The sequence below is a fragment of the Triticum aestivum genome, chromosome 7B, assembly GCF_018294505.1.
Source record: "Triticum aestivum cultivar Chinese Spring chromosome 7B, IWGSC CS RefSeq v2.1, whole genome shotgun sequence".
Classification (NCBI taxonomy): domain Eukaryota; kingdom Viridiplantae; phylum Streptophyta; class Magnoliopsida; order Poales; family Poaceae; genus Triticum; species Triticum aestivum.
Genome location: NC_057813.1, coordinates 62,466,513 through 62,538,352, shown reverse-complemented (window position 1 = coordinate 62,538,352; position 71,840 = coordinate 62,466,513). Strand labels below are relative to the sequence as shown.

General features: G+C 48.3%; 2 protein-coding genes and 1 pseudogene across 2 annotated transcripts; 2 read left to right on the top strand and 1 right to left on the bottom strand.

The window, feature by feature from the left end:
• The first annotated feature begins 37,450 nt into the window (after nucleotides 1-37,450).
• Nucleotides 37,451-41,333, top strand: LOC123163033 (glutamate receptor 2.8). The gene is made up of 5 exons (XM_044580790.1): nucleotides 37,451-37,731; nucleotides 39,060-39,568; nucleotides 39,690-40,005; nucleotides 40,118-40,524; nucleotides 40,634-41,333. Exons 1-5 carry the CDS (start codon nucleotides 37,467-37,469, stop codon nucleotides 41,147-41,149), a joined length of 2,013 nt encoding a protein of 670 aa, XP_044436725.1. The 5' UTR covers nucleotides 37,451-37,466; the 3' UTR covers nucleotides 41,150-41,333.
• A 22,182-nt stretch (nucleotides 41,334-63,515) lies between these two features.
• Nucleotides 63,516-64,804, bottom strand: LOC123163032 (uncharacterized). The gene is made up of 4 exons (XM_044580789.1): nucleotides 64,645-64,804; nucleotides 64,273-64,527; nucleotides 63,818-64,086; nucleotides 63,516-63,720 (listed from the first exon to the last, which is right to left on the bottom strand). Exons 1-3 carry the CDS (start codon nucleotides 64,695-64,697, stop codon nucleotides 63,927-63,929), a joined length of 468 nt encoding a protein of 155 aa, XP_044436724.1. The 5' UTR covers nucleotides 64,698-64,804; the 3' UTR covers nucleotides 63,516-63,720; nucleotides 63,818-63,926.
• A 1,136-nt stretch (nucleotides 64,805-65,940) lies between these two features.
• The window catches only part of LOC123163031 (glutamate receptor 2.8-like), a 13,892-nt pseudogene continuing 7,992 nt past the window's right edge, over nucleotides 65,941-71,840 (top strand).

Genomic DNA, 71,840 nt, shown 5'->3' with positions numbered 1-71,840 from the left:
ACGCACCGCGGTAGAGGATGCAGTCATTAGGGCATGCATGTGTCTTTTGCACCTCCAATCCTAGAGGGCATACGACCTTCTATGCTACGTACGTACTGTCGGGCAATTCATTATCGTTTGGAAGCTTCTTCTTCAATATTTTCAGTAGCTTCTCAAATCCTTTTCAGGCACAACATTCTTTGCCTTCCACTGCAGCAATTCCAGTACGGTACCCAGCTTTGTGTTGCCATCTTCGCAATTGGGGTACAACCCTCTCGGTGGGAAACGACACCTATGGGATCATAAGAATACCTACTACGATTGCGGGGCGCGGGGTTGTGAGAAGAGCAGGATTAGTAATCAGCACAAGGATCGTTTACCCAGGTTCGGGCCACAGGGATGCGTAAAACCCTAGTCCTTCTTGGTGGATGTATTGAGTGTTCTTGAGCTCCTGAACTAGCTACGGGTGTTGTGTCGTTCGAAAGAGCCGAATCCTTTTCCAGTATGCCATGGGCCTCCTTTTATAGGAGAAAGGGGCCGCCACAGTGGCACACAGGAGGTGGAAAGGCCTACAGTGCTATGAGATTATCACCCATATTATAGGACAAGACGCATTTAATGCGTAGCTTAGGTGTCCTCTCGCTTTATCGGGGACGGGAGCGAGGCCCTTCCCGTCCGTCGCTGCTCCTCTTTGCTTTGACACGCGCCCTGGCCAGCGATGCATGTGGCGCCATGTAGGCAGGCAAGCAGCCAAGGTGGCGTGGTGCTGGATGTTGCCTTGTGTGCTCAGCTGGCCTGGAAGCCGCATGTTGCCACGCAGGTGCCTGCCGAGCTGGTTGGGCTGGTAGCTGCATGTGAACGGCGGCAGGGATTTGGTTGGTATGGGCCTGGCAGTGGCCCTGCTGATGCCCCTAGCAAGGGTCTTTTTGGGTGGCCCGGCAAGGGCCTCACCGGGGCGCGCTGTCGTCCCCAGCAAGGATCTCGCCGGGGGTCTCGTGGGTTTCTTTGGTAAGAATCTTGACGAGGATTGTTGCCTTCCAATCCTTATCTGACCTTGAATGTTCTTTGTCTTCACAAAGATCTGCATGCCACCATGGAGGGGCCTCCCGAGCCCTGGCCCAACGTGGGTGTTGGAGTCCCTGGGTTAGACGGTGGCTCACTCCGCTGGTGTGGGCGAGCTACCCCGGCAAGGGTCATGTCGGGGCTGCTGAGGCTGTGCTGGCAAGGGTCTTGCCGGGGAAAACTGCTTCGTCCATCTGCACTTTGTGGCCTTGGTCCTTGATGTTGCCTTGTTTGTCTTGTGCCCTCGGCTTCTCTCCAGCTTCCCTCCTTTGCCCTGCTATGTGCGGTCATGGCGCGTGGCTTCGATTGCCCGTGCACAAGTAAAGGGGTCAAAAGGAGAGCCCCTACTATTGTACACCGACAGGAGCCCCCGGGCCAGGGCCACACATAAACGCGACACGTTGTTGGGCCAGGCCCAGAACGGTGCGCGGGCAGGTGGGGCGGATTTCACCGCGGTAACTGTTCCGTTTGCTGCGCTTCCCCACGACCCGCGTTGAACGCGCGTCGTGGATGAGCGTGCGTGACGTGGGAGGCTTCCCGCACGCATGCGTCGTATCGCAGCTAATGGGAAAGGAGGCGGCCCACGCCTTCCCCATAAAAAGGAATAACTGCAGGCGCGCTGCTCACTTTACCCCCCTCCTTGCGCCTTCTCCAATCTTAGAACCGCCGCCCCCTTTCTTCCTCCTTCTCGAGCTCCATGTGTCCGTCCACCGTCGTTGCGCTTCCTCCACCCTCTGCTCTCTTGCCTCTCGCAACCGCCATGGTGCCCAAATCCACCAAAAGCAAGGGAGTGGCTAAAGACGCCGGGGCGACGGAGCAGCCGGAGGCGAGCTGGTGGCGCGACGGGCGCAGTTCGCCTACTTCCCCCCGACGGTCGATGTGTCCGAGCTCCGGCAGTTCTTCAAAGCTCTGTGGGGGGTGAAGACAGGAGGAGAGAAGACGGGGCATCCAGCCACGCACGTCATTCCTGCCAGCGCTGGGGCGGGCCCAAATCGGTACCCCTTCTTCGTCGACTACTTCTCTTACGGGCTCTATCCCCCCTTCTCCGATTTCTTCAAGGACATCATGCACACCTACGGCTTCCGCCTTCTGGATTTTACTCCGAATGTCGTGGCGTGCATGGCCCTCTTCGCACACCTCTGCGAGGGCTTTGCCGGGGTGCACCCCAACACGGCGCTCTTCCGCCACTACTTCTTCCCTCGGATCCAAAAAGGGGGGTGCCATCTCTGGTTGCGTCGCCTGGATCCCGAGGGCCAAGGGGACGTACCCGGAGGAAGCCACAAAGGAGAGGTGGGAAGAGTGGCGGGACCTGTGGTGCTGGATTGAGGAGAAGGACCGGCCAGCATTCAGCGAGGTTCGCCGGGCGCTGCCGGTTCGCGAAAACGATTAGGGCGACATCGATGCCGATGATGCAAAGCTCACGATCGCCATCACCAGGATCCTTCGGCTCACCCAGGCCGGGCTCAACCTCGAAATGATCGGAGCGGACTTCATCCGCCGCCGAATCGCTCCTCTGCATGACAATGGGAGGCCGGCCTGGCTTTTCGTGAATGCTACTGACATCATGAGGCTCCGCCACGGCCTCGACCACAACCTGACGGTGCTGAGGCATGCCCATCTCTGCCAACGGAACTTCCAGCTCGAGGTCAATGACGACAGCGAGGTTGAGCGGTCCGGAAAGGCTGCGAGGGTTGCCGCGAAGGCCGGCAAGGTTGCCAAAGAGCCCGTCTTCAAGTTGCCGGCGGGAGTGGTCCCGCTGTGCAACAATTCTCGCCAGTCCGAGATTATCGCCATGATGTCGTTCTTTAACGCGCACGGCCTTGACTTGAGCTAGGTCGAGCCGAACGAGCTCCAAGTGCAGGAATTCTTTGATACCTTGCACAAGGGGTATGTCACCGCCGAGCCGCGGCTCATCCAGGAAACCTCTCCGGCGGAGCTGGACTACATCGCCGCCAGGGTGGCAGGGGCGAAGCTTGCCGAGGAGGTGGTAAAGCTCGCCGAGGAGGCCGGCAGCGTCGGCAGCGTGGAGGACAAGGCCGTGGCAGAAGAGGAGGAAGAAGAGCTCACCCGATGGGCGGCAGCTGCTGGGGAGGCCAGCAGCTCCGGCATCGGGGCTCCCCTTGTTGAGGACGTAGTTGACGAGTCGTCGGAAGATGAAGGCGAGGGGGAGGAGACCGTGACCGCTGACTCTCCAATCACCGGAAGAGGGCGAGTCCTGCAGCGGGCCACCTCCGGCGAGCCGGTCCACCCCAATTGGGCCGTGCAGCTGCGGCAGGCCCAGGGGGCGCCTGTGTGCCAGACGAGGGCTGCGGCAATGAAGAAGGCGGCGAAGGCCGTGGCGGCGAAGAAGAAGGCATCTTCTTCTTCATCCTCCAAGCGCGCATGGACGCCATCGCCTCCCCCTTCGCCGGCGGACATTGGCACGGGGATCGCGTTTGACTTTGGACCCCTTAGCCTGGAGAGGAGGAGGAAAGCAGCCGACGAGGAGGAGGAAGAGCAAGCTCTGCTTTCCCCCTGCTCTTTTTTTTCAAATGGTGCCGCCTATTCAGAATCATCTTCATTCCGCAGGGATGTGGAGACGCTGGCCCAAAGAGCGAAGAGGGCCAAGATTTCGTCGAGCGGCAAGCACCCGGCACGCACCTCCAGCACGCCACTGGTGGTGTTGAGCAACCCGGACAGCAGCCCCCAGCCCAGCCCCCAGCGTGAGTCCATCACCCGACCTTCGTCGACGTGTGCTAGGGGTACGTTACTTTGGTACTGACCACGCCGTGGATGTAGGAGGGCAGCAGCAGCAGCAAGGGGAGCCGCAGAGGATTCTCCCAACGTGCCGCCCCTGTCAACCACGCCGCCCCGAGGGGCGTTTTCGGCAAGGACACCAACCGCCGAGCCCATGCACACGATGGAGGAGGAGGAGAAGGCGGGCGACGGTGGGTTCGCCTTGACGCCGAACCTTGGCAGAAAAGGGACTTCTGCTTCTCGGCCTGGCACGGGTAAGCCACTCGCTTTCTGTCTCTGTTTGCGTTCTTTCTTTCTTCTTTTTTTACTGGCTTTTGATCTTGGCTCCGCCCTGTCCCCTTCTTGGCATTCAGACTTCTCCTCGATGGACTCAGAGGACGTTGACACCGTCATCAAGGACGTCACCGAGGACGCCGCAGCACAGGCTAAGAAGATCGCCGCCGAGGAGAGCGCCAAGGGCGCTGCTGAGGACGCCACCAAGGGGCCCGCCGAGAAGCCTGGCAAGGGGCCTGCCGGGGAGGCCGGCAAGGCCGCTGCCGAGGAGGTGGTGGTTGACAACCAGCCCTCCTCCTCCGCTGCCTCCGGCTCCGGCAGGTACCCGAGGGTGAGCGATGACCTCTTGGTCCATCTCCTAGGCGGGTCGAGCACCAGGGCTCCCATCGAGGTGGAGGCGTTCGACGATGATGTGCTTGCCGCTACCGGGCTCGAGGTCGTCGATGAGCCGAGCGTTGGTGGTGACGGCTCCCAGGAGGAGCGGCTGCTCCAGGCCATGGGAGCCAGCTTCAAACTCCAGGCACTCCACTGCGCTCATTTGGACAAGGCCAAGTCCAGGACGATGGTGGTGGAGAAGGCGGAGGCGGACTTTGAGGGGCGCGTCACCGAGGCGCAGGACTGGTTTCGCCAGGCTCAAGACGAGCTGAAGGCCGCCCAGGGTGAGCTGGCCAAGCGTGACGTGGAGCTCGCCATGAAACTAGCCGACATCGAGAAGGCCCAAGAGGCGGCGAAGAACTTGGCCGCCGCCGCCGAAGCCGCCCGGACCCAGCAGGAGGCCGCACTGAACTCCCAGGAGGAGGAACTCGCCGCGCGCGAGGAGAAGCTTGCCGCTATGCTCCGCGGCAACGATGAAGAGGTGGACAAGCTTGTTGTGCAGCATACCCAAGAGCTGGAGCAGAAGCATCAGGAGGCACTCGATGCCCAGGCTCTGGTTCACGCCGGCAAGGTGAAGGAGCTGGAGGTGGAGTAGGATGTGCTGAAGGAGCAAACCCTAAAGATGTCCAAGGATAAGGACACGCTCAACGGCGCCCTGGCGGAGGCGCATGACACGACCGTCAGCAGGGCCGGGGATCTCTCTGAGGCCAACAACTCCATCAGAGACCTCAAGCTGAAGCTAGAGGATCTCGAGAAGATGCTCTCAAAGGGCAAGGCCCGGGAGGGGATCTTGACCAAGGACCTGGAGATCGAGGAGCAGCTGCGGCGGAACGAGGCCGCCAACCTTAACGACCACGTGGAGGGCGAGAAGCGTTGGATCGAACGCCTTGTCGTCGTCACGAACTCGGCCGCCACGCAGCTAGCACCACCATGGGGATGTCGTACATGAGGTACGCCCCAGAGGCGAGCCTGAGCCCCAATGCCAACCTGACCCTATACTTTGAGAGGGTCGTCAGCGCCCTGGAGTGGCTTCACTCCAACCGGGCGGCCTCCCTAGCTGAGGAGTCCCGGATGATTTGTCGGGGTATCATGACAAAGGTGCTTGCCAAGATAGCGCACTGGCATCCTGACCTTGACTTCGAAGCTGCGCTGAAGAGCTTGCCGGAGGATGTTGACATCGCGGCGCTCAATGAGCGTATCAAGCCCATCCTCAACCGCATCGAAAAAATCAAGAGGTTGGAGGGCCAGCGCCGGGACTAGGCACCCCATTCCTTATCGCCGCTGCAGGTTCATGACCAAGACAATCTATCTTTAGTTAGAACCGCGGTGGCAATTTCTGTAATATAACTCTGCAGTACTTCTGACAATATGCATGTTATTTTCCTGTTCCATTTTCCCTTGTATGTCCACCCTACGTTAACTGGGTAGGCTTGCCGGCGCGTAAACCCAGGGCGGCTTCTTGAGGACGGATCCCCATTAGCCTGCCGGGTGCGCTTGCTGCCGGGCAAACCACCTTACCGCCCTTAGCACGGCCACTCGAACTATCGAGATTGACTGGAGTCAGAGTCAAGAGCGTTGCTAATTGCGGAAGGCTACCCTGCCGCCCTCGACGCGGCCACTTGAGCTGTTCAGCGGACTCGAAACAGAACAAGGGCGTTGCCAATTGCGGGAGAGCCCCTCTATGAACAGGTTTCCCATAATAGGCTGAATCTCTGAGGACGATAACCTTATATTAAGGAGAAAAGTTTAAAGTTGGGCGTGACTTATCTTTCTCGTCGCCACCCTGGCATCCTTCGCGTTCGCAGGCAGCGCCGCTCTCTTGACCACCTTGTCCGCGGGAGCCGTGGCGATGAAGAACTGCTAGGCCAACTACTAGACCAGATTCTCACAATTGCGTCCCCCTGCCTGGCGCGCCAAAGATGTCGGTGGGAAACGACACCTATGGGATCACAAGAATCCCTACTACGGTTGCGGGGCGTGGGGTTATGAGAAGAGCAGGATTAGTAATCAGCACAAGGATCGTTTACCCAGGTTCGGGCCGCAGGGATGCGTAAAACCCTAGTCCTGCTTGGTGGATGTATTGAGTGTTCGTGAGCTCCTGAACTAGCTACGGGTGTTGTGTCGTTCGAAAGAGCCGAATCCTTTTCCAGTATGCCATGGTCCTCCTTTTATAGGCGAAAGGGGCTACCATAGTGGCACACAGGAGGTTGAAAGGCCTACAGTGCTACGAGCTTATCGCCCGTATTACAGGATAGGAAGCATTTAATGCGTAGCTTAGGTGTCCTCTCGCTTTATCGGGGACGGGAGCGAGGCTCGTCCCGTCCGTCACCGTTCCTCTTCGCTTTGACACGCGCCCTGGCCAGCGATGCATGCGGCGCCATGTAGGCAGGCAAGCAGCTGAGGTGCCGCGGTGGTGGAGCCTCCATGAAGATCTGCATGCCGGCACGCAGGTGTGTGCTGAGCTGGCCTGGAAGCCGCATGTTGCCACGAAGGTGCCTGCCCAGCTGGTTGGGCTGGCAGCTGCATGTGAACAGCGGCGGGGATTTGGTTGGTGCGGGCCTGGCAGTGGCCCTGCTGATGCCCCTAGCAAGGGTCTTGCCGGGTGGCCCAGCAAGGGCCTCGCCGGGGCGCGCTGTCGTCCCCGACAAGGATCTTGCGGGGGGTCTCATGGGTTTCTTTAGTAAGAATCTTGACGAGGAGTGTTGCCTTCCAATCCTTATCTAACCTTGAATGTTCTTTGTCTTCACAAACATCTGCATGCCACCATGGAGATGCCTCTTGAGCCCTGGCCCAACGTGGGTGCTGGAGTCCGTGGGTTCGAGGGTGGCTCACTCCGCTGGTGTGGGCGAGCTGCCCCGGCAAGGGTCTTGCCGGGGCTGCTGAGGCTGCCCCGGCAAGGGTCTTGCCGGGGAAACCTGCTTCGTCCATCTGCACTTTGTGGCCTTGGTCCTTGATGTTGCCTTGTTTGTCTTGTGCCCTCGGCTTCTCTCCATCTTGCCTCCTTTGCCCTGCTATGTGTGGTCATGGCGCGTGGCTCCGACTGCCCGTGCACAAGTAAAGGGGTCAAAAGGAGAGCCCCTACTTTTGTACATCGACAAACCCTTTTTTGTGATCCTCTAACATGCGATCGAACTTCAGCTTCTCCTTTTGACTTTCGCATTGCGTCCTTGCATCGACAATGACCCGGCGGAGATCATCATCATTGGGCACATCGTCTGGTTCCTCTTGATCTTCGACAGCTTCCCCTGTTGCAGCAGCATCGGGCACATCCTCTAGTTCCTCTTGATCTTCAGCAGCTCCCCCCATTGCAGCATCACCGTATTCAGGGGACACATAGTTGTCATCGTCCTCTTCTTCTTCATCGTCTTCCATTCATAACCCCTATTTCTCCATGCCTCATCCAAACATTATAGTGTGGCATGAAACCCTTGTAAAGCAGGTGGGTGTGAAGGATTTTCCAGTCAGAGTAAGACTTCATATTCCCACATTTAGGGCATGGACAACACATAAAACCATTCTGCTTGTTTGCCTCAGCCACTTCGAGAATATTATGCACGCCCTTAATGTACTCGGAGGTGTGTCTGTCACCATACATCCATTGTCGGTTCATCTGCGTGCATTATATATAATTATGTGTGTCCAAAGTAAGAAAATCAGACAAGTATCTATCTAAAGTAAGAAAATCAGACAAGTATCTATCTAAATTAAGAAAATCAGAAAGAAGATAAGAACAAGAGGCTCACCACAGTGGTGTCGGTGATGAGATCGGCGCGGGCGATCAACGGCGGTGAAAACGGGGACGGGGCGTGACGGACCGCTAAATCTAGACAAATCTCGGGGAAAATGGAGCTCCGAGGTCGAGCTTCGAGAGGAGAAAGCTTAACTAGTGTGGCTCGGGCATTTCATCGAACTCCTCATGTGCATAGGAGGTGAGCTAGAGCACCCAAATGCCCTCCCCTCGCCGGCTAGAAAAAACAGAGCACTGTGAAGTGCTCTGCCGCGGCGATGGGTATATATAGGCAAATTATTTGTCCCTATTCATGGAAGGAACTGGGACTAAATTCACCCTTCTATACCGGTTCAAGGCACGACCGGTACCAATCGCTGTGGGCCAGGAGCACGGCCCATTGGTCCCGGTTCGTGCCTAGAACCAGGACAAATGAATCCAGACAAACCAGGAGCATTGCCCATGAGGCCCCGGCCGGCCCCCTGGGCTCATAAACCGGGTCTAATGCCCCCCATGGGTCCCGGTTCATGAAGAACCGAGACTAATGGGCTGGCCAGGCCCGAACCAAAGCCTTGTTTTCTACTAGTGAATGGATCTTCAAGAAGAAGACTGACACTGACGGTAATGTTACTGTCTACAAAGCTTGACTTGTTGCGAAAGGTTTTCGACAAGTTCAAGGAGTTGACTATGATGAGACCTTCTCACCCATAGCGATGCTTAAGTATGTTTGAATCATGTTAGCAATTGCCGCATTTTATGATTATGAAATTTGGCAAATGGATGTCAAAATTGCATTCCTTAATGGATTTCTTAAAGAAGAGTTGTATATGATGCAACTAGAAGGTTTTGGCGATCCTAAAGGTGCTAATAAAGTGTGCAAGCTCTAGCGATCCATTTATGGACTGGTCCAAGCCTCTCGGAGTTGGAATATACGCTTTGATAGTGTGATCAAAGCATATGGTTCTATACAGACTTTTGGAGAAGCCTGTATTTACAAAAAAGTGAGTGGGAGCTCTCTCTAGCATTTCTAATATTATATGTGGATGACATATTGTTGATTGGAAATGATACAGAATTTCTAAATAGCATAAAAGGATACTTGAATAAGAATTTTTCTATGAAAGACCTCGGTGAAGCTGCTTACATATTGGGCATTAAGATCTATAGAGATAGATCAAGATGCTTAATTGGACTTTCACAAAGCACATACCTTGATAAAATTTTGAAGAAGTTCAAAATGGATCAATCAAAGAAAGGGTTCTTGCCAGTGTTACAAGGTGTGAAGTTCAGTGAGACTCAATGTCCGACCACTGCAGAAGATAGAGAGAAAATGAAAGTCATTCCCTATGCCTCAGCCATAGGTTCTATCATGTATGCAATGCTGTGTACCAGACCTGGTGTGTGCCTTGCTATAAGTATAGTAGGGAGGTACCAAAGTAATCCAGGAGTGGATCACTGGACAGCGGTCAAGAACATCCTGAAATACCTGAAAAGGACTAAGGATATGTTTCTCGTTTATGGAGGAGACAAAGAGCTCGTTGTAAATGGTTACGTCGATGCAAGCTTTGACTCAAATCTGGATGACTCTAAGTCACAAACCGGATACGTATTTATATTGAATGGTGGAGCTGTCAGTTGGTGCAATTCCAAATAGAGCGTCGTGGCAGGATCTACGTGTGAAGCGGAGTACATAGCTACTTCGGAAGCAGCAAATGAAGGAGTCTGGATGAAGGAGTTCATATCCGATCTAGGTGGTAATACCTAGTGCATCGGGTCCAATGAAAATCTTTTGTGACAATACTGGAGCAATTGCCTTGGCGAAGGAATCCAGATTTCACAAGAGAACCAAGAACATCAAGAGACACTTCAATTCCATCCGCGGTCTAGTCAAGGAGGGAGACATAAAAGATTGCCAAATACACACGGATCTGAATGTTGCAGATCCGTTGACTAAGCCTCTTCCATGAGAAAAACATGATCATCACCAAGACTTCATGGGTGTTAGAATCATTACTATGTAATCTAGATTATTGACTCTGGTGCAAGTGGGAGACTGAAGGAAATATGCCTTGGAGGCAATCATAAAGTTGTTATTTATATTTCCTTATATCATGATAAATGTTTATTATTCATGCTAGAATTGTATTAACTGGAAACTTAGTACATGTGTGAATACATAGACAAATAGAGTGTCCCTAGTATGCCTCTACTTGACTAGCTCGTTAATCAAAGATGGTTAAGTTTCCTAGCCATAGACATGTGTTGTCATTTGATGAACGGGATCACATCATTAGAGAATGATGTGATGGACATGACCCATCCATTAGCTTAGCATAATGATCGTTTAGTTTTATTGCTATTGCTTTCTTCATGACTTATACATGTTCCTCTGACTATCAGATTATCCAACTCCGAATACCAGAGGAACACCTTGTGTGCTATCAAACGTCACAACGTAACTGGGTGATTATAAATATGCTCTATGATACGTCCATTTTGCATCATGCTTTTATATCAATAATTATTGCACTATGGGCTGTTATTACACATTATATCTCAATACTTATGGCTATTCTCTCTTATTTTACAAGGTTTACCATGAAGAGGGGGAATGCCGGCAGCTCGAATTCTGGCTGGAAAAGGAGCAAACGTTGGAAACCTATTATGCACAACTCCAAAAGTCCTGAAACTCCATGAAACAACTTTTTGGATTTAATAAGAATTTATGAGCGAAAGAAATAGGCCAGGGGGCCCACACCCTGTCCAGGAGACAGGGTGCGCCCGCCCTATAGGGTGCGGCCTCCTATCTCCTAGGCCCCCTGGTGGGCCTCCAGCGTCCATCTTCTGCTATATCATCACTTTTACCCTGGAAAAAATCGTGGGCAAGCTTACGGGACGAAACGCCGCCGCCACGAGGCGGAACCTTGGCAGAATCAATCTAGGGCTCTGGCGGAGCTGTCCTGTCGGGGACACTTCCCTCCGGGAGGGGGAAATCATCACCAACGTCATCACCAACAATCCTCTCATCGGGAGGGGGTCAATCTCCATCAACATCTTCACCAGCACCATCTCCTCTCAAAACCCTAGTTCATCTCTTGTATCCAATCTTGTATCCAAACCACAAATTGGTACCTGTCGGTTGCTAGCAGTGTTGATTACTCCTTGTAGTTGATGCTAATTGGTTTACTTGGTGGAAGATCATATGTTCAGATCCTTTATGCATAATATTACCCCTCTGATTATGAACATAAATATGCTTTGTGAGTAGTTACGTTTGTTCCTGAGGACATGTGTGAAGTCTTGCTATTAGTAGTCATGTGAATTTGGTATTCATTCGATATTTTGATGAGATGTATGTTGTCTTTTCCTCTAGTGGTGTTATGTGAACGTCGACTACATGACACTTCACCATTATTTGGGCCTAGAGGAAGGCATAGGGAAGTAATAAGTAGATGATGGGTTGCTAGAGTGACAGAAGCTTAAACCCTAGTTTATGCGTTGCTTCATTAGGGACTGATATGGATCCATATGCTTAATGTTGTGGTTAGGTTTACCTTAATACCTTATTTTGTAGTTGTGGATGCTTGCAATAGGGGTTAATCATAAGTGGGATGCTTATCCGAGTTAGGACAGTACCCAAGTACCGGTCCACCCACATATCAAATTATCAAAGTACCTAACGTGAATCTTATGAACGTGATGAAAACTAGCTCGACGATAATTCCCAATGTGTCCTCAGGAGCTCCTTCTTCATTATTAGAATTTATCCAGGCTTATCCTTTGCTACATAAAGGATTGGGCTACCTTGCTGCACTTTATTTACTTTATTTACTTTTTGCTCGTTACTATTTATCTTATCACGAAACTATCTATTACCTACAATTTCAGTGCTTGCAGAGAAAACCTTACTGAAAACCGCTTATCATTTCCTTCTGCTCCTCGTTGGGTTCGACACTCTTACTTATCGAAAGGACTACGATAGATCCCCTACACTTGTGGGTCATCAAGACTCTTTTCTGGCGCCATTGACGGGGAATGTAGCGCTTTTGGTGAGTGGAACTTGGTAAGGAAACATTTATATAGTGTGCTGAAATTTTCTGTTACTTGTCACTATGGAAACTAATCCTTTGAGGGGCTTGTTTGGGGTATCTTCACCCCAACCAGAAGAGCAAAGAGATTCTCCTCAACCTACTGAACTTTATGAAAATATTCACTTTGAGATTCCTTCGGGTATGATAGAAAAACGGTTAGCTAATCCTTTTGCAGGAGACGGAACATTGCATCCCGATTTACACCTTATCTTTGTGGATGAAGTTTGTGGATTATTTAAGCTTGCAGGTATTCCCAATGATGTTGTCAAAAGGAAGGTCTTCCCTTTATCTTTGAAGGGAGATGCAATGACATGGTATAGGCTATGTGATGATACGAGATCTTGGAATTATAAGCGACTGAAGTTGGAATTTCACCAGAAGTTCTATCCTATGCATCTTGTTCATCGTGATCGTAATTACATATATAATTTCTGGCCTCGTGAAGGAGAAAGCATCGCTCAAGCTTGGGGGAGGCTTAAGTCAATGTTGTATTCATGCCCCAATCATGAGCTCTCTCGGGAAATGATTATTCAGAATTTTTATGCTCGGCTTTCTCTTGATAATCGCAACCTGCTCGATACTTCCTGTGCTGGTTCTTATATGCTGAAGACTATTGATTTCAAATGGGACTTATTGGAAAGAATTAAACGCAACTCTGAAGATTGGGGTTCCGACGATGGTAAGGAGTCAGGTATGACACCTAAGTTCGATTGTGTTAAATCTTTTATGGATACCGATGCTTTCCGTGGATTTAGCTCTAAGTATGGACTTGACTCTGAGATAGTAGCTACTTTTTGTGAAACTTTTGCTACTCATGTTGATCTCCCTAAGAGAAGTGGTTTAAATATAATCCTCCTGTTGAAGTGAAAGTAGTTGCACCTATTACAGTCGAAGAAAAGACTATTACATATAGTGATCCTATTGTTCCTACTGCTTATGTTGAAAAACCTCCTTTTCCTGTTAGGATAAAAGATCATGCTAAAGCTTCGACTGTTGTTCGTAAGAGTAATACTAGGACCTATACACCTCCTGAGCAAATTAATGTTGAACCTGGTATTGCTATGATTAAAGATCTCTTGGATTAGGACTTAGATGGGCATGTTATCTCTTTCTTGGGTGAAACTGCTAATATTGCTAGACCCGATACTAAAACACGTAGACCTGTTGTAGGCACGCCTGTTATTTCTGTTAAAATAGGAGATCATTGTTATCATGGCTTATGTGATATGGGTGCTAGTGCTAGTGCGATACCTTATGATCTTTATAAAGAAATTATGCACGATATTGCACATGTTGAATTAGAAGACATTGATGTTACTATTAAGCTTGCTAATAGGGACACCATTAAACCTATTGGGATTGTTAGAGATGTTGAAGTCCTGTGTGGGAAAATTAAATATCCTACCGATTTTCTTGTTCTTGCTTCCCCACAAGATGATTTTTGTCCCATTATTTTTGGTAGACCTTTCTTGAATACTGCTAGTGCTAAGATTAATTGTGAAAGGAAGGTCGTCACTGTTGGCATAGATGGTATGTCTCATGAGTTCAATTTTGCTAAGTTTAGTAGACAACCTCGTGAAAGGGAACCATCTAGTAAGGATGAAATTATTGGTCTTGCTTCCATTGTTGTTCCTCCAACTAATCCGTTAGAACAATATTTGCTAGACCATGAAAACGATATGTTTATGAAGGAAAGGGAAGAAATAGATGAACTGTTCCTTAAACAAGAACCTATGCTGAAACATAACCTTCCCGTTGAAATTCTTGGGGATCCCCCTCCACCCAAGGGTGATCCCGTGTTTGAACTCAAACCTTTACATGATAATCTTAAGTATGCTTATCTTGATGAAAAAGAAATATATCCTATTATTATTAGCGCTAACCTTTCAGAGAAAGAAGAAGAAAGATTATTGAAAACTCTGAAGAAGCACAGAGCTGCTATTGGATATACTCTGGATGATCTTAAGGGCATTAGTCCCACATTATGTCAACACAAAATTTCAGTGGAGAAAGATGCCAAACCAGTTAGAGATCCTCAAAGACGATTAAATCCCAAGATGAAGGAAGTGGTAAGAAAGGAGATACTAAAGCTCCTTGAGGCAGGTATTATTTATCCCGTTGCTGATAGTGAATGGGTAAGCCCTGTCCATTGTGTCCCTAAAAAGGGAGGTATTACCGTTGTTCCTAATGATAAAGATGAATTGATCCCGCAAAGAATTATTACAGGTTATAGGATGGTAATTGATTTCCGTAAGTTAAATAAAGCTACTAAGAAAGATCATTACCCTTTACCTTTTATTGATCAAATGCTAGAAAGGCTATCCAAACACACACATTTTTGCTTTCTAGATGGTTATTCTGGCTTCTCTCAAATACCTGTGTCAGCGAAGGATCAATCTAAAACTACTTTTACTTGCCCTTTTGGTACTTTTGCTTATAGACGTATGCCTTTTGGTTTATGTAATGCACCTGCTACCTTTCAAAGATGCATGATGACTATATTTCTGATTTTTGTGAAAAGATTTGTGAGGTATTCATGGATGACTTCTCCGTCTATGGATCCTCTTTTGATGATTGTTTGAGCAACCTTGATCGAGTTTTGCAGAGATGCGAAGACACTAGTCTCGTCCTGAATTGGGAAAAGTGTCACTTTATGGTTAATGAAGGCATTGTCTTGGGGCACAAGATCTCCGAGAGAGGTATCAAAGTTGATAAAGCCAAAGTTGATGCTATTGAAAAGATGCCATGTCCCAAGGACATAAAAGGTATAAGAAGTTTCCTTGGTCACGCCGGTTTTTATAGGAGGTTCATTAAGGACTTTTCTAAAATCTCTAGGCCTCTGACTAATTTATTGCAAAAAGATATTCCTTTTGTCTTTGATGATGATTGTGTAGAAGCATTTGAAACACTTAAGAAAGCTTTGATCACTGCACCTATTGTTCAGCCACCTGATTGGAATTTACCTTTTGAAATTATGTGCGATGCTAGTGATTATGGTGTAGGTGCTGTTTTAGGGCAAAGAGTCGATAAGAAATTGAATGTTATCCAGTATGCTAGTAAGACTCTTGATACTGCCCAGAGAAATTATGCTACTACTGAAAAAGAGTTCTTAGCAGTTGTGTTTGCATGTGATAAGTTTAGACCTTATATTGTTGATTCCAAAGTTACTATTCACACTGATCATGCTGCTATTAAATATCTTATGGAAAAGAAAGATGCTAAGCCTAGACTCATTAGATGGGTTCTCTTGCTCCAAGAATTTGACTTGCATATTATTGATAGAAAGGGAGCTGAGAACCCCATTGCAGACAACTTGTCTAGGTTAGAGAATGTTCTTGATGACCCACTGCCTATTAATGATAGCTTTCCTGATGAACAATTAGCGGTTGTCAATGCTTCTCGTACTGCTCCTTGGTATGCTGATTATGCTAATTACATTGTTGCTAAATATATACCGCCTAGTTTCACATACCAGCAAAAGAAAAAGTTCTTTTATGATTTAAGACATTACTTCTGGGATGATCCACACCTTTATAAAGAAGGAGTAGATGGTATTATTAGACGTTGTGTGCCTGAGCATGAACAGGAACAGATCCTACGCAAGTGTCACTCTGAATCCTATGGAGGACACCACGCTGGAGATAGAACTGCACACAAGGTACTACAATCTGGTTTTTATTGGCCTACTCTCTTCAAAGATGCTCGTAAGTTTGTCTTATCTTGTGATGAATGTCAAAGAATAGGTAACATTAGTAGACGTCAAGAAATGCCTATGAATTATTCTCTTGTTATTGAACCGTTTGATGTTTGGGGCTTTGATTATATGGGACCTTTTCCTGCCTCCAATGGTTATACACATATTTTAGTTGTTGTTGATTACGTTACTAAGTGGGTAGAAGCTATTCCAACTAGTAGTGCTGATCATAACACTTCTATTAAAATGCTTAAAGAAGTTATTTTTCCGAGGTTTGGAGTCCCTAGATATCTTATGACTGATGGTGGTTCACACTTTATTCATGGTGCTTTCCGTAAGATGCTCGCTAAGTATGATGTCAATCATAGAATCGCATCTCCTTATCACCCGCAGTCTAGTGGTCAAGTAGAGTTGAGCAATAGAGAGCTCAAATTAATTTTGCAAAAGACTGTGAATAGATCTAGAAAGAATTGGTCCAAAAAACTTGATGATGCATTATGGGCTTATAGAACTGCATACAAAAATCCTATGGGTATGTCTCCATATAAGATGGTCTATGGAAAAGCATGTCATTTACCTCTTGAACTTGAACATAAAGCATATTGGGCTATTAAAGAGCTCAATTATGACTTCAAACTTGCCGGTGAGAAAAGGTTATTTGATATTATCTCACTTGATGAATGGAGAACCCAAGCATATGAGAATGCCAAGCTTTTCAAAGAAAAAGTCAAACACTGGCATGATAAGAGGATACAAAAGCGTGAGTTTAACGTAGGAGATTATGTGTTATTATTCAAATCTCGTTTAAGATTTTTTGCAGGAAAACTTCTCTCAAAATGGGAAGGTCCCTACGTTATTGAGGAGGTCTATCATTCTGGCATTATCAAAATCAACAACTTCGAAGGCACAAACCCGAGGGTGGTAAACAGTCAAAGAATTAAACATTATATTTCAGGTAATCCTATCAATGTTGAAACTAATATTATTGAAACCGTAACCCCTGAGGAATACATAAGAGACACTTTCCAGAATGTTCCAGACTCCGAAAAGGCATAGGTACGTGGTACGGTAAGTAAACTGACTCCAAAACAACTCTAATGGCAATTTTTATAAGTTTTGCATTATTTAAGAGTTTTAGGAAGAAAGAAGTAGTCCGAAAGGGACACGAGGCTCCCACGAGAGAGGAGGCCGCGCCCCCCTGTAGGGCGCGCCCCCTTGTCGGCACCTCGTGTGCCTCCCGGACTCCGTTTTCTTGTATGTTACGTATTTTGGTCGGTAAAAATTTCATTATATATACTCCCTAAGGTTTTGACCACCGTATCACGCAAATATCCTTTGTTTTTGTTTCGAGCTGTTTCCGTTGCAGATTTAGAGCACCATGACTTCACCCTCCTCCAACAATGAAGACAAGGATGCTTGGCTTTTGAAGATAGAGCTGAAAAGATAAGAACCAGAAGAGATCAACAAGGATGAAGGGATCAAGGAAGCCATGGAGGTTCAAGCTCCGGTGGTGAAAGAAGAAGATATCCCTCAACCTTTACCTAACCTATTTACTCCAACATAGATTGAAGCTTTCAAGATGATTGAGTTAGCTCGCATACAGAACAAGTATCTCACACAGGAGAATATTCTGTTGAAGGATCATAATGCTGGGCTTAAGGGCATTATCCGCAAGTTGGAGGAGCTTTTATGCTCGATGTGCGATTCTCCACCATCATCATCACCATCCCGATCACCTCCTAAGAAATAATCACATTGGTATGGGCACTCCCCTTGGAAACTTCCAAGCTTGGGGGAGGTGCCCCGGTATCGTATCACCATCACACCCCTATTTTTACCGCTTTATTTAGTTTGATACTTTTAGTAGTATCTTGATATAGTAGTTTGAAGTTTTTGATATCAAGTAGTTTTGAGTTTTGCATTGTGATCTCTTTATGTATTCAAGTCCGTGTGCTATCTATAATAAAGATTAGTGTTGAGTCAACGGCTTTGCTATGTTACTATGATCTTGAGAAAGTAGAAAGAACAAAAGAGATCATATTGATCTTATGGATAGTGATAACTTCACACACAGAAAGTATGAGGCATAAAAATTGTTGAGAGTTGATGAACGTAGCCTTGGTCATCGTTGCAATTAATAGGAAGTGATAAGGAAAGAGGAGTTCACATATAAATATATTATCTTGGACATTTTTTATGATTGTGAAGCACTCATTAAGTATGACATGCTAAAAGAGTTGATGTTGGACAAGGAAGACAACGTAATGGTTTATGTTTTCCGACATCTCAGTTAAAGTATATTGTCATTGACCTTCCAAACATGTTGAGCTTGCCTTTCCCCCTCATGCTAGCCAAATTCCTTGCAACAAGTAGAGATACTACTTGTGCTTCCAAATATCCTCAAACCCAGTTTTGCCATGAGAGTCCACCATACCTACCTATGGATTGAGTAAGATCCTTCAAGTAAGTTGTCATCGGTGCAAGCAATAAAAATTGTTTTCCAAATATGTACGACTTATTAGTGCAGAGAAAATAAACTTTGTACGAATTTGTTGTGGAAGTAATAAAAGCGACGGACTGCATAATAAAGGTCCACATACAAGGGGCAATATAAAGTGACGTTCTTTTGCACTAAGAATTTACGCATCAACCCTAAACGTGCATGACAACCTCGGCTTCCCTCTGCGAAGGGCCTATCTTTTACTTTATGTTTTTTACTTTATGCTTGAGTCAAGGTGATCCTCACCTTTCCATTTTTCATTTTATCCTTTCGCAAGCTCTTCGTGTTTGAAAGATCATGATACATATATCCAGTTGGATGTAAGTTGGCATAGGCTATTATTGTTGACATCACCTAAAGGTGAATACGTTGGGAGGCAACACAAGAAGCCCCTATCTTTCTCAGTGTCCGGCTGAAACTCTATAACCACAAGTATTGCGTGAGTGTTAACAATTATGGGAGACCACAAGATAGTTGAGTATGTGAGCTTGTTGAAAAACTCTATTATTGACTCTTTCTGATGTTACGATAAATTGCAATTGCTTCAATGACTGAGATTATAGTTTGTTAGTTCTCAATGAAGTTTTTGAACCATACTTGACATTGTGAAATGCTTATTACTTGAGCATAGGAAATCATATGACAAAATCTATATATATTGCTGTTATTAGATGATCATGATGCTCTCATGTCCGTATTTTATTTTTATCGACACCTCTATCTCTAAACATGTGGACATATTTTTCGATTTCGGCTTCCGCTTGAGGACAAGCGAGGTCTAAGCTTGGGGGAGTTGATACGTCCATTTTGCATCATGCTTTTATATCAATATTTATTGCATTATGGGATGTTATTACACATTATATCTCAATACTTATGGCTATTCTCTCTTATTTTACAAGGTTTACCATGAAGAGGGGGAATGCCAGCAGTTGGAATTCTAGCTGGAAAAGGAGCAAATGTTGGAAACCTATTCTGCACAACTCCAAAAGTCCTGAAACTCCACGAAACAACTTTTTGGATTTAATAAGAATTTATGAGCGAAAGAAATAGGCCAGGGGGCCCACACCCTGTCCAGGAGATAGGGGGCGCCCCCCCCCCCTTGTAGGGTGCGGCCTCCTATCTCCTGGGCCCGCTGGTGGGCCTTCGGCGTCCATCTTCTTCTATATCATCACTTTTACCCTGGAAAAAATCGTGGGCAAGCTTACGGGACGAAACTCCGCCGCCACGAGGCGGAACCTTGGCGGACTCAATCTAGGGCTCTGGCGGAGCTGTTCTGCCGGGGACACTTCCCTCCGGGAGGGGGAAATCATCACCAACGATCCTCTCATCGGGAGGGGGTCAATCTCCATCAACATCTTCACCAGCACCATCTCCTCTCAAAACCCTAGTTCATCTCTTGTATCCAATCTTGTATCCAAACCACAAATTGGTACCTGTGGGTTGCTAGTAGTGTTGATTACTCCTTGTAGTTGATGCTAATTGGTTTACTTGGTGGAAGATCATATGTTCAGATCATTTATGCATAATATTACCCCTCTGATTATGAACATGAGTATGCTTTGTGAGTAGTTACGTTTGTTCCTGAGGACATGGGTGAAGTCTTGCTATTAGTAGTCATGTGAATTTGGTATTCGTTCGATATTTTGATGAGATGTATGTTGTCTTTTCCTCTAGTGGTGTTATGTGAACATCAACTACATGACACTTCACCATTATTTGGGCCTAGAGGAAGGCATGGGGAAGTAATAAGTAGATGATGGGTTGCTAGAGTGATAGAAGCTTAAACCCTAGTTTATGCGTTGCTTCGTTAGGGGCTGATATGGATCCGTATGCTTAATGCTATGGTTAGGTTTACATTAATACCTTCTTTTGTAGTTGCGGATGCTTGCAATAGGGGTTCATCATAAGTGGGATGCTTGTCCAAGTTAGGACAGTACCCAAGTACCGGTCCACCCACACATCAAATTATCAAAGTACCGAACGCGAATCTTATGAACATTATGAAAACTAGCTTGACGATAATTCCCAATGTGTCCTCGGGAGCTCCTTCTTCATTATTATAATTTGTCCTGGCTTGTCCTTTGCTACATAAAGGGTTGGGCCACCTTGCTGCACTTTATTTACTTTTTGCTTGTTACTATTTATCTTATCACGAAACTATCTATTACCTACAATTTCAGTGCTTGCAGAGAAAACCTTACTTAAAACCGCTTATCATTTCCTTCTGCTCCTCGTTGGGTTCGACACTCTTACTTATCAAAAGGACTACGATAGATCCCCTACACTTGTGGGTCATCACTCTACAGGTGTCTTTGAAGGTTTTTGTTGGGTTTGTCGGTGTTCTGGGAATGGGGGCCCCCAGACTCGCCTGCCTGCGGCCTGTGGCGTGGCTCAAGCGGAGGCCCAGTGCAGCCCAGCTTCATCAGCTCAAGCTCAAGACCCTCGCGAGGGGCCAAGCCTCGCGGGGCGGACGACAGGAAGCTTCCTCAGGAGCAGCCTCATCAGACGGGCTCACGAGGAGGCGGAGAGATCAAGGCAGGGTACCTCGTGAGGTGCTCGTGACGCAAGAAGTGACGATCGAGACCAGGCGGGCGCCAGGCGGGCGCCAGCCTACGTAGTGTCCTTGTTTCCCCTTCGGTGCAAAGGGGGCAAGCACAGGCCAAGGCATCAAGCAAAGGTTACCATTTCGGTGCAACAAGACCAAGACCAGCGGGACGGCAGGATGGAGGTCACCGTGGAGCCCAGGACGGCGTCACCGTCAGAGTCTTTGGCAGTCGAAGACCAACTTTGGTCAGGATAAGTGTACTAGATGTTCCCCTTCAAAATGGCCAATTGTTGGCGCTCTTCCCGCTCATTATTTGGGAAGAGGCCCAGGGCCTCCCTCTATAAATAGAGCTAGCCACCACAGAGTAAGGGCATCCAGATTTCGGGTAGACTAGAGAGAGAGGCGACTGAACTCACCCAAGAAGTTCATCGCACCAGCTCAAGAACAGCCCCTCGCGAGGCTGTTCTCCCTTTGTATTGTTCATCATCAGCCCCTGAGGCAATCCACCACACCACACACTGGAGTAGGGCATTACACCACAATGGTGGCCTGAACCAGTATAAACCTCGTGTCCCTTGTGTGTTCTTCTTTCTGTCCTAGATTCCTTGCGAGGCTTCGAGACGTGAGTTGGTAGGGGAAAGATCTTCGTGCGCACCCCAAAGTTCAAACCTCAAGGGTCTGCCGGAACCCGAAATCCGACATTTGGTGCGCCAGGTAGGGGTGCGCTGAAGCTCGCCCTTCCGTCGACCCTCTCTTCATAGACACCGCACTTCGCCCTCATGGTGTACAGCGCGTCGCCCGCTCCGGCTGCCGATGCCAACACTGGGGCCAGGGGCTCCGAGCCTTGACCCCCGCCTTGCGGCAGGTGCAGTGGCCGCGCAAGTTCAAGCCAGAGATGCCGCCGCACTACAACGGTGCGACGGATCCACTGGCTTTCCTGCTGGCATACGAGGAGGCCGTCCTAAAGTCCGGGGGCGACGACAGGATCATGGCTAACTGGTTTTCCATGGCCCTCACCGGCGTTCCGCGCATGTGGCTGCTCCACCTGCTGACGCCTTCTGTGGCCTCCTGGGAGGAGCTGCGCGACCTCTTCCTCGCCCACTATGCTGCGTGGGTGCTCCCGGTCGTTGCAGCTCTCCTGGGCGACTCACAGGCACCACCTTCGAGCCGCCACATCAAGCCGTTTGCCCGCCAGATCGGCGCCGCCTTCAAGTGCCGAGAAGGCCCCCCGGGCTGGGTGGCGCCCAAGGCCGATCTGACCTTCAACTCGGACGATCACCCCTCCAACCACGCCGGTTCGGGCGCGCTCCCGATGCTATGCACCCCCACCATCTGCCAAGTGGCCGTCACCAGGACCCTCATCGATGGTGGTGCCGACCTCAACATGCTCTCGGTGGAGGCCTTCAGCCTCCTCCATGTGCCACTAGAGCGGCTTCAGCCCAGCAAGCCCTTCTCGGGCGTCAGAGACGGTTCCACCGGCTCCTTGGGACAGATCCGCCTCCCGGTGACCTTCGGCACTCACGACAACTTCCGCACGGAGCTGATCAACTTCGACATCGCCCCCATCGGCCTCCCGTACAACGCCATCCTTGGCTACCCAGCCTTGGCCCAGTTTATGCCAGCAACTCACCCGACGTACAACCTCATGATGTGCCCGGGAGCAGCGGCGTCCTTACCGTGTCCGGAGACACGAGGGATGCACTGCAGGCACTCAAGCTTGCTTTCAACACGGCCGCGGTGGCGCAACCCGCCAGCACAGACGCCCCCGAGCCCAAGGGGGCCGCGCCGGCTAGGAAGAAGCAGCTGTTCACCCAAGATAAGGCGGAGACCAAGCAGGTGCCGGTCGACGAGGATGGATCCACTAGCGCCACCTTCACCATAGGCACCAACCTTGAACCCGAGCAGGAGGAGGCCTTGGTGAAGTTCCTACGCGCGAACAAGAAGGTGTTCGCATGGGCACCTGATCAGCTAGCAGGGGTCCCAAGGAATGTGATTGAACATCATCTCAACGTATGCCCCAACGTGCGCCCCGTGAAGTAGAAGGCAAGGCGGCAGTCCACGGAAAAGCAGGCCTTCATCATCCAAGAAACCCGCAAGTTAGAGGCAGCGGGCATCATTCGCGAGGTCCGCTATCCTGAATGGCTGGCAAACCCTGTTGATGTGCCAAAAAAGGGAGGAAAGGAACGCATGTGCGTCGACTTCACCAACCTCAACAAGGCCTGCCCGCAAGATCCGTTCCCGCTCCCTCGCATCGACCAGATCGTCGACTCTACCGTCGAGTGCGACCTATTGTGCTTCCTAGATGCCTTCTCAGGCTATGACCAGATCAAGATGGTGGTGGAAGACGTGGAGAAAATGGCCTTCCTGACCCCGTGTGGAGTGTACATCTATACCTGCATGCCATTTGGGTTGCGCAACACAGGCGCGACCTTTCAGCGGCTGATGCACATCTCCTTGGGCCGGCAGCTCGGGAGGAACGCCGAAGCTTACGTCAATGACATTGTGGTGAAGTCTCAGGAGGCAAAAACCCTGATACAGGACTTGGAAGAAACCTTCGCGACCTCAACAAAGTGGACATGCGGCTCAACCCGAAGAAGTGCGTGTTTGGAGTCCCCTCGGGCAAGCTCCTGGGCTTCCTCGTATCCCACAGGGGCATCGAGGCCAACCCAGAGAAGGTCCAGGCAGTCAAAGACATGAGCCCGCCAAAGACCCTCAGAGAAATGCAGAAGCTCACTGGGCGTGTAACCGCGCTAGGACGTTTCATCTCCAAGCTGGGGGAGCGAGCACTGCCTTTCTTCAAGCTGATGAAGAAGAAGGGCCCCTTTGAATGGACTGAAGAGGCCGACAAGGCATTCCAAGATCTCAAGAGGTACCTCACCAACCCTCCGGTGATGGTAGCTCTGCGCCCTCGGGAGCCCCTGGTGCTCTACCTTGTAGCCACCCCCTACTCCGCCAGCGCAGCCCTGGTGGCGGTTAGAGAGGAGCGCCGGACCAAGGCCGCAGCCACCGTCCCGGCCGAAGCAGAGCAAAGCCAAGAAAGCTTCATGAAGACCACGACCGCAGCCGAAAAGGATCAACCTCAGCAGGGGAGCGCACTCGGAGCGGAGGAGGCCTCTCCAAGCGACCAAGCGCTGGGGGCTCCGTCGTCTCAGGAGGCGCCTCAACCTTCGAAGGACGCGAGCTGCCACAGCACCCTCAACCTCGTCGAGCACCCTGTGTACTTCGTCAGCACGGTGCTACGGGACACAAGGGCGCGATACCCCATGCCCCAAAAACTCCTCCTCGCGCTGTTGGTAACTTCATGCAAGCTGCGGCACTACTTCCAAGGCCATCCCATCAAGGTCGTCTCAGCATACCCCTTGGAAAGGGTACTCAGGAGCCCCAGCTCAGCTGGAAGAGTCGCTGAATGGAACATCGAACTGCAAGCGTTTCAGCTAGAATTCAGCACGACCAGAGTCATCAGGGGAGCCGCACTTGCAGATTTCGTTGCAGAAGGGCAGAGGCACCGAGCCTCAAGGCAGGCGAGGATCGGTCACTTTCCCCGGGAAGCGAGGCACCGGTCGGCTGGGTCATGTACTTCGACGGGGCATTCTCCCGACATGGCGCGGGGGCTGGCGTAGTGCTCATATCTCCTACTCAGGACAAGCTCTACTACACCGTGCAACTCTGCTTCCAGCATGGAGAAAAGGTCTCCAACAACATAGCAAAATACGAAGGCCTGATAGCAGGCTTGAAAGCTGCAGTCACCTTGGGAGTAAAGCGCCTCATCATCAAGGGCAATTCGCAACTCCTCGTTAACTTCTCCAACAAAGTATACGAGCCAAAGGACCAGCACATGGAAGCCTACCTCACGGAGGTTCGCAGGATGGAGAAACAGTTCTGGGGGCTGGAGTTGCAGCATGTGCCTCGCGGCACCAATCAAGAGGCTGATGACATCTCCAAGAGGGCATCCAGGAAGCTGCCTCAGGAGCCTGGCGTGTTTGAGGAGCGACTCTTCAAACCCTCGGCGGCACCATCACTATCAAGCACGGCACAACCTAGGGAGGAGCTCCCTCAGCCGCCTGCCTCGGGAGCCCCGGCCTGTGGCCCGGCCTCAGCGGCACGCCTGCTCCTGGCATTGGAACCTCAGGAAGGATGTTGGACCGCAGAGTTCAAGGACTACTTGACGCAAGGGACCCTGCCGGAGAAGGAGGAGGACGCGGAGTGTGTGGCGCGGCAGGCCAAGGCCTACTGCATCAAGGATGGAGAGCTCTACCGGAAGCGACCAAATGACGTGTCCTTATGTTGCATTTTTTAGAGAGCAAGGGAAGGAGCTGTTCACAGACATACACGGTGGAGACTGCGGGCACCACTCATCATCACGAACCCTCGTTGGCAAGGTGTTCCGCAGCAGATTCTACTGGCCCACAGCACTCAATGACACCGTCTAGCTGGTGAAGGCTTGTGAGGCCTGCCAATTCCACGCCAAGCAGATCCATTAGCCGGCAGGGGGTCTGCAGACCATACCCCTCTCGTGGTCGTTTGCGGTTTGGGGGCTGGACATTCTGGGCCCGTTCCCTCAGACGCCAGGGGGCTATCACTACCTCTACATTGCCATGGACAAGTTCACCAAGTGGGCTGAGGTGGAAGCTGTCTGCACCATCCCAGCAGGCTCCGCAGTCAAGTTCATTAGGGGCATCGTGAGCCGATTTGGGGTGCCTAACTGCATCATCACCGACAACGGTTCACAATTCACCAGCAATCTCTTCAAAACATACTGTGCTAACCTTGGAACACAGATATGCTACGCTTCAGTAGCACACCCCCGGAGTGACGGCCAAGCTGAGCGAGCCAACGCGGAGGTCCTGAGGGGCCTCAAAACTAGGACCTTCAAGAAGAAGCCGGAGGCCTGCGGCAGGGGCTGGTACGACGAGCTCCAGTCTGTGCTGTGATCTATCTGCACGACCGCAACCAAGCTGACTAGCGAGACCCCGTTCTTCCTCGTCTGTGAAGCTGAGGCCGTCCTCCCTCATGAGGTCAGGCGTCATTCCGCGCGGGTCCTGGCATTCGACGAGGCGCAGCAGGACGCCATGCGGGGGACGGATCTCGTGCTGGGGGAGGAACGCCGTCGAGAGGCTGCGCTGCGGGCGGCAAGATATCAACAGGCGCTGCAACGATACCACTGCCGCAACATTCGCCCCAGAACTCTTGAGGTAGGGGACCTCATGCTCAGACGGGTCCTCTCCAGGGAGGGGCTGCACAAGCTCTCTCCCATGTGGGAGGGCCCATTCAAGGTTGTTCATGTTTCTAGGCCCGACTCCGCGCGCTTGGAGACCCAGGAGGGGGTGCCCATCTCGAACGCGTGGAACATTCAACATCTTCGGAGGTTCTACCCCTGAGCGAGGCCCAGTGCCTATGGAAAAGGCCCGGAGCCTGTGAAGAAGGCCAATGCCTGTGAAGCTTGCCGCTTTTTGGAAAAGGCCCGGTGCCTGTGAAGAAGGCCAATGCATGTGAAGCTCACTCCCCCCCCCCTCAAGAAAAGGCCTGGTGCCTGTGAAGAAGGCCAATGCGTGTGAAGCTCGCCGCCCGTGACACTCTCACGTAATAATGAGTGGGGCTGTACATGCCCCGGAGTCTCCGGAGTGCCGCCCCTGGACCTCGGGGGCTCCTGCCCATGCCTAGTGGCAGCACTTAGCTCTGCGCTGGTGAGAAGATGTCGAAGACTAGATTAGGTGCTGGACGCAGCTTTTCATTTGCTTTCTGCAGTTGGTTAGTTCTTCTCTATTCGAAGTTTTAGTTGGAGTTGCTTTCAGTGTTGTGCAGCGCCTAGCCCATGTTTTCCGTCTTTGCCCTTCGCTTGAACCTGCTTTCCTTTCGTGGACCTCGCAAGGGAGGCTATGCGGGCACCCTCGCGAGCGTCGCCTGGTTTAATTTCGTGAGGTTCCCCGGCCTAGATTCACAGCGGGAGCACTCCTCCCAATCAATGCCCCCCGGGCATCACGACGCGAACATCGGGCTCAAGCTTGCCACTCCCGCGGCCGGGGGCTAAAACCTAACCCTCCAACAAGTTTCTCCTTACAGGACCCGAAGTCCCTCCTACCGAGCTAAGTTGTTCCTACGCATGAACATGCAGCACCATAGCATCGCACAAAGATAGAAGGAACATCATGATAATTAAAAGCAATAGTCTAGCACGCCCCCACAGGGCTCCATGCTTCTCTCTCTATGCAGATAAGGCAAAATAGGCGCGGCCCGACCGTCTACATCACGAAGAAGAAGATTTGTGTCATCTCCTGGAGCTCAGGCGATCTCCTCTTCACGCTTCACCTGGGCGTGGCGGTGGGACGATCCACCTTCCCCCTCGAAGCGAGCACGACGGCGCGGTGGCTGGTCACGGCCGCCGCTGGAGGAGCTGCCGTCGGAAGGAGAGTCGCTGAAGCTTGAAGAGTTGCGGGCACCACCGAGCGCAGGCCCGACCTCGCCTTCACCGCTGCCGTCGCCAAGGATGAGCGAACGGCCATCGTCGTCACCTTCAGGGCAGCACCCAGCACGGCGGCCGTCTCCTCCGAACACCCTCACGAAAGGGTGGCATCGCCATCGAACTTGAAGTGGGGAGTGCATCGCTGGCCAAGGCCACGCGCGCGGGCAAACGTCTGCCAGCCGCGGGTCAACGCCATGTTCCCAGCAACATAAACTTCCACCGCCACCCAAGAGGCCCTGCTACAGCAGCCATCTGCCTGGAGCCAGAGCCCGCTCGTGGCACCAGCTGGCAGCTCACCGGTGAAGAAGCGAGGGAGCTGAAGCCAAGTACCGGGCGGATCCTCCGACCAGACGATGAACTCCGGCAGCACCTCCGTAGAATGGAATCGAGGGCAGGGAGGCCGCACGGCCACGGCGCATCTCCCCCCACCGATCAAGCGGCCTTCGCCGAGGCCTCGGGTAGTCTTCGCGGGAGTCGTGGGATGCTTGCGGGGGCGGCCCCGGCCGCGCTTGGCTGGAGGAGAGCCAGGCCCCTCCTGGCGGGCCTTCCCCTTCTCCGCGGCGAGTCACGGAGGAGAGGTGAAGAAGAGGCGGAGCAGGGGGAGATAGACTGGAAGGGCTCGCGTTGTACCATACTTATAGCCGGAGGAGGCCAACCGTCGGCCTCCACGATCGCAGGTAATCATGACCCATTTTTGCATGCAGGGACTTGTCAAGTCATGCGGTTGCCGAGGCGTCGTGGGGAAGCGGAGACGCCCACGTCCTATCAATCGCCACGCGGCGCCCAAGGCCGCAGGCTATTGGGGCATGTGACGCTTCGTACTTCCCCCTTCGCTTCTCTGCTAAGACAAGTCCGGGCGCGACTTGGGCACGGGGGCTACTGTCAGCGTTCTGGGAACGGGGGCCCCCAGACTCGCCTGCCTGCGGCCAGCGGCGTGGCTCAAGCGGAGGCCCAGTGCAGCCCAGCTTCATCAGCTCAAGCTCAAGACCCTCGCGAGGGGCCAAGCCTCGCGGGGCGGACGACAGGAAGCTTCCTCAGGAGCAGCCTCATCAGGCGGGCTCGCGAGGAGGTGGAGAGATCAAGGCAGGGTACCTCGCGAGGTGGCTGTGATGCAAGCCGTGACGATTGAGACCAGGCGGGCGCCGGCCTGCGCAATGTCCTTGTTTCCCCTTCGGTGCAAAGGGGGCAAGCACAGGCCAAGGCATCAGGCAAAGGTTACCGTTTCGGTGCAACAAGACCAAGACCAGCGGGACGGCAGGATGGAGGTCACCGTGGAGTCCAGGACGGCATCACCGTCAGAGTCTTTTGCAGTCGAAGACCAACTTTGATCAGGATAAGTGTACTAGATGTTCCCCTTCAAAATGGCCAATTGTTGGCGCCCTTCCCGCTCATTATTTGGAAAGAGGCCCAGGGCCTCCCTCTATAAATAGAGCTAGCCACCACAGAGTAAGGGCATCCAGATTTCGGGTAGACTAGAGAGAGAGGCGACTTAACTCACCCAAGCAGTTCATCACACCAGCTCAAGAACAGCCCCTCGCGAGGCTGTTCTCCCTTTGTATTGTTCATCATCAGCCCCTGAGGCAATCCACCACACCACACACTGGAGTAGGGCATTACACCACAATGGTGGCCTGAACCAGTATAAACCTCGTGTCCCTTGTGTGTTCTTCTTTTTGGCCTAGATTCCTTGCGAGGCTTCGAGACGTGAGTTGGTAGGGGAAAGATCTTTGTGCGCACCCCATAGTTCGAACCTCAAGGGTCTGCCGGAACCCGAAATCCGACAGGGTTGGCATAGATCAAGATAAGGATTTGTCACTCCGTGTATCGGAGAGGTATCTCTGGGCCCTCTTGGTAATGCTCATCACTATAATCCTTGCAAGCAATGTGACTAATGAGTTAGTTACATGATGATGCATTACAGAACGAGTAAAGAGACTTGCCGATAACGAGATTGAACTAGGTATGATGATACCAACAATCGATCACGGCAAGTAACATACCGATGACAAAGGGAACAACGTATGTTGTCATTTAGTTTGACCGATAAAGATCTTCGTAGAATATGTAGGAGCCAATATGAGCATTCAGGTTCCGCTATTGGTTATTGACCGAAGATGTGTCTTGGTCATGTCTACATAGTTCTCGAACCCGTAGGGTCCGCACGCTTAACGTTCGATGATGATTTGTATTATGAGTTATGTGATTTGATGACCGAAGTTTGTTTGGAGTCCCGGATGAGATCACGGACATGACGAGGAGTCTTGAATTGTTCGAGAGGTAAAGATTCATAAATTGGAAGGTTACATTCTGACACTGGAATGGTTCGGGACGTTTCAGATGAGTTTCGGAGTACCGGGGTTTACCGGAACCCCTCCCGGGAAGTTAATGGGCCATCATGAACCTTAGTGGAGAAGAGAGAGGGTCGACCAAGAGGTGGCATGCGCTGCCCCTTGCCAGTCCGAATTGGACAAGGGGTGGGGGCGGCGCCCCCCTTTTCCCTCTCCTACTCCTCCTCTCTTTCCCCCTTTGCTACTCCAGAAAAGGAAAGAGGAGGGGGAATCCTACTTGGACTAGGGACTCCCCACACCTGGCGCGCCCCCTTTGGGCCGGCCTCCTCCTCCCCCCCCCCCTCCTTTATATACGTGGGAGGTGGGCACCCCAAAGACACACCAAAGTTTCTCTTAGCTGTGTGCGGTGCCCCCTCCACAGTTGCACACCTCGGTCATATCATCGTAGTGCTTAGGCGAAGCCCTGTGCCGGTAACTTCATCATCACCATCGCTACGCCGTCGTGCTGACAGAACTCGGCCTCAACTGGATCAAGAGCTCGAGGGACGTCATCGAGATGAACATGTGCTAAACGCAGAGGTGCCGTACGTTTGGTGCTTGGATCGGTTGGATTGCGAAGAGGTTCGACTACATCAACCGCGTTATTAAATGCTTCCCCTTTTGGTCTACGAGGGTATGTGGACACACTCTCCCTGCTCGTTGATATGCTTCTCCTAGATAGATCTTGTGTGATCGTAGGATAATTTTTTGAAATACTATGTTCCCCAACACAACGTATGATTGCACTCTCAGCTGCACCACCAGTACAACGCCTACTTCGAGTATAGAGCAATCCTCTCACTCGGGGACTCAGTTGCGGTCCTAAATTTGCCTAAGTCAAAAAATCTAAAAACAGTATAGACAAAGCAACTGCATCCAGATAAAGCAACCAAGTTCGGATAAATCCACGAAGGTTCAGAACCACCGGCAGAGGTACTCGGGCTTCAAGCCCGAAAGAGTCTTAACAATTACAAAAGCACTCGGCATTCCGAGGCAAATGAGGATAAAGTTATCAAGTTTTTCACTCGGCGGAAGGGCTTGCTGGCTCGACGAAGTTATCCAAGTCAATGCCATCTACAATACGAGTAGCTGCAACGATAAAGGTCTCCATGAAGGATTGGAATTGGAGCTTCTTGGTGTTGGCAACCTTAAGATCCGCCAGCTTATCTTCCTTCACCTTCTTGAAGTGGACACGGACAAGTGATAAAGCAATATCAGCACCGCAGCGAGCAGTGTACTTCTTCCATTCTTGCACTCGGTCAGGGATGCTGTTGAGTCGAGTCATCAGGGACTCGAGATCATTTACAAGCACAACCTCTGGCCATAGCTCCTTGTCCATCTTGGACATCGTGACTTTCAGTCCAGCAATATAATCCAAGACACTAGCAAGGCGTGATTCAAGTCGCAACATGTTCATCGCGGCTTCATCCTTCACAGGGGATTTGATGGGATCCAGACTCATTTCAATCCGCCCAGTTTCTTCCTCAAAGTTTTGGCAGAATTCTGCACACACAGAGGAGTTGATGAATCGATAGTTGCATGACGAAGAGGTTTTGTGCAAATCAACCGGACAAGGGAAAATACCTTCGAGCATAAGGAACATCTTCTTGGCAAAGCTACCCAGATAAGTCTTTAGTTTATCTCTCTTCCGAGTGAGAACTTCGACTTTGTCTGCCAAAGCCACCTTCTCCTCCTTCAGCTGCACAACTTCCTTGTTCGCTTCATCAATGGTAGTCTTCAACTTGACGTTCTCTTCTTCCAACTTGCCGACTGAAGCCAGCTTCTTTTCAGCAAGTTCAGTTTTCTCTCGCGCCATCTTCAGTGCCGCTGCAAGGTCGAGGTCCTTCTGCTCCATAGCCTGCTTCATTTTGTCTAAAGAAATAACATTCTTCAGACAAGCTTGGAGTTGACGGTTTTCACTACGCACATATGTTCGAGTGGAGTCACTCAGTTCAAAAGACAAAAAGGAAAAATGACAAGGTGAACAGTCGACGAGTTATTACCTCCCATGGCAGCAGCTTCATCCTTGGCTTTCTGTAGATTCTCCTTGGCCAGCTCCAGGTCGAGGTTGAGACTGATCTGCTTCTTCTCTAGTTCAGCAAACTTGGCTCCGAGATCATAGGATTTCTACAGCAAACAACAAGACAAGTCAATTGACGGAAACAACTATCAGTCACTTTTGAGTGATGAGATGCAAAGATCAAATTATTATGGCAAAAAGAGTTCTAAGACTACTGCTGAATCAAACATTCAACAGCAGTCTCGGGGACTACACCTGGTGGGTGCACTTAGCGTGCCCCCACTGGTTTGATTTCCCACTCGGCATGGTCTGCCCAGCACGAGTGGAAGGAGTTAAAAAAGAAAAATTTCTCAGACATTCATTCTCAGATCACCACCGACTGCCAGCAGTCGACCACGGTCTCGGAGACTACACCCAGTGGGTGCACTTAGCGTGCCCCCACTGGTCCAGTTGCCACTCGACACGATCTATCTATGTCGAGTGGAAGTTCTACAAGTAAACATTTCACAAAGAACCCCGCCGAATCAAACATTGGACGGTGGTCTCGGGGACTACATCCAGTGGGTGCACTCGGCGTGCCCTCGCTGGTTCAAGAGTACACTCGACACGACCTAGTCGACTCAAGCGACAGAGCTACACAGCAAAAATTAAAACACCCAATGGGTGAGTGGATGCAAGGTGCAGACTCGTGATAGATGCACATTAAAGGTTCCAAAACGCTCATCCACGGACATCTTACGAATAATAAAGCAGCAGTTTTCAAATAGCTGGATATCAGACGGAAATCAACTTACAATTCCACTTACTTGGACATTGGATTGAAGAGCAGAGCTGGCATCATAGGCGGCATTGCTGGTGTCATACACCACTTTCAGTCGCTCCATCATCAGACCCATCTGAATCATAGCTTCTTTGGCAGCTCCCACTTGGCTCTCCGAAGCGTTGTACAGAGCAAACAGCGTAGATGATGGAGCAGATGATGTGGTTGGTAAAGCTAGAGATGGAGGTGGTACAATGGGGCCAGGAATCTGAGCAGTCGATGCCGAGGGCTAGTCAGTCGACAAGGGATCAAAAAAAGAAACAGAAGTTCGAACTGGATCACGAAGTTGCTGAACGACTGGTTCTGATGCTGACGTCGAGTGGGCCGCCTTGCTGGCGAGCACTTTCTTGCTTAGAGTCTTGCTCTTTCTCCCTGTGTTCCTTGGAGGCGCTTCATCATCATCATCATCTGGAAGATGGATAACATTCGCTGGTGCTGCAAGACACTCGACGTCAGTAGTCCAATCGACTGGCAAAACAATTGGCAAAGTTGAAATGTGACCAAAGAGTCGTACCTTCTCTGGAAGTAGCTGCATCTGCAGTTTCCGCGTCCTCCCGCTCTTTGCCAATGTCCATAGACGTCCCAGAGGTAGCAGCATTGAAAGTTCCCAACTCCAATCGGTCAAACAAGGAAAGAAGTTCACATTCTAAACAAACGCAAAGAGAGGTAACACTCACATTGAGGCGACAGGCACATCCATCTTTATCCTGGGCAGGGCCTTCCGAGGTTCAGGCGCAGCGACTCTGGCCTGCTTTGGGGCCTTTTCTGATGGCTCAGGAGTGGACGTCCGAGTGTGCTTTGGGACTTGCGTACTCAGCGGAACTGCTTTGCCACGTCCATGCGCCGGATCATGTGTCTGCTTGGAGCGATGCTCAGAGCAGGGCGGCGAGTCGACCTCCTCACTGCTATCAGAATCTTCACTGTCTTCTTCACTTTCGTCGTCAGATTGCCAGTCGTTGCTCCCTGCATCGCTATCCTCTCCCTCTTGGAACTGCTCCCCGTTGGGCATCGAGTACATCTCGGTATAAATCTGCAAGACATGAGTTAAACAAGCATCAGTCGGATTCAAGGACATTTGCAAATTAGAATATGGAAACACTCGGTAAAGGCCTGACCTTTTTCAGCTCATGGTTGGAATCAAATGGCCAAATCCTCCTGGACCCCTGGGGTTATCCTTGTTCCTAGTTATGCTCCGCAGCCAGTGAGCCACCGTCTCCTCAGCAACCTCCTCTGGGTGGATCCGAGCGATGTCTTTGGTGACCGAGTACATCCACATTGGGTGATCATGGGCTTGGAGAGGCTGGATGCATCAACTGAGGAACACCTCCAACAGATCCATGCCAGTTACACCCTCCCGGACTAAATTGACAACCTGGTCAACCAAATGTGAAACCTCGCCCTTCTCCTCTGGAGTCACGGTCAGCGAAGAAGGTAAGCGAGGTCGATCCATGGTGAAAGGGGGGAGGCCGGTCGGCTGACCCGGAGTCGGAACATCCTTACAATAGAACCAAGTCGACTGCCATCCCCGAACTGACTCGGGAAGGGTAATGGAAGGAAACCACCGACCTCTGGTCTGAATCCCTAAATCCCCACACATCTGAATTACATGCATATTTTCGTCAGTCGGATGGCACTTTCTTCACCGACTGAGATCGACAAGTAAAGATATGCTTGAACAGACCCCAGTGTGGATGGCAACCCAGGAAGTTTTCACACATCGAGATAAACGCAGCAAGATACGTGATGGTGTTCGGGGAAAATGGTGGATTTGGGCACCGAAGAAGTTCAAGAAACACCGGAAAAAAGGATGCGGAGGAAGGAAGAAACCGCAGTCGACGTGGGTTGCGTGAAGAACGCACTCACCCTCATGCGGCTGAGGTTTAGACTCGTTCCCCGGCAACCTCCAAGAACCATGAGCAATCAAGCCTGCATTGGCCAGATCCTCCAAGTCTTCCCTCTGGATCGTGGATCGAATCCAGTCCCCCTAGATCCAACCAGGCGGCAAACCAGACCTCGATGACGACCCCTGAGTTGTCTTCTTGCCCTTCGCCGCCATCGCCACCTTCTTCCAGCGCTCCAGGGCCACCGTCTTGTCCTTCCCCATGGCGGCGGAGTGCGCACGGGCGAGCGGAGACGACGAGGGTGGTGGAGGACGCGGTGGAGAATCAGAGGAGGAAGAGGACGATTGGGACGCATTGTGCATTGCATCGACCCGAGCGCTATTTATGAGGCCTCTTCCGAGTGGGCTCGACCAATCTTATCATATCCCGCAGCAGGTGCTCGCCCGATACGCCCCTGTCTATCCACTCTGATGACTGCGGCACACTCCGGCCCGCGCGCTTCTCCAAAATTTTGAATCGGAACCGCAGAGTAACCAATTGCGCCGAAGACTTTGCACCATAACACACTCGAAGACTATCAGCAAAACTCACTCGGCGACCTCTAAATTGATCAAGGTGACTGAAACAAAGTTGAAACCCTAGCATAACTCCCTGATTCCGGTGAAATGCCTCTGAAGCATGGAATCGAGTAGGAACCAACTTCAACTCTCTTTTCACTCGGACCTCAATCCATTCGGGGGCTAATGATGATGCCATAAACCTAGAGTAGGGTCATAGGCCTGACCTAGATGCCCTACCCAAGGTCACTACCCTAGAGTCAAGAACATTCAAGGTACAAGAAAGGATACCGACTGAAGTCACCTCGGAGTGCAATCCACTCGACCAGTTACCCCACTCGGATACCCCAATTCCATTCCACCAAGATAAAGTCATTCGACCATACAAGAAACCACTCGGAGTACAGAAGACCTAAAGCCACCCCAGGATGGCAACGGTCAGGCGTTCAGTCCGTAGTCTTAAAGATCATTTACAGCTCTTTATAGCTAGCATTACCAGTAACGCCATGTCTTAATTTATATTGAACCCTGTGTAACGTGGGATGGCTGGGGTCCTGGCGCACTCTATATAAGCCACCCCCTCCTCTGGCACAAGGGTTCGCACCCCCTGTAACACACATACTCATATTCCAGTCGACAACCTCAGGGCACCCAGACGTAGGGCTTTTACCTCCTCCGAGAGGGGTCTGAACTCGTAAACTCGTGTGTACAACCTCGCCGTAGTTAGGACCTCGCCTCCTCATATGTACCCCCCCCCCCCCCCTACTCTTACTGTCAGACTTAGTACCACGACAGCGTCCGCGAGCTCTCATATTTGAAATGGATATGAGGGTTCGCGGACAGTCCGGACGTATAGGGATGCTATATGAAGGGTCCGGTTGGGTCATGTTTTTTGTTCTCTCTCCTCTCCGGTCACTGACCGGGCGCGTTCACGGTCGTATGAGGGATGGTTTGAGACGTACGGCTGTAAATGCTCTAAGAACAACAAATCGATGTGCTGGCTCGTAGGTAGCTCGGTTTTACTGTTTTTTTTTATAATACAACGGCCAAGAGAACACACACATAGGCATAGGTCTTGCAAGGTAATTATCCACACACAAAAAAGGTGTTGCGTAGTAATTAGTGCAGCAAGGATCGATAAACCCATGCCATCACTTTCATAAACAAAGATCTGTGCCCAGCAAGTCGTCCGTAGAATTAATACATTCACCATGTAGTATACGGAACTGGAGCTAGCAGCTAGGTTGGAGTCCTTGCCGGCCATGGATCAAAAGAGTCAGAGCAAGTCTGCATCAAGATGTACACAAAACTCTCGGTGTTTCATTTACTGCATGTATGAAACTGCGACGATGCCTCGGTTGTTCTTTAGCCTCAAGTCGTCGTAATGGGATGTATCATCTACTCCCTTCGTCCGGAAATACTTGTCATCAAAATAGATAAAAAGAGATGTATCTAGTACTTAAAAGGAGATAAGTACTAGATATATCTCTTTTTATCCATTTTGATGACAAGTATTTTCGGACGGAGGAAGTACTAGTATCATGCATATGATACTAGTGTATTATACTACTTTCCTAATGCATAGTATTATAAGTTAGTATCTTAGGTTGCCTTATTAATTGTCATGCATGACACAAAGTAGTGCAACATTTAATATAATGCATGATATGATATGATACCACACCATCTCTTTTTTATTTAATTGTATGTCATATCATTCTAAAAGTCTAGTTAGTATGCACGATAGCGCTTATGATACTCCTATTACGATCAGCCTTAGTCGACCTCGACCTTCGCCATCGCTCCTGCCTACTCGGAACATGCATGTGCCATGTACTACGTACGACCTCCCTAAAGCCCACGCAGACATTGGGATTTCGGTTCTGCTACTAATGCAGCAAGGATCTATATATGTCCATTCTTGCGACTGTCGTTATTTTTTCGCCTTATCTATGCTTCAGTTACCCTAGCGAACATTCTACTTGACAGTTGACAGTTGACACTGACACCAGAAACCTCGTCGAAACTCACATGCCTGCCGCTGCCTGGACACACTCGCCGAATTGTGAGGACAAGCCAAGAGACCGAAGATGATCCATCAAGCTGCTGAGGACGCCTTTCCAATGGTGCCACGCTTCTTGCCTTTGCATCCAAGTGACTTCTTGAGGCTGAGTCAAGAGACAGAGAGAGGGAGAGAGAGACACTTTCAGACTTTCGCTGCATTTCTAGAGAACTTGCTTGCATACAAGAAATTTCGCCCGAGGATGAGGAGGATTACCAAGGAAATTTCGCCGCCGGCCACCCGCCCGGTGCATACACATCAATGTACATACACGGCGGACAGTATATATACACGATGTAGGAGTGCAGTGCAGTCCTACCGTATCCACGTTCCACGGACGGACAGCAAACTACACCGAATTACAGTAGTAGGGAGAATGCCACCGCGCGCGCGCATGGAGCGGCCGGCAGCAAGGATCGTAATCATCCTCGTCACTTTGCTCACGCTTTGGAGCAGCGCCGTTGCCGTTGCATCGCCGTCGGCGGCGCCGGTGCGGGTCGGCGTGGTGCTGGACCTGACGAGCGTGGGGAGGGAGAGGCGCGCCTGCATTTCCATGGCGTTGGACGACTTCCACGCCGCTCACGCCGGCTCCGGCGCCGCGCGGATCGAGCTGCTCGTACGAGACTCGCGCGGTGATCTGACCACGGCCGCACATGCTGGTAAAAGAACATACGTCGAACCTAAATATCTCTCTCTAGTCGTCTTCGCTTCAACATATCTCACCCCTGCATGTATCTGGCATTCTGGCTACTTGAGCTTAAATTCAAAGATTGTTTTTCCATACGATCCAAATTCGGACTTAAATTTAAATATGAGTAGATGACATACAAGTTCATTCAATTCAAGTGAACTCGTAATCCCTTTTACTCAAAAAAAGTTCATTCAGTTCAATACACACACTTAATATCTCCGCAAGAAAAAACACACTTAATATTCTGGGATAAATATGAAAGAATTTCGTTCATATTAATGTTTGAGGAGTTTTTTTTAGGAAAACGAGGTTTTTTGTTTTTTGGTGAGAGATATTTTTGTTCGGTTTTTTTTGTTGAGAAAAGTTCGGTTTTTCCTTTGAGCAAAAAATTCTGGTTCGTTTCATAAACCCTAAATCGATCGGGTCCCTGTGCAATGTTGGCCCACGTAACACACCGGCCTTCTAGGGCCCAGGCACTTGTTTTTTTGTCAATTGGGCCCATGCACCTAGTAGTAGTACCACACGGCACACGCCCAAACATCCACTCGCTTCCCTCATACAACCGTCGTAACCCCAGCACCGCCGACAGCCTCAGCAGGCCAACCCCTCAATGTCCAGACACGCTACTCCCGCCCGGCGCCGAGATGCTGAGTCCTTCCTCCGCTTGTCGCCTTGCCACTACTGGCTATGGGCCACGGCTGCACCACCCACGGTCCCTCTGAGGCTTTGACCTCTGTTGACCCAGCGAACCGCCATGGCCTCCATCGTCGTTGCAGCTAGCGGCAAAGCCTCCTTAGCTCTTGCCCACAAGGTACTCTTTCTCGCGACTCCACTGGCTGGCTAGTGGGTACAAAGCGGCAGGGCAAAATTTTCTTTCAAGTTATTTTTGTATGTATGTATGGAAGTTACGAAAGCAAAAAGGATCTGTTATGCGGATGCACGGCATACCTATAGTCCCTCACTTTGATGATGCTGATAATCCCTTACTCTGGCGTGAAACTACAACATATAGTGTAAGTCAAAGTTTTGAATAGCCAGCTGTAGCGTCATTATAGCGGTTTGAGCAGTGTGCCGCTAAATGATCAGCTATAAGATTCATGTACAATTTTTCGATAAGGTTTTGTAATAGCCAGCTATAGCAAGCTGATTTGGAGGACCGCTGCTATTTTGCATAGCCCGCTATTTAAAACAGTGGTGTAAATACTTAAATGAATAATGCAACAATAGGCCTATTTGCTTGCTTAATTGTTCCTAGATCATGCTATTTGCTTGGCTAATTCTCTATGATTTTGGCAGCCGAGGACCTGATCAAGAATAGGCAAGTGCAAGCCATCATATGGGGCCCTGCGACACTAACCAAAGAAGATCATGTCACACACCTGGGCCGTCGCCGCAACCAAGTCCCTGTTCTCTCCTTCCCCAGCATTTCTCCAACATCGTGTGCCTTTTGGCTGGAAGATTCCGTAACAGTTCCTTGGGGCTATGCAAAATTTGGCTTTACACTTGGAAATGACAGTATAACCTTTCCTAACTCACAAACCGATAGAAGATACAGAAGAAAACTAGATACAAGAAAATCAAGCAAGAGTTGCAGAGGTAAAAGGCTAAAGATTGCCGTGCCGCACAAACCAGGTTTTCAAGTTTTTGTGACTGTTACTAATCCTAATTCCAAGAAACAACATGTCACTGGCTACAGCATTGATATCTTTGAGGCTGCTATGAGGAATTTACAACCTCGTCCGTGCCATAAATATGTTGCGTTCGACGGTACTTATGATGAGCTAGTAGGCAACGTGTCTTTGGGGGTAAGGCTAACTCCTACACCACTTGCATCTCATCCTTTTTACGAGTATTCATATGTTAACACTATAGTTTCTTGTACCTAAATACCTTTTCATCTCTGCTAATTATCTGACGGGTAAACAGGTGTATGATGGAGCAGTAGGCGATGTGACCATAACCGTGGAAAGAGAGACCATAGCCGACTTCACAGTACCATACACACAGCCTGGTGTGTCTATGCTTGTGCTTCCTGAGGATAAAACAGATGCAATAATCTGTTGGGCATTTGTAAAGCCACTAACAGGGAAGCTTTGGTTTGCAACCATGGTCTTCTTCTTCTATACTGGCTTTGTCATTTGGATGATTGAACTACCCAGAAATCAGGAGTACCAAGGATCAAGGTCAAGACAGTGTAGCACTGCCCTCTACTTCGTTTTCTCCACTTTGACATTTTCTCATGGTCAGCACTTGAAACTTGAAGTTCCTCTCACAATATTTGATGCATTATAATAAGTATTTTAATATATTACCATAGTTATAAGATTACAGTCTCTTGGTTATTCCATGCACAGGTCATACTATTAGAAGCCCCTTGTCAAAAATTGTTGTGGTGATATGGTGCTTTGTAGTGCTGGTTCTTGTCCAGAGCTACACAGCAAGCCTGTCATCCTATCTGACTGCAAAGAGGCTCCGTTTGACAGATTTTGAGAAGCTCCGGCAGAGTGGTGACTATGTAGGATACCAAGATGGTTCATTTGTGCGATCCTTCTTGCTGAATCATTACATCAGTGAAAAGAGGTTAAGGAAGTACACCACGAAAGAAGAATATGCTGTTGCTTTACGGAAGGGATCCAAGAATGGAGGGGTGTCGGCTATTGTTGATGAGATCCCTTATTTAACTTCGTTCCTCTCTGACGATCGGTACAAAAATGATTTTACTATGCTTGGATCCATATACAAGACTCCTGGATTTGGTTTTGTAAGCTACTCAACCTAATGCCTTGGTATATTCCTGATTTGTTCTTGCAGCGTATGCTGCAGTCTGGACCAAAAACAATTAGTTGCTGACTTTGTGTTCTTATCTTCAGGCATTTCATCTAGGTTCTCCGCTCGTTCATAATCTTTCAACTGCCATCCTGAACCTAGCAGGAGGGGATGAGGGATCAAGAATCGAAGTGAAATGGTTTGGCACAACTTCATCGCCGATAGATGCTGGCACAATCCCAGACACTGATTCAGCGCCTCTTACTTTAGAAAGCTTCTCTGGTCTCTTCGTCATCACTGGATCCATTTCAACTCTCATGCTGCTGATAAGCATAATGAGGTTGATTCATGCCAGATGCACTAAGTTGAGAAAGGCTGATGTGGAAAGTGTCAGCTACAGTGGCACCAACGATGAGTCCCATCTGTTGCAGAATGGCATAGGTGACAACCCCAGCCCTGATCAACAATCCTTCCATGAAGCTGGCAATAATAATTCCGGGGGCGTCCATATGAGCGGCGAAAATGTTGGAGACACAGAGCCTGACCCATTGCAGCAGAATGGCATGCATGGTGGCTCTGTCCCTGCAGGACACATTCAGATTGAGATGCACAATGTCTAAGGTAAAGGGAAGCGCAGATGCTCATGAGTACTTCCCTCGTCATTGAAGTGATGCTGCATTCCATATCTTGGACTATAGAGGACTTGGTTTTTTCTCTCTTCCGCGCTCTCTTGGAAAGAAGAGGTAGATGTTCAGTGTGCATATTCTCTTTAGACAATATACTTATGTTTTCAAAGTAGTACCGATGTACTAGAAGTTCTGTAATTTCATTTGTAAATAGATGGTGGTTTAGACAGGTACAGTCCTCAACTTTTGTAAATAACATTCTAATGGTATTGTTTGCATTTTACAACCCTGAATGTCCGACGTTGGGGAAGTTCATGTTTTATGGAACGTTGCCTGTAAACCGAACGGAGGCAGTATTACTACATATGTAGTATATGACTTTACATGTGTGCTTCAGCCCTACCAGGAGAATGCTTCTGTTGCTATTAAAGCAACGCTGCATTCCACAACTTGAATTGGATATAAACAGTCGTATTCATCCCTATCTCTTTTGCGTATTAAATATATACTCCCTCCAACCTATAATATAAGGGCGTTTTTGACACTTTAAGAGTGTTTTTTACACTAGTGATGTACACAGTTGTCTTTTTTTTTTTTGCAAGGCACATTTGTCTGTTCAGATTGACATTATTTATGATATCGTCTTGAAGCAACGATGTACTGGTTCTCCAGCTCCTTTATGGACAGTTTTTGTTACGTGTCCTTTATAGACAGTTGATGGTTCAGACAAAACCATAATCTCCAACATACATGGTCTTGGTGAAGAAATCTCAACTTTCAGATGAACTTATCAGTACCAAATTTGTTGAGAGAAAAAAATTAACGGTACTGCTTTCATTTAATCAAAGATAAATGTTTTTCTTTAATAATATCCATAACAGTCAAAGTTAGAGAATTATGCATAACAGACTAACAGGAGAACGCTAAGTTTGGTTCTTTAATTAGCTGCTTAGCTGATCTGGGAACGGATATCTGTACTTTGAAATAAAAGCACGAGTGCATTACCTTAATACAGTAGTTCTTAATTGTTACACAGTTTCAAGCTTTCTTTGCTCAGCTTACTTGTCAAGTTGTTGTTGTTTTTTGAAAAAAGATATATGTACCTTCATCGAGTCATTCACCCCCGCAGAAGAAGAAGAAAAGAAACGGCTTCTCTCACAGACAGGGACAGTTGCAGTGAGATGGAGACTGGAGAGAGTACGCCAATTCCTTGTGGGTGCTCCAATTTAATTATCTTGCATCCTCTAGATTTTCTGACGAGCTCGGATCTTCATGGGTATCTTTCAGCGATTATTTTTGATCAATTTCATCCTCGGAGCAACAGCAGGATCGTTCTTTGCTAGATACGTATCTTTCAAAGTCAAGCTTGCTTAGGCCTTTCGTTCTTAGCAGAATATTGTCAATGAAACAGTCCGCAGACAGTCTTCTTCTTTTTTGACGCGTTCAGACAGTCTATTTCAACAGGAAGAACTGGCCAGTCAGGATTTCCGCCAAGACCGTGCTTGCTTACGACTGACCAATATAGATAAAATGAAATGTGGCAGCTAAAGATCAAAGATGGTATAGCTCAAGCGGCTCATTGGCTTGAATTTTTGTCAAGTTTTTACACAAACGAGGACTGCGCGTACTGCGGTCCAACTGAGCAAAACTGCTGATACAGGTTGCGGCTGAAGTCTTTAGTAGAAGAAGAATCTGAGCACTCTTGGTTTCTAATTTGTATTCTCCTCTTCGTGCTAAATTTGAATTAATAAAAACATGCTTTATATCGAAAAACACGGTTGATGGTCACTACGAAACGGATGAGTGGGGCACTCAAAAAAAAAACCGATGTGTGGGGATCTTTTTTCTGATTCATTGATTTCCATGGAAAATATGGAGTACTGGAATACTCGAAATCTTTTTCTGCGTGAGACTGAATCCTCCAGAAATTTTAAGAAGAATGACATAGGACTTAGATGTGCATTACTTATTGCACATCTAGATATGCTTTAGCAAAACTGTTTTAAGAATTCCTCTCCACTTCATTCAAGTATTTTGGGGCATTAGCTCAAGTTGGAATACTCTGTTTTCTGTAGTAAATAACTTTGCACGAATACTTTTATGTTCATTCAGGGTCAGGATTGGTGCTGCTGCACTAGGCCGTGCCCATTTCGTAATTGAATGTCAGCAATGGAGAAATCAGTCTGCGGGCTTGCTGGGGATCCTGGGGGGACTTTGATTTTGGTTGGCGTCATCTGCCGGTTGGTTATTTATTTACTCAGCGAAAGTGCTCTTTTGATCCCGGGCTCATATGCTCCTGCATGAACGGTAAAATCAAAAAAAATCAAACAAATATGAATATTTTTTGTGATGAACATTGATGAATGTTCTAACTGCATGCAAAATTTCAGGCCGAAATGACATTCGTGAAGGTCTGGGAAAGAATAAACAAAATCAATGCTCCAGAATGCTTCCAACAACAGTCCTTTTGGACCATCGATTTTTTTGCCCAGACCTCCACGAATGTCCTTTCAACCTGAAATTTTGCACGCAGTTAGAAAATTTATCAATGTTTATCACAAAAGAAAACAGTTTTTTTTTTCGATTTTACTGTTCATGCGAGAGCATATGAGCTCGGGATCAAATGCTCCATGTCCTTTTCTCAGTGCAATCTAGGTGCTTGCGCCGGGCATAGCATACATCTTCGTCAGGCCGGAACCATCGGCTGCAAACTTAAGGCTGGCCATAGTGGGGGTAACATAAGTAGTATCATATACTTGGGACTTGCAAACATGCTTATGTGACAGGCAATTAAAGAAGAGAGAGATGGTTATAGTAATATAGGTAGATACCGTAACATAATAAATATAGTGCTACTATGTGTCATGCATGGCAATAAATGAGACTACCTATGATACTAATTTATGATACTATGCATTATAGAGGTAGTAACATAGACTAGTAACATATGCATGTTACTAGTCTAAGTTATTCCCCACTATGATCAGCCTAAAAGGTTAGAACACCCAGATTAAATGGATCATTGAATACGGCACATCTGACGTGAAAACTAAATAGTACCATTTAAGAGATAACAGCTGTTGAAGAAAGTCTCGACGTACTGAAAGTCAACCCATATGCCTGTATGTCTGTGTGCGGACTTTTTCATTCTAAATTCAATGTGTTTTTTCTTCATGTTAGGTTAGGTCTGCGTGTTCACTATTCGACGACAAAGATGGGGACTTGGAGACGCCTTGTTAGGGAGACCGAGGCCACCGATAGGGTGGTTGGAGCGGCACGGAAGGTGCTGGCCTCACAGGAGAGAGCTCATGCAGCTGTCGAGAGAGCGGAGGCAGCAGCCGAGAGGGCGACTGCCTGCGAGGAGAGCGCTCTTGCAACAGCCGAGAGGACAGCAGCCTGCGAGAAGGGAGCTCGTGCAGCGGCCGGGAGGCCGGACGCCTACAAGGACAATGCTCGTGCAGTGGCCGAGAGGGCGGCTGCTTCAGCCGAGAGAGCTTGTGCAGCTGTAGATACCTTGATAGCCACCCTTGCCACGGTCGGGACTGCGGCAACCCCTTGATGGAGTCGGCGGAGAGCCAATGTGTCCAGACATCAGATCCTTTGCTACTTGTATGATTGTTGTGAACTTAATTAGTATGTCGTTTCAAACATTGTTGTGTGACTTGTGTTTAATTATTTCGAGTCGTCATGATCATACTCGATCCATCTAAAATGAGAGCGTTTGCTCACGGCGGAAGAAGAAACAATTATTAGCCGATGGACAGAAGCTTAATGTTGAAGTCAATCATTCTCTATTCCTAACACATAGCGATTTCACTATGATGGAAGAAGAGAACCATTCAAAACATAATGGCTTTTGAGTTCTTCACTATCCTAGTCTAAAATTAGGTGTTAGGATCCTGAAGGACTCGAATATCGTTATGTTCAGAATGGATGTCTTTTATTCCATCTTCAGCAAATCCCTGTGACATTCTCTATTTTGAACACATAGCGGTTGGCATATGATGGAAGAAGAAATAACAACTAGCCAAGCTTCAACCGATAGAAGCTTAATGTCGAAGTCAATCATCCTCCATTCCTAACACATAGCGGATTCGCTACGATGAAGGAAGAGAACCATTCACAACATAATATCTTTCGAGTTCTTTACTATCCTACTCCCTAATTTGAGAGTAGGATAGTAAAGAACACAAAAGCCATTATGTTCAAAAGGGTTGTCTTTTCTTCCATCTTGTGCAAACCCTGTGTGACAGGAATGCGGAATGTTTGACTGCCCGGCATTATTATTTGATGATCAATATTTATGTCGAATTATGTTTGTCACGCATTTTTTTGTTAATGTACCAGAGGGTGTTAGCACTGAATCGTGGTCATGGCGTCACCCTACAAATCCGCTCCCTTTAGGGTGGACTCTCTGGTCGACGATGAAGCGTACTTGGCGTCTCTCATTCAGGCGAACCCACAGTTGCTTGCTGGGAACTGCGTAATCTACGAGTCGATCCAGGATGATCAAGCACAAGGCCGAAGGCATCCGCGAGATGATGGCCCGCCTACGTGTTGAGCATCAGAAGTTTTTTTAGGGTTTAGCCAAGAAAGAAGTGCTGCATGAGGAGAGTGATGACTTGGTGCCATTGACTCTGTCATCCTCCAATGTCAACTACGATGCCTCCTTCATTTGGGGGATATTCCCACCTGCTCCGACTCGGAGTAGAGCTCATTCCCAGAGTAATCCAGCCTTACAATTTGACGTCGATGTAGGGATGTAGTTATGTAGCTGGTGATGTGGACATGGATGACAACTTATGATGCTATTGGTATATGAATCATGAATCCTTATGTTGCTTATGCCTCCATATATGAATCATGAAATATTGTTATTCTCTGGATCTGGAGCCTGAACGGATCTGCAACAGAGTTGCCCCATGGTGCTTTCTTCTCCGGATGGTTTCGTTTGTCGGTTTGTGGCCAGATCCAGAGCAGACAGAGGTTGGTGGTACATGTTGGGGACCGGAGGAAACTTTGGTCGGCTAGCTCAACACGGCATCGGCGACGGCTTTGGCGTCGTTACCCTCCTTGGAACCGTAGTCGAGGTCCCCTCCTATCCACCTCTGACCCACTCCCGGACGAAAATCCAAAATCCATCCCGGATTGGGCAATGGCGGCGCCCTTAGCGTCGTGTCCTCCATGGAGGCGCCGTCTTGGGAGGCTTGGGTGTTCGGGGGAGAGGTACTATGGGTGGTGGGCTCTACATGGCAGTTCCTACAGCGGCGACGGTGTGGAGGTCGGCAGGTGGAGCGGCGTTGGATCTACCGCGTCGACGACGACGAGTATTGGTGGAATGGTGTAGCTGATTCTCGACGACGGATGAGTCTGGATGGACGTGTGCAGGAGGAGGAAGCTGTCTGGCGTCATGGTGGCGTTGATGGCAGAGAAGTCTAGCAAGGCCGGTACATCAGTTCTGCTTTGGGGATGACCAAGGGATGATGGAGGTGACGACCCTTGCAGCGTGCGGTGCTCACTGGGAGTGTGCCAGACCGGAGTGGGATCTAATCCAGGTAGTGGCTTGGATGAGACACCCGGCTTTAGATATTAGGCTTTGGTGTGATGTCAGTTTGGTATTAGGCCCGTACATTCGGCACACCTTCATCAAGGGGATAAGAGTAGCAACAATGTTGCCAAGATGGTGGCTTCAGGCTTATTGATGTATCACCTTGTATGGTCTTTGTGAGTAATTAATAATATGGCTCCATGCATCATTCAGATGCAGAGGCCGGAGGTACATCCTCCTTTTCTAAAAAAAATTAGATGAGGTGATATATGGTGTACTCAGGTAGACGTCCAAGGGTCTATGATTCATGGAAAAAGCATGCCATGAATAAGTTAATCGCTACAAAGACAATTGTTACAAAGGGTGTGATGCTAGAGAGGAGGTAGAGTATGCTTGCTCCAACTATTTGCTCCAAGAGGGGAGAAATCAGATCATGTGGAGTTGAATGAAGAACTTGTCTATCCTTATTGTGGTCTTGCTTAGTGTGATGCTTGTGTGGTCCATGTAACATAAATTGGTTGCATTGAGGTTTTAGTGACTACTTGGGACTTGTCATGGTGCTTTTGCCAGTTTCATGAAGATTTGGTACCTGTTATGATCGATTTGCTAGGGTGTGATGCTTATGGTATCGCCTATGATGTTGTATTGTCAAGAGATCCCTATTATCAATGGTACAATTTGCTATACATATATGTCTTTTGTTGCAGGGCTAATGTGGAAACAAATATAAGAAAATATATGAATTTATGGTTACCGGGTACACACTTGGCAAAGAGTAGTTGCTGAGAGCAAAGCTCGGCGAAAAGTCCACATGTCAGGCTCTGGTGGCCTAATCCATGGTTTTTGGGAGTGCAGTTGCGGGAATATCGGCCAAATTAGGCCGCTAGGACTTGCCTAGGCAAGGTATTGCCGAGTGGGTTATACTCGACAAAATAAGCACTCGGTAAAGACATGGTTTGTCGAGGACCTAAGCCCAATCTCGGCAAATAATTGAGGCCATGTGCCTCGTTCCTGGGCTTCTAAGTTCGTCGAGTCCTCTATTAACGCTCTCGGCAAAGTATCCTGCTATGTGGTGATACATCTCCAATATATCTATATTTTTTTATTATCCCATGCTATTATAGTATCAATCTTGAATGTTTTATTTACATTTATATGAAATTATATGTCTTTTTGCGACTAACCTATTAACCTAGTGCCCAATGACAATTGATGTTTTTTTGCTTGTTTTTTGTTTTTCAGAAAATCGGTATCAAACGCAATCCAAACGCTACGAAACTTTTTGACGATTTTTTTCCTAGACCAAGAGAGACCCTATAAGGTTAGGCTGAAGACCAGACGAGCCACGAGGAAGCGACAAGCTTGCTAGGCACGCCCCAGGGAGGGGGGCAAGCCCCAGGCTTGTGAGCCCCTCGTGGCACCTCTTGATCTAATTCCGCCTCTATAAATTCTCAAATATTCCAACATGACAGGGAGCCACCTGAAACATTTTTTCCGCTGCCACAAGCTTCTGTTCTTCCGCGATCCCATCTGAAGGTCTTTTCCGGTACTCTGTCGAAGGAGAATCAATCACAGAGGGCATTAGTAGTTTACCACAGAGCTATGAGTCCGTAGCTAGTAGGTAGATGGCTTCTTTTCTCTCTTTGATCTTCAATAACATGTTCTTCTCGATCTTCTTTGAGTTATATCCGATGTAATTTTTTTGGCGGTGTGTTTGTTGAGATTCAATGAATTGTGAGCTTATGATCGGATTATTCATGAGAAATATTTGAGTCTTCTCTGAACTCTTTTATGCATGATTGTTATAGCTTTGTATTTCTCTCCAATCGATCTGTTTGGTTTGGCCAACTAGATGATTTATCTTGCAATAGGAGAGGTGCTTTGTGATGGGTTCAACCTTGCGGTGCTCCATCCTAGTGACAGAAAGAGAAATGACACGTATTTATATTGTTGCCATTAAATATATAACGATGGAGTTTAGAGTTTATTTTGTTCACATCATGTCATCTTGCTTAAGGCGTTACTCTATTTCTATAGCTTAATACCCTAGATGCATGTTGGATAGTGGTCGATGGATGGAGTAATAGTACTAGATGCAGGCATGAGTCGGTCTCTACTTGTCTCGGACGTGATGCATGTATACATGATCATTGTCTTGAATATCGTCATAACTTTGCATTTTTCTATTAATTATCCAACAGTAATTTGTTTACCCATCATATCCTTTGTGTTCGAGAGAGAAGTCTATAGTGAAAACTATGACCCCCGGGTCTACTCTTACCATATATAAAATTCACAAATATCTTGCTGCACTTTTTCTATTTTATTTTATTTTGTATTTTATTTTATCTATCTACCACTACAAGATTTGACCCTTGCAAATAACCACCGAGGGGATTGACAACCCTCTTGCTTGCGTTGGGTGCAAGTATTTGCTTTTATGTGTGTAAATGCTGCTAACGAGGTTCGTGTGGTTCTCGTACTGGATTGATAATCTTGATTCTTAACTGAGGAATATACTTAATTATCTCTACTGTACTGCATCATTATCTTCTTTGAGAAAATCCCAACGCAGCTCACAAATAGCACGTGGCAACCGCCGTCTTCATCCAACCGGTCAAGTGCCCTTTTTTGCCAAGTTCCACACTTAGGACTCGGCAAAGCGTTTGCAGAGTCCCTAATGGATGGTCCTCGGCAAAGTCGGCTTTGTCTGAAGGGATTGGGCCGAGTACCCTTAGCCGAGAATAGACTCGGCAAACTCTTCCCTAAGTATGAAACGGCTTTCGCCGAGTTTTTCTGGTACTTGGGAAAATTGAAAGTTGGGATTAAGTGGGATGTGCACTTTACTTCACAAGTTGCAATCATGTTTACTGTAGCATGAAATTGCTAGAATCTTGTGTGAATTGGATTAAGTGGGATCTCACTTACGCTCCTGAGCATGCAATTTAAGTGGGATGTTAAATATTGCCCACCAAACCGTAGTGAAACTGGGTGGGATGCCCACCAACAGTCCCACTTGCAGCCTGACCTGGAGCGAAGCCTCGGCAAGTCGCTAGACTAAAACTTACAAATGGTCTGTCTAAGTCACCGAATAAGGCCCGGTGAACCACACGCTGCCTAAATTGATTTTTGGAGCAGCAACTTGTTTATGTGGGCCTTGCGGCTATACCTGGCCAAACCACCGGCCGGGCCGGACCTAGCCAAGCCCGACGCAAAAAACCCAGGTCCGGGCCCGGCCATCGGGCCTGTGTTTCTGGGCCCGAGCCCGGCCCGAGCACGTAAGAGCCAGTCGGGCTTCGGGCCGGCCCGGCCGACCTTCAGAAAAATGCAAAAACGATGGGCCCGGGTCCGGGCCGGCCCGGCCTTCGGACTAAAACTAGGCCCGAGCCCGGCCCGGGGGCAGCGTCGGTCCGGGCCGGGTTGGGCTTTTTTGGGCCGGTCGGGTCGGGCTTCCCATGACCAGGACTACTTGCGGCACTCACGGTATGAGGCACAAAAATTGGTGGGACGACCGACATGCCATAGCCGTTCAATAGTATGATGGAACGGCTCGTAGGTAGCTTGCTTTTACTGGTTTTGTTTTACTATAATACAACAGCCAAGAGAACACACACATAGACATCGGTCTTGCAAGGTAATTATCCACACACACAAAAAGGTCTTGCATGGTAATTGGTGTAGCAAGGATCGATAAACCCATGCCATCAGACTACGCATAGTGGGAGTAACTTCAACAGTAACATAATGTCTAACTCAGCAAATTTGCTTATGCGGCAATAATTTAATAAGGAGAGAGATGAATTGAGTAACATAGCTAAAAGGGTGCTTGGATCCAAAGGATTATTTTTAGTCTGACTAAAAATAGTCTTTTAGAGGCTAAAGTTCCAAGCACCCCTGACTAAAGAGAGGCTAGGACTAGTCCTGCGGCTAAAAAAATTTAATCATAGGAAACCTACTAAAATATGTATTAGCCATCTCTCTTCATTTAATTCCTCTCCTTTAACACATGCGAGTTCTGGATTGAAGGGTTTGGAGGATAATAAATTCTCAATAACTTGATTTTAATCTCTTTAGTATTTGGATCCAAGCATGGGTGAGGCTAGCAAGTTCTAGTCCCACTACTTTTAGTCATGGGACTAAGAGCATGGTTAATAGTATAGCTAGCTGCTGGCTATAAGCCAGTGACATGTCATCTACAACTCATTTTATAGCCAACATGTATAATAGTAGATCAAAAAAATGTACTACTTTTTCATTATGTGGCCCACCTTTCATTCTCACAAAGTGCCTAGGAGCACGTGCTAGAGCTGGCTCTTCACGAAGAGCCCGCTTACCTTCTCTCTCCCCTTCTCTTTCCTCCAACTAAGCAAAAATATACTAGTTTATTCCATATAGCCTGCTGACTCATCTCTATTATACTTGCTCTAAAACGTATCCAAGCACCCTCTAATTACTCATAACATGAGTAACATCACACATATCAAGACAAGATGAGTCTATAAGCTAATAAATGAAATGTTGCATGGCATCACAAGTATGTTACTCCCCACTATGAAGGTAGTAACATAGACTAGTAGACTGCCCGTGCGTTGCCACGGGCTTTTTAAAATGTGTACTTGTTGCATATATTAATACGATGCATGTCAAATTTAACATCAGTAATAAATGAAAAATAGTTGAAATCCACTTCACTTGCAATAATTTTGATAAAAATGTAATTCGGTGACTTGTCCTATGAGATTTGATGCACAAAGTAAAAAAAAGTGGTAAAAAAATATACGACTCTTTATCGTACACTGCATTGTAATTGACAGATAGTACTTGATGTATTTTTAAGCTTAAGACCGATCGTCTCATGAAGCATGCCCCTTGTTATTGCCCATTAATTGAAGTCAACACAAGGAGGATTTTGTTCCCTCAGAACAAATGTTTCCAAGATACTACAACCATTGACTTCATTGCATTATGCAATTGCATGGCAAATTATTACATATGAAAAGGCACTTGGAGGTGACCATTTAGGAACTACTGCAAAAAAACACATATACCATTTAGGAACCATGGGTGCATAAAATATTTCAACCCTTCCCCATCTAATATTCATAGCTAAAAAAACACATATTACATATGAAATTAAGGCCGTTGTCCCTCACGGGTCGTCAACCTAATCTACCGTGCAGGTGGGATAGGGTACCCCTCATTCCTGTAAATTCCTCTAGTTCTAGGCCGTTGTTCCTGCATGCCATTTTATTTTAGGCTCAAGGACCTCTAGCTATAGGCCACCATGCTACAAGAGATGCAGAGAGTATACTGTTAAGTGTATGAGAAAGTGAAAAATTATCTAGGGAGACTTAGTAAGTTGTTTTGTGCCATAGTGTTACTCCAATCAAAGTCAACCTATAAGGTGTATAAGGCAAAATATCATATGAAAACGGGATATCACAAGCTGATGTTCTTTGATAGTAGATGGTAACAGTGTTGCGTGTAAATTTGGGCTTCTGTGTAATCTGGACTTCAGGGATGATGAATTGATGATACGACGTTTTGAGCAGCATTTTCAGCAAAAGCATGGGCCTTTTTTAGCATCTCTAATATAAATGCCCTCAATAAAAAGTGTCAGATTTAATAGGTGATAAGGTAAGTCTGCAATAATAATATCTTAACAAGCTTCAACATTGCACACACAACTTCTGTTTCCATAAAAAAAGTTATATAGAGATGATACCAATATGACATAGAACGCTAAAGCAGAGCTCTTAAAAGTAAATAAATAAAAGGAAGGGGAATGCGATATGCTTAAATGAGGGTTGAAAAAAAATAGTAGATGATTGTATTATGTGGTTGCAGATATAGGGGAAAAACTTTCTGACTGAAAATCCAAGCTGATCTGACTTAGCTCACTGCTCCAAAATGTAAGTATGCATGCCTTTGTTGAACCCCCACTGTGTTTGCAAGTCATAGAGTCAAGCAAACTCCAAAAAAACAAGAATGGCCCATGCAACCATCTGAAACACTCTGGGCGAACTTCTTACCAGAATGGTTATTCACATAAATCTCAACAATTGGTCCGACTTGCCGTCTAGAACTAAAATACGTCTAGATACATTCATTCCTCCGACAAGTATTTCCGGACGGAGGGAGTACGGAACACATGGCTTGATACCTCCAACCCCTAAAGCAATCATATATAGTCCAACAAAGTATATCAAATACAGTAGTGTAAGGCTGGTTGTGGACAAAAAGACCAATACATTGAGGGGACTGGAGATAAGGAACCAAGGCTGAAAGTGTTGATGCTGCCATCCCCTACAATCAAAATGAACATTGAGGAGTCATTAGCACAGTATATCAGCAGAAATAGCACGTACTGGTACGTCAGATTCACAACCAAGAAAAGCTCGCAAATATATGTGAAACATGCTACTTATATATCATGTGAAGAAATATACCTGAACTCGCTATTAAAAAAAACTTTCACCCTTACTAACAATGCATTGCCACAAATACAGCACAACATATGACCTCACTTATTCCAAACCCCCGTATAAGATAGTTGGTGTGTGTATATAGAGTACAAAAATTAAGCAATCGAAAAAGAAACATTTGCCCCATACATAATATGATTTGTCAGTATTGGTATTGATTTGCCTACACTCAACGGCCGTGCGCCACGCCGTCGCAATAAATACTCCACTGGGACCGGGCCAAAAACGACATATACAGACGGGAAATACAGACAGGCGCACGGATCCACATGCAAACCATCACGACAGCAGCAAGAATGGACATAGATCCTTGCTGCATTAGTAGCAGAACCGAAATCCCAGTGTCAGCTGCGTGGTCTTCACGGAGGTCGTACGTACTACGTCGCACAGGCATGTTCCGAGTAGGCGGGACCGATGGCGAAGGTCGAGGTGACTTGAGGCTAGAGAACAACCGAGGCATCTTCGCAGTTTCATACATGCAGTAAATGAAACACCGACAGTTTTGTGTAAATCTTGATGCAGACTTGCTCTGTCTCTTTTGATCCATGGCCAGCAAGGATTTGTCTCCAAACTAGCTGCTAGCCTCCAGTTCCGTGTACTGCGGGGTGAATGTAATAATTATACGGACGACCAGTTGGGCATAGATTTTTGTTTGTAAAACTGAGACTACTCATAGTGGGGAGTAACTTCGACTAGTCTCTACTCCTAATGAAGCAGTTGGTTAATAGTCTACGTGGTTTATTTTCGCTGGTTTATTTTCGTCATCCTCCCACCTCCGTTTTATTTTCGTCATCCTCCCACCTCTGTTAACTCGCTACCCTACTCCCCTCGCAAGCAACAGAACCAGACGAAAAAAAATCTACGAAGAAAAACCAGCGGAAAAAAAAAACGGGCACGACCCGCCCGCACGCACGCACGGTGCCCTCGAGCGACTATTTCCCGCACGCAAAAAAAAAAACGCACCCACCACCTCTGTTCTCCTCCTAGGGCGACGCCCCCGAACCCTAGCCGTCACAGACTTCCACCACAACCACGCCGCCGCCGCCGGCAGCCATCGCCGGTGGCCGCGAAGGCGGTGTCAGGCCCGCCAACTGTAGCAGTTCATATGACGAGCCACAGTACCATCAGCTATTGCCTGGAGAAGCTACGACCGTCGATCCGTGATCTGACGACCCGGAGGAGAACTTACTGCTTCGCCGATTAAAGTGTGGTAATGGCCGTCGATCTCCATCTGGACGGCCAGCGTCGTCGCGACCTACTTTTTAAAAGTTACCGCGTTGTCTTTTACCTGTCGAACATGTCACTATCTACTTTTACTCTGAACTTTGCTTTATAATTCCCTCTCCGGCTTGTGGAGAGGGTATTCTGAATTAACCTGGGCTTGGCCCTTGCAGCCGCCGTGTTCCGGCTGGCAAAAACCCTAGCTCCCTTGCTTCGAATCTGAGTGAATCAATCCTCAAATTTTCCCTCGAATTGCTTGTTTTCCCTTCGATCTCTTGCAATTTTAGAGACAACCACCACTAGGGCCTGTCAAGTGGTATACAGAGCGTAGGTTGTAGTCCTTGGAGGCGGGATTTGAGCCCAGATCCGATCTGACCTCCGATCTGGCGCGGCGGCGGAGTTCGGCAGAGTTTGGCGGCGGTGAATCGATCGGCAGCAGAGAGGTGGAGTCGTGGTTCCTGAAGAAAATTTCTTCAATGTAAAATCCCACCCAACCCTCCCTTTCAGTGCTGTTTTCTTGGTTCTTTTTCCGATCTGATGGGCGAGATCGAACCAGAGTGGTGGGGTTCCGGGCAAACGGTGTGAAATCCTTTTCCGTTCCTCACAAGCTTCGTCCATGGTCCAGATCTTGCAAGTAATGCCCAACACCAACCTTGAAGATATGGCAGGGGAGACGCAAGATACTGCGTGTTTGGAACTGGAATCTCTGCAACTGGACATCAAAACACTCAGGCAAGAAAGAGAAGACGATAGAAAGGAATTTTATCATTTCACAGATTCGGTGAACAAAAATTTTGCCAGCATGCAGAAGAATTTCAAGAAAATTCAGACCACCCTGCTGAAGTTAACTACAGAACAGTCAGTGGAGGAGGATGAGGATGAAGAAGAAAGACCTGATCCAGCATCAGGGCAGGGAAGCACGGCTGTTCCTCCAGGGCGGCCAAAGCAGTTACCTAACAACCAGTTTCCTGCAGACAAACAAGACCCTGCAAACATGGGATCGGCTGTGCTGGTGGACAAAGCAACTGGCAGAGAACTTAATATGGATGGCACTCCAAAAGGTCCCTACAGACACCCGAACCACACTGCTAACAAGCAGGAATTCCACACACCCCAGCAACAACAGGCTCTAGCTACAAAACACTTGATGACTGTAGAAGAACTACCTGAAGCAGAGGTCAGAAGGGACAAAAACAGACCCTATACACCTGAAGTCGGAAGAAACCTCCTGAGTGTCAAACGTGCAAAGTTAAACATCACCGAATTTAATGGAACAGATGCAGACTCATGGATTCAGAACATCGAACAATATTTTTCTGCTGCAAGAACTCCCATTGAACAGAGAACTGAGATAGCAGTTTCTTATTTAAAGGGGCAGGTTGTCCAATGGTGGAGAGGAACTGGATACATTGCTTGTCACACTCCTTGGCACAAGTTCTGCTCTGCAATCACACAGAGATTTGCAATAACTTCTATATGTGAAAATGTAAAAGCCTTCCACAAATTAACTCAGCAAGCTTCAGTGGACAACTATATAGCAGAGTTTGAACAACAGATGAACTTAATGAGGAGGGACAACCCTGCAGTACCAGATGACTATTACATGCATAGTTTCATTGCAGGCCTGAACCCTTACATCCAAAGTCATCTGGAATGCTTAGAACCTCCCAACATGACAAAAGCCATGTGGCTAGCCAGAAGAATTGAAAAATCTTTTCCTCCTGTTGTTACACAAAAATCTTATGCACCTAACTACAGAAAAGGGACTCCAGGGGAACTGTCTAAACCTATACTTCCTGTGAGCACTTCTCCTGCTGTTGTAATTCAATAGGCCAGAGAAAAGGGCATTTGCTACAAATCCAGGGAACCATGGTTCCCAGGGCACAAGCAGGTGTGCAAGATGTCACAAAAAGCTCAAATTCAAGCATTGCAAGCACAAGTGGACAACCCTGACATTATTTACATAGTGGATACAGAAGGGGAACCATCTGATGTGGAGGAAGAACCTCCTGATACACAGGAACTCAAAATCTCCATGCATGCAGCTACAGGAATTCCTGAAGACAAAAAGAAAAACACTTTTACATTACAAGTCCAGATTGGAAACTCAGTGGGCCTTGCTTTAGTAGATAGTGGAAGCACCACAACTTTCATTTCTCCTGCTCTGGCAGCCAAATCTGGTTGCCCTGCAACACCAGTAAAACAGGTCCAAGTGACTGTAGCAAATGGGGGCAAATTATACAGTGATTTTTCTCTTTGCAACACCAAGTACACTATCCAGGGAGTGGAACTAGTATCTGATTTCAGAATGTTGAAACTTACAGGATATGATCTCATTCTTGGAGCTGACTGGATGTATAAGCATAGTCCTGTCACTTTTGATCTCCCTAACATGCAGCTAGGAGTCAAACTCTCCAATGGAGAACACATCACATTCCTGGATGAAAGTCTGCCAACAAGTCCCTGCTCTCCCCTGTTACAAGATATGGAAAATATAATGGAGGACATGCTCACTGGAGCCCTGATGTGGATGCAACCAGTACAGCTTGAAACCATCCATGACTCTGTCAAATAGCCTAGAATTAAGACAATCTTAGAGAATTTCCATGATGTGTTTGAAGAGCCCACTGGTCTACCTCCAAAGAGAGATTGTGACCATGCAATCAACTTAGAACCTGGAGCCCCAGTTATAAACCAAAGAGGATACAGGCTGCCACATCACCAGAAAAATGCTCTAGAGGAAATTATTAAAGACCTTCTGCAAAAAGGGATAATTAGATTAAGTCACAGTCCATATTCTTCTCCAGCTATCCTGGTCAAGAAAAAGGACCTGACTTGGAGGTTATGCATTGATTACAAAAAATTAAATGCCCACACCATTAAGAACAAGTATCCCATACCAATGATAGAAGATCTACTGGATGAACTTAATGGAGCAAAGATTTTTACCAAGCAAATCAGGATGAAAGAAGGAGATATTGAGAAAACTGCTTTTAGCACACACATTGGTCTGTTTGAGTTCCTTGTCATGCCATTTGGAGTGACAAATGGGCCACCTTCCTTTACAGAACTCATGCAAACTGTATTGGGACCCCTCCTGAGAGATTGTGTGTTAGTTTTCTTTGATGACATCCTCATTTTCAGTAAAACTTATAAGGAGCACTTAGAACATGTGACACTAGTACTGGAAGCACTCAGGAAACATCAACTATATGCAAAGCTCTCTAAGTGCACCTTTGCACAAAACCAAGTAGAGTATTTGGGATATGTGATCTCTGACAAAGGAGTATCAACAGACCCTGCCAAAGTAGAAGCAATCATTAACTGGCCCACACCTCAAAATGTGACACAATTGAGAAGTTTTCTGGGCTTAGTAGGGTACTACAGGAGGTTTGTTCAGAGTTATGGAGTGATCTGCAAACCACTGTTTGATGCATTGAAAAAGGATGGATTTCAATGGACTAATACACAAGCAACTGCCTTTCAGCAACTAAAGGACAGAATGACATCTGCTCCAGTTCTGGCCCTACCAAATTTCTCCTTGCCCTTTGTTTCGGGAGCTGATGCTTCTGGCTATGGGATAGGAGCAGTACTCATGCAGAATGGACAACCTATTGCTTATATGAGCAAAGCACTAGGCCCTAAAGCTGCTGCCTGGTCCACATATGACAAAGAAGCTCTGGCAATCATTGAAGCACTAAAAAAATGGAAGCACTACTTTGCCTCCTCCTCCTTGATCATCAGAACTGACTAGCAGAGTTTAAAATACATACAAGAGCAAAAAGTGACTGAAGGCATTCAGCACAAACTTCTCATTAAACTCATGGGCTACAACTTCAGAGTAGAATACAAAAAAGGAAAAGAGAATAGAGTGGCTGATGCTCTCTCCAGAGTTAAATATGCTTTACTTGCTTTGGGGTCAAGTACTGCAATTCCTACTTGGATAAGTGAAGTTGTGAATAGCTACAAAGGGGATACAAAATGCTCTGATCTACTTGCTAAACTAGCAATAGACCCAGCTGCTCAACCTCCTTACACCCTAACTAGTGGAGTCCTAAGATATAAAGGAAAAATCATGATTGGCAATAACAGTGCACTGAAAAACTCTCTGCTCACTTCTTTTCATAAGTCTGAACTGGGAGGACACTCTGGTGAAAGAGCAACTTATCATAGATTGAAAATCCTTTTCACATGGCCAGGAATGAGAAAAGCATTCCAAACCTTTGTCCAGCAATGCCCTGTCTGTCAGCTAAACAAAGCTCAACATGTACATCCTCCTGGGTTGTTACAGCCACTGCCAGTTCCTGATTTTGCCTGGACCCACATTAGCATGGATTTTGTGGAAGGACTGCCCAAGTCTGAGCATAAGGACATGATACTTGTGGTGGTTGACCGTTTCACTAAATATGCTCACTTTATGCTATGAGACACCCCATTACTGTCAGGACAATAGCACAAGCCTTCACTGACAATATATTCAGACTACATGGATTGCCCTCTGTCATTGTAACTGACAGGGACAGGATATTCACTAGTCACCTGTGGCAGCATCTGTTCAACAAAATGGGAGTAAAACTACACTTGAGCACTTCCTACCACCCCCAAACTGATGGACAAACAGAAAGAGTGAACTAGTGCCTGGAAAAATACCTGAGATGCATGGCTTTTGCTCACCCCAGGAAGTGGCACTCATGGTTGTCCATGGCTGAATGGTGGTACAACACCACATTCCACACATCCTTGAAAATGACCCATTTTCAAGCCTTATATGCAAGACCACCCCCTCTGATTGCAGAATTGATGCTACCACCAGTAGAGGGAGATGATTACCAAGCCCAACTGGACAGAGATACAATAGCACAACAGATTAAGGACAATTTGCTCAAGGCACAAGAAAGAATGAAGTTCTTTGCTGACAAGAAGAGATCTGAAAGACAGCTGGCAGTGGGAGATATGGTCTATGTCAAATTGCAACCATACAGGCACACCAGTTTAAGTATACACAGACACTTGAAACTTCATTCCAAATACTATGGTCCTTTCAGAGTCATGGAAAGAATTGGACCTGTAGCTTATCACCTCCTCCTACCTGAGGGCTGTCAACTTCACCCCACCTTTCATGTCAGCCAACTCAAAAAGCACATTGGGCCTGAAGCTGTTCCAAACCCAGCATTACCTCTCCTGGATGAGCAGGGGCACATACTCATCCAACCTGAAACTCTGCTTGAAAGACGGTTGATCCCACGAGTTCAGGGAGACATCAGCATCCCAGTGGTGCAGTGGCACATCAAGTGGTTGAACTTACCAGTGGAGAATGCAACTTGGGAAGATGCGGCTTTTATACAAAAGATCTTTCCTGATTTCCATCCTTGAGGGCAAGTCTGTTGTTAGAAGGGGGGAATTGTCAGGCCCGCCAACTGTAGCAGTTCATATGATGAGCCACAGTACCATCAGCTATTGCCTGGAGAAGCTACGACCGTCGATCCGTGATCTGACGACCCGGAGGAGAACTTACCGCTTCACCGATTAAAGTGTGGCCACGGTCGTCGATCTCCATCTGGACGGCCAGCATCGTCGCGACCTACTTTTTAAAAGTTACCGCGTTGTCTTTTACCTGTCAAACATGTCACTATCTACTTTTACTCTGAACTTTGCTTTATAATCCCCTCTCCGGCTTGTGGAGAGGGTATTCTAAATTAACCTGGGCTTGGCCCTTGCAGCTGCCGTGTTCCGGCTGGCGAAAACCCTAGCTCCCTTGCTTCAGATCTGAGTGAATCAATCCTCAAATTTTCCCTCGAATTGCTTGTTTTCCCTTCGATCTCTTGCAATTTCAGAGACAGCCACCACTAGGGCCTGTCAGCTCCTCAAAGCAGGGACACGTCTCCCGTCGAAACCCAAGTCCGTTTGCGCGAGCTTCTCCGCCCCTCGATCCGATCTTCACAAATCCGCTCCCCTCTCCATCCACCTCCTCCCTCGATCCAATTCGTACTTACTGCCGCCGCCGCAGCCATCGTCCCTCTCGATCCAACTCCCCCTCGGTTCAACTCCTACGAGACCACAGTCGTCGCGCCGGCATCACCCATCTCGATCCAACTCCTTCCTCGATCCAACTCCTACGATATCGCCTTCGCTGCCATCGCGGAACCCCAGGGTTCCCAGCCTCTGCCGCCCACGTCTTGCTCCTCTGCCGATCTACGAGAGCGCCGCCATCGCGGAACGCCAGGGTGTGTCACATTGCAGGCAGCGAGGAGCAGCGCACGGCTGTGCCGGCCGTGCCCTGCATCGTGCCACCCACCGTCTCCACCCTCCATAGTGATCCCTACCCCAACCTCCGTCCCGTCCGACATGCCGACCGGCCGCCGTGCTCCCTTAGCAAGTTAGCAGGCCAAGCCCTATTCATCCTCGCCTGCAGCACAGCGATCCCGCCGCTGCTTCCGTCGATCGTCTGCGCCCTGCCCCGCTGCGGTGCATCACGTCGTGCCCTGCAGGCAGCTAAGAGATGGAGAAGGGGTCGTCGGAGTCGTCGCCGCTCGACTACACTCGCTGTGGCAAGCCCGTGTCTCTCCAATATGTTTTCTTGTCCATCTTCCCCCATCGCCAGCAGCTAGATCGTTCACACATCGGATCCATGCATGTGCATCTACGTAAGTACCATCCGCGTGCCTTCATTTGATTTAATTCATTGTTCATCTGGTTTGAGCATTTGATTAATTAATATGGAACTCCCACATTTGTGCATTTGTTCTGGTTAATCTTGCATAAAAAGGAGAGGTGGTTCTTCAGAAGAAGAAAATGCATTCTTGTTTTCCCCGATGTCATTATCATTACGATCTAATCTGATCTGATTTTTCCAGATTATGGATGCTTCCTTGTTTCTCCAGTCTTGACTTGGACAGCTGGATCTTGAATATCTTCTCCTGTGGGGAGTTAGTAGCAGAATTATTTATTATTTCATCTGTATTTGCATAAATGTGAAGCTCAGAAAAGCTATTTTTGCTAACAGTCCATATTTTCAGATGTCCCACGTGTGCACAACTAAAGCTCCCCGGTGAAGCTGCTGCTTTCTGGTCAGCCGCAAGCTCCTATTTCTTCCCACAGTTTTTTTACTGTGATAGCCTCAATGAAAAAAATATTTTTTCTATAGGTGCTGCTCATTTCACAGCTAGATTGTTCTTGATAGGTAGCTGACATGAATTATAGTTTGTCTCCTTGATATCAATACTTCTAAGTAGAGTTCTGAATGAATTGTAAAAATTACTCTTGTTAAATTGCCAGTTATCTTAGTTAAACCTTCTAGATGTTTGTTCTATACTGCATCATCTATTAAATCACCACTAAGTATCCTGCACCTGAGATCCGTGGCAAGGTTTGTGCGTAGCCACCGCGCCTTAGCTCTGCCGGCGTCACCCTGGGGAGCAAAGACAGCGAGCGGAACAGCCATGTATATATTTTTCTTCTGCCCGCATAATGGAAAAACTCCTCAAAAGTAGTTGCAGGTGGGCCGTTGGTGACAATATTTACCTATAGAAGTTGCATAGGTATCAACCCCTCCGAATACCCAAAAGCAGAGGTAAGGAAGATCGAGGCAATTACACTGATATTTGAGGAAATCATGTATTTGCACTGCAGCAGTCGTGCAAAGAGACCATTGGAATACTGAAAGGAGCAAAAGGTTTTCCAACAACTGAATGTAACATTTAGGTAAGTATGTACGCAGTCCCACTGACGCATTCATGCTGGATTCAAGAACATCAACTTTAGTAAGTCGTATAGAACAGGTACAACACATGCAGTTTCAAAACATAATTGCTAATGAGAAGTAGGAACAAGGTTCTGAGTGCACAAACCGTATGAACGCTTTCATGTTGTTGTAAATAGCTCTTCCCTGTGATTTTTTTTCTTCTGCTTCTCTTCTATATAGCACGCAACCGATGGGGGAGATGAGGAGGAGAAGGATGTCACAAGCAATGGAGCCGAAGGTCATGGCCACCGAGGTCCGGGCCTACCTGCAGAACCTTCCGAACATGCCACGTGCCTCGCCCCACGTCACCTCCTTGTCGTTATTGTACGCCATGTAGAGAAGCTCCGTGGAAGCCGTGCTGGCCGCCAGGATCAGGTACATGAGCACTATATTGCCCTTTAATTGGTCGTGCGAGTTAATTAGCATGAATAAATAGCCAACTGGTTTTCGTTCCTATGCAAGTAGGCCCGGGACAGCTTTATGTACGAAGCGAGAAAGCTAGGATCTGGTGGAAGAAGTAGTTTGAGTGTCGAAAATCTGTTTCTGAGCCCGGTCTCAGCTGATCCCAATATCCAGACCGATGGTTCGCATGTGGATCCGTGCGCCTGTCTGTATTTCCCGTCTATATATGTTGTTTTTGGCCCGGTCCCAGTGGAGTATTTATTGCGACGGCGTGGCGCACGGCCGTTGCGGAACAGATAGACGAAGGATGGATCAGCACTATTTCTGAGCTATCGTGACTTCGTGAGCCCGTGCGCGGCTCTCGTCCCCCAGACGGCGTCCAGCCCGGGCATAAATGTCAACACACTCGCCATCCGTCCAACACAGCCATTCATTTTCCTCCTTCCTGCTGAGCCATCCCCATCTCCAACCTCACTTATGCCGCCATGTCCGCTTCGTCTTCAACCTCTCTCCTCGTCCCAGCGGATTGGTTGATGCCTCTCATGCCATGCAGACGAGGTCGAGACCAACGTCGCAAGCCCTGGCTCCCAGGCAGAGCAACATTTCTACAAGTGCATCCACTACGATGTAAGTACATCTGACCTGAAAGTGTTGCATTCCTTCCAACCCTAGATTGTTTTTGTACATGAATCAGCTGTCTCCGCTCAGAGTTGCCTAATCCATGTTTTTCTTTCTGTATGTCAGGCACGCCAGTGCCGTTTCTTCGAATTTTAGCGTGTGTGCTGCAGAACAGTAGGATGACCCCTCTGTAGATTGCTACTGCATATTGCCGCCGTCGACTAGCACCGGCAGCTGCGTTGCACTCCAGGCGCTCGCTGCGTAGTCCACGCTTTGAGGAGGACGATTGCTGCAGCAAGCGGAATTTCAGAAACCATGCGCCCCTCAAGCCGATGCATAAATCAGTTGCCTTATCAAATCCTTTTGTGTACACGTCTATGTGTTTATGAGACGGCCAGTGCACTCTCTCTCCCATGGTTAGCGACATGGAACGGTTGTGCCCTTCACGGTGCTCTGTGATGTATCAATTGTTGTCCGATGCACGTAGTAGTCTGATTAGAGCTGGGCACTCGCATCTGCACGACCTATTGTTTTTTGCTTCAGGTTTTCCCTGTAGGGCAAGCACCAAACAAAGCAAAAATTATATCAGATTGTGGCTGCAGCGCACACCCTACTGTTCATGCTTTTGCACATAGCTCAACACTAACCGAGTAACCACAAACGATTTCCTGCATGCTTTTGGTCCTCTCATCGCTTAACCTGCTTTTCCCGTACCTTATCCCAAAACCGATCTTCCAAGAATATAGATTACAGAAATCATGCATACGCCTCACCCAATGAATCCAAACTGAGACCTAGCTCAGGCCGGACTAGGCCCTTGTCAGGTTGTTCTGCATACTTGCGAGTTGACAGCTCGAGAGCACTCATCCTGGAAGGGCCAGGTGCCCGGTCTGGTGGCGCACTTCCCAGCCGAAGCCTGTTTTTTGTAAATGCACAATATCAGAATTAAAATTTCAGTAATCTCCTATGTACTATATCAGAGTTTTGCTACTCAAAGATGATTTTTTTCCCATTTTTCCAAAGAAGAATCATAATGCATATGCAATATAATACCGTACGTAAAAACCAAAGACAACAAGGGGGGCGATTTTTTGCTGCTTACCTTTTCGTCCAGCCAAGGGCCTCTGGATTCACTCTGTCCATAGACTGAGCAGACCTCGTCGGAGATGAATCACGCCGACGCCGGGCACCATCTTGCGCTGCAGCCCTCCCATCTTCGCCGACATTTTGAGCCAACCCAGACCCAGCATTTGAATCACCAGCCCCCAGATTCTCAGTCCCGTTCTGCATCAGGAAAAGGAGAGGAGCCGAATTTGGCTGTTCAAGGCTGTCAGCGAACTCCTCTCGTACGGGGAACCTGCAAAAATCGACGACAACCGCCAGCATAAAAGCCAGTTCGTCATGGTGGTACTTCCGCCGCACGGATTGTAACTTATCCCAACAAATCTCCTAAATCAAACGAAAAGGAACTAACCTGTCGACCGCATCAAGCAGAAACTCCATGCCCGCAGCGTCCATCCGCCCCATGCCGACGCGAAGCACGGGCGCCGCCGCAATCGCCAGGCGCGGCTCGATAAACTGTTTTTCCCCAAGTTTTTTTTAGCAACTTTTTTCCACAAGTTGGGCGTGGCAGCGAGGGTTCTCCAGAATGAACCAGGCCAGGGGAAGGAGATCCCTTTTTTTGCCCACGCGCACGTGTGGTGCCCAGCGACCGACAGGCGGCGGCTCAGACGTCAACTTTCGTCCTGGACCCATTAGAGCAAGTATAATAGAGATGAGTCAGCAGGTTATATGGAATAAACTAGTATATTTTTGCTTAGTTGAAGGAAAGAGAAGAGGAGAGAGAAGGTAAGCGGGCTCTTCGTGAAGAGCCAGCTCTAGCACGTGCTCCTAGGCACTTTGTGAGAATGAAAGGTGGGCCACATAATGAAAAAGTAGTACACTCTTTTGATCTACTATTACACATGTTGGCTATAAGATGGGTTGTAGATGACATGGCACTGGCTTATAGCCAGCAGCTGGCTATACTATTAACCATGCTCTTATCTGATCCGTGGCCCAGACAAAAAAGCAAACGTCCTGGTCGACGGCCCAGCGCGAGGTCCCGCGACGTCCGTCGGGCCGCTACGCTCCGCCCCATGTCGTTTGCACTGTTTCATACCGTATTCAACTGTATTCCTCTTTTACCGCAGCTCGCACCTGACAAGCCAGCTGGGTTTGTTTGCATCCCATGACTGTAACTGACGAGCAGGATATCGGGTGCAACTAAGCCCGAGCACCAAAACGCCCCTTTTTTCTTCTTGTGTATGCTTGAGTTACCCTAGCGAACATTCTACTACCTGACAGTTGACACTGACACCAGAAACCCCGTCGAAACTTACATGCCCGCCGCTGCCGAATCGTGAGGACGAGTCAAGAGACCAAAGATGATCCATCAAGCAGCTGAGGGCGTCTTTTCTATGGCGCTACGCTTATTTCCTTTGCACACAAGTGACTTCTTGAGGCTGACAGATCTTCAAACTTTTGATTACCACATATCTCCCTCGCACACCAGACAGAGACTAGAGACTTTCGCTGCATTTCCAGAGAACTTGCTTAGTTGCTTGCATTACCCAGGAAATTTCGCCGCCGGACACCATTGCCACTGTTTCACGTCGCTCCCCGCGCGGTGCATACACATCAACATACGTACACGGCGGACAGTATATGTACATGATGTAGGAGTACAGTCCTACCGTATCCACGGACGGACAGTAAAGTACACCGAATTAGTAGGGAGAATGCCACCGCGCGCGCGCATGGTGTGGCCGGCAGCAAGGCTCGTGCTCGTCCTCGTTACTTTGCTCACGCTTTGGAGCAGCACCGTTGCCGTTGCATCGCCGCCAGCGGTGGCGTCGGCGGCGCCAGTGCGGGTCGGCGTGGTGCTGGACCTGACGAGCGTGGGGAGGACGACTTCCACGCAGCTCACGCCGGCTCCGGCGCCGCGCGGATCGAGCTGCTCCTACGAGACTCGCGCGGTGATCTCGCCACGGCCGCACATGCTGGTAAATGAACATACGTCGAACCTAAATATCTCTTTCTATTTTTTTTTCAAGAAAACGAGGTTTTTTTAAAAGCGAAAACAAGGTTTTTTTGGCGAGAGAAATTTTGGTTCTTTTTTTAGCAAAAGATTTTGGTTCGTAAACCCTAAATCGACCAGGTCGGCCCAGTGGAATGGTATCCCACACACCTAGTAGTACTGTAGTAGTACCACACGCCTAAACAACCACTCGCTTCCGCCGTAATCCCAACATCGGTGGCGGCCTCAGCAGGCCACCCCCACAATGTCCAGACGCGCCACTCCCGTCCGGCACCGAGATGCCGAGTCCTTCCTCCACCTGCCGCCCTGCCACCACTGGCTATGGGGAACGGCTGCACCACCCACAGTCCATCTGAGACTCTGACCTCTGTTGACCCAGCGGACCGCCATAGCCTCTATTCTCGTTGCTGCTAGCGGCAAAGCCTCCTTAGCTCTCGCCCACAAGGTACTCTATCTCGCGACTCCACTGGCTGGCTAGTGGGCACAGAGCGGCAGGGCAAAATTTTCTTTCAAGTTATTTTTGTATGTATGGAAGTTAGGAAAGCAGAAAGGATCTGTTATGCGGACGCACGACATACCTCTAGAATATAGTCCCTCACTTTGATGATGCTGATAATCCCTTACTCTAATGTAAAACTACAACGCATAGTGTAAATCAAAGTTTTAAATAGCCGGCTATAGCCTTATTATAGCGGTTTGAGCAGTGTGCCGCTAAATGATCAGCTATAAGATTTATGTACAATTGAGGTTATGTAATAGCCAGCTATAGCTAGCTGATTTGGAGGGCTGCTGCTATGTGGCATAGCCCGCTATTTAAAACAATTGTGTAAATACTTAAATGAACAATGCAACAATATGGCTATTTGCTTGCCTAATTGTTCCAAGATCATGCTATTTCCTTGGCTAATTCTCTATGATTTTGGCAGCCGAGGACCTGATGAAGAATTGGCAAGTGCAAGCCATCATATGGGGCCCTGCGACACTAACCAAAGCAGATCATGTCACACACCTGGGCCGTCGCCGCAACCAAGTCCCGGTTCTCTCCTTCCCCAACATTTCTCCAACATCATGTGCCTTCTGGCTGGAAGGTCCCGTAACAGTTCTTGGGGGCTATGCCAAGTTTTGTTTTACACTTGGAAATGACAGTATAACCTTTCCAAATCCAGAAACCGATAGAAGATACAGAAGAAAACTAGGTGCAATCAATAGTTGTGGAGGTAAGGGGCTGAAGATTGCTGTGCCACCGAAAAAAGGTTTTCAAGATTTTGTGAATGTTACTGATCTTAATTCCAAGAAACCACATGTCACTGGCTACAACATTGATATCTTTGAGGCTGCTATGAGGACTTTACGTCCTCTCCTGTGCTATGAATATTTTGTCTTCAATGGTACTTATGATGAGCTAGTAGGCAACATGTCTTTGGGGGTAAGGCTTACTCTGACCCGCTTGCATCTAATTTTTCACATATATTGATTTATTACCTAAATACCTTTTAATCTTTGCTAAATTTCTGGTGGATAAACAGGTCTATGATGCTGCAGTAGGCGATGTGACCATAACGGCAGAACGAGTCACCACCACCGACTTTACAATGCCATACACACAGTCTGGTGTGTCTATGCTTGTGCTTGCCGTGGATGAACCCTATAGAATCAGTTGGACATTTGTAAAGCCACTAAATGGGGAGCTTTGGTTTGCAACCATGGTCTTTTTCCTGTATACTGGCTTTGTCGTGTGGATGATTGAACTACCGAGAAATCAAGAGTACCAAGGATCAAGTTTGAGACAGTGTAGCACAGCCCTCTACTTCGTTTTCTCCACTTTGACATTTTTTTTTCGAGAGTACGCAAATTGCGTACCATAGCTTTATAGAAGAAGAGTGAATTACAAATACAAGATGACTACAACTCGCTGCGAACAACAAGTGTAGCATGAATTCCACATCCGGCTAGTCCAAAGACAGCCACCTACGACAACACCACTACAACGCAAAGGAACTTGCCCAAAACAGAAAAACCTCGCCGCGTCTCAGTCGATGCCAGCCACCTCCGAAGAACTGCAACTCCCACCAAGCATCTCTTGCCGACGCACCATCCACCCTTAATGCCTAAAGGAGATGGCAGGAGAATGGCGGGACTCGATCAGACCCGAGAAAGGTACCATCTTGGAATCACTAGCGACGACCGTACATTGCGCCGCGGATGATCGATTATGAAAAGTGGCGAGCGCCGGAGGAGCGCAACGAAGAACCTCCAACCCGTGTCTCCAGACACAATGCTCCCACCAGAGGGACGACGTCGAGGACGCCGCCATCGTGCTGATCCTGCACCGAATCAAGGCTTTCGCCCGGAGACAACTACCAACACCAAGCGAGCGAGGGGATGTCGACGCACCTCGGTGACGCCTCCAAGGAGGGGTAAGACACCCACGGGTGCCATCGCCGCCGGCCCAGCAAAACCGGACAAGATTTTCATCCATGGCGCCGCACCTCCAAGGATTGGGGCAGCACTGTCCTTGTAATCTCACACCGCCGCCGCCACAGCTCCTCGCCGATGAAGCCGCACAGCCGTAGTCCACCGACACCACGCACAGCAGAGAGGAATGCGGCCCCAACATCCACCACCAACCTCAGCCAGCAGCCTCCGACACCTCGGCCATGGATCAGGGTCACCACCGTGGTCGTCACCCGCTCCAGGGGACATCCACGCAATGACCCCATCCCCTCCGGCCCAGATCAAATCCGGAAAGATCCAGATCTGACCCTCCTCTCCAATCACCGCTCCAGCGCCAACACCACCCTGCGGCCACCACACCAGCCCCGACGCGGAGGAGGCCGAACGCCCGCTGCTCGTCAGGAGCCCTTCCTGACAGAGCCTCCACAGCACCGCCGCCTCCGAAGCCGAGATCCAGCGTCGTCGCCTCCAAGCAGCGCCGACGCGCCACCCAGCTCCACCGTCCCTGCTGCCTCCCCGCCGACTCCGCCGCTCCTCCAAGAGCCACTCCGCCCACCGGAGAAGCCCGCCGCATCCTCGCGCCGCCGGCCATCCACCACCATCGCATCCCCAGAAACGACCCACCTCCGTGCGAAGGGGCTCGTCAGGGAGCGCCGCCCTCGCCCACCATCTTCGACGGCCAGGCGTGGCCGCCACCGCCGGCGCCGGCGGCGGCAGCGGCCGGGGAAGGGAGATCAGGTGCCTCTGGTTTCCTAGGGTTAGGGGCGCCTCCGGAGATGCACGCGCGTGCAACCCGGGAGGAGGAGGAAGTGTTGGGGAACGTAGTAATTTCAAAAAAATTCCTACGTACACGCAAGATCATGGTGATGGCATAGCAACGAGAGGGGAGAGTGTTGTCCACGTACCCTCGTAGACCGTAAGCGGAAGCGTTATGACAACACGGTTGATGTAGTCGTACGTCTTCACAATCCGACCGATCCAAGTACCGAATGTACGGCACCTCCGAGTTCAGCACACGTTCAGCTCGATGACGATCCCCGGGCTCCGATCCAGCAAAGCTTCGGGGATGAGTTCCGTCAGCACGACGGCGTGGTGATGATGATGATGCTCTACCGGCGCAGGGCTTCGCCTAAACTCCGCGACGATATGACCGAGGTGGAATATGGTGGAGGGGGGCACCGCACACGGCTAAGGAACGATCCGTAGATCAACTTGTGTGTTATGGGGTGCCCCCCTGCCCCCGTATATAAAGGAGCAAGGGGGGAGGCCGGCCGGCCCCTTGGGCGCGCCAAGGGAGGAGGAATCCTCCTCCTAGTAGGAGTAGGACTCCTCCTTTCCTACTCCTACTAGGAGGGGGAAGGAAGGGGGAGAGGGGGAAGGAAAGAGGGGGGGCGCCGCCCCCCTCCTAGTCCAATTCGGACCAGAGGGGGGAGGGGGCGCGCGGCCCATGCTGGCCGCCCCTCTCTCCTTTCCCCTAAGGCCCATAAGGCCCAATACTCTCCCGGGGGGTTCCGGTAACCCCCCCGGCACTCCGGTTTTCTCTGAAATCACCCGGAACACTTCCGGTGTCCGAATATAGTCATCCAATATATCAATCTTTATGTCTCGACAATTTCGAGACTCCTCATCATGTCCGTGATCACATCTGGGACTCCGAACAAACTTCGGTACATCAAAACTTATAAACTCATAATAAAACTGTCATCGTAACGTTAAGCGTGCGGACCCTACGGGTTCGAGAACTATCTAGACATGACCTAGAACTATTCTCGGTCAATAACCAATAGCGGAACCTGGATGCCCATATTGGTTCCTACATATTCTACGAAGATCTTTATCGGTCAAACCGCATAACAACATATGTTGTTCCCTTTGTCATCGGTATGTTACTTGCCCGAGATTTGATCGTCGGTATCCAATACCTAGTTCAATCTCGTTACCGGCAAGTCTCTTTACTCGTTCCGTAATGCATCATCTCGTAACCAACTCATTTGGTCACATTGCTTGCAAGGCTTATAATGATGTGCATTACCGAGAGGGCCCAGAGATACCTCTCCGACAATCGGAGTGACAAAACCTAATCTCGAAATACGCCAACTCAACATGTACCTTCGGAGACACCTGTAGTACTCCTTTATAATCACCCAGTTACGTTGTGACGTTTGGTAGTACCCAAAGTGTTCCTCCGGTAAACGGGAGTTGCATATTTCTCATAGTTACAGGAACATGTATAAGTCATGAAGAAAGCAATAGCAGTATACTAAACGATCAAGTGCTAGGCTAACGGAATGGGTCATGTCAATCACATCATTCTTCTAATGATGTGATCCCATTAATCAAATGACAACACATGTCTATGGTTAGGAAACATAACCATCTTTGATTAATGAGCTAGTCAAGTAGAGGCATACTAGTGACTATATGTTTGTCTATGTATTCACACATGTATCATGTTTCCGGTTAATACAATTCTAGCATGAATAATAAACATTTATCATGATATGAGGAAATAAATAATAACTTTATTATTGCCTCTAGGGCATATTTCCTTCAGGAAGCCACTTTGACATTTTCTCATGGTCAACACTTCAAGCTTAAACTTCCTGGCAATATTTGATGCATTATAGTAAGTATTTTAATTGGCCACAGTTATAAGATTAAAATCTGTTGGTTATTTCATGCGCAGGTCATACTATTAGAAGCCCCTTGTCAAAAATTGTTGTGGTGATATGGTGTTTTGTGGTGCTGGTTCTTGTCCAGAGCTACACTGCAAGCTTGTCATCCATTCTGACTATGAAGAGGCTCCGTCCTTCGGTGACAGATTTTGAGATGCTCCAGAAGAGTGGTGACTTTGTAGGATACCAAGATGAATCATTTGTGCGGTCCTTCTTGATTAATCATACCATTAATGAAAACAGGTTAAGGAACTACACGACGAAAGAACAATATGCTGAAGCTTTGAAGAAGGGATCCAAGAATGGAGGGGTATCATCTATCGTTGATGAGATCCCCTATTTAACTTCTTTCCTCTCTGAAAGTCAGTACAAAAATGATTTTAGGATGCTCGGGTGCATATACAAGACTCCTAGATTTGGTTTTGTAAGCTACTCGACCTAATGCCTTGTATATTCTTGATT

Coding starts and splice junctions, on each gene's coding strand:
- LOC123163032 (XM_044580789.1), bottom strand. CDS start 64,697: ATGGGGCGGATGGACGCTGCGGGCATGGAGTTTCTGCTTGATGCGGTC. Junction 64,528..64,644: donor CTGCTTGATGCGGTCGACAG/GTTAGTTCCTTT, acceptor CGATTTTTGCAG/GTTCCCCGTACGAGAGGAGT. Junction 64,087..64,272: donor GCCCTTGGCTGGACGAAAAG/GTAAGCAGCAAA, acceptor TACAAAAAACAG/GCTTCGGCTGGGAAGTGCGC.
- LOC123163033 (XM_044580790.1), top strand. CDS start 37,467: ATGGAGCGGCCGGCAGCAAGGATCGTAATCATCCTCGTCACTTTGCTC. Junction 39,569..39,689: donor TAGGCAACGTGTCTTTGGGG/GTAAGGCTAACT, acceptor ACGGGTAAACAG/GTGTATGATGGAGCAGTAGG. Junction 40,525..40,633: donor AGACTCCTGGATTTGGTTTT/GTAAGCTACTCA, acceptor TCTTATCTTCAG/GCATTTCATCTAGGTTCTCC.